At 35.4% G+C, this 72,089-nt stretch overlaps 1 protein-coding gene across 2 annotated transcripts; it reads right to left on the bottom strand.

The window, feature by feature from the left end:
* Nucleotides 1-49,876: 49,876 nt before the first annotated feature.
* On the bottom strand, nucleotides 49,877-66,684 carry LOC131147258 (uncharacterized). Of its 2 annotated transcripts, none has more exons than XM_058097037.1 (7): nucleotides 66,525-66,684; nucleotides 66,213-66,378; nucleotides 65,866-65,931; nucleotides 56,398-56,472; nucleotides 52,801-52,930; nucleotides 52,588-52,713; nucleotides 49,877-50,328 (listed from the first exon to the last, which is right to left on the bottom strand). In XM_058097037.1, exons 2-7 carry the CDS (start codon nucleotides 66,368-66,370, stop codon nucleotides 50,185-50,187), a joined length of 699 nt encoding a protein of 232 aa, XP_057953020.1. In that variant the 5' UTR covers nucleotides 66,371-66,378; nucleotides 66,525-66,684; the 3' UTR covers nucleotides 49,877-50,184. The 2 variants fall into 2 exon arrangements, with proteins under 2 accessions (XP_057953020.1, XP_057953019.1); XM_058097036.1 differs by having other exon boundaries at nucleotides 66,459-66,666.
* Between the last annotated feature and the right edge of the window lie 5,405 nt (nucleotides 66,685-72,089).

Below are 72,089 nucleotides of genomic sequence, written 5' to 3'. Positions count from 1 at the left end.
TTTTTTTCATACTATTCCTTTTATTTGTTTATTTAATTAATTAATTTAATAATATTTAATTAATTAATTGATTAATAATATTTTTTTTCTCGAGTTACTACATAGTACATCTTTTTGGGGTGTAAGAAAGGTGGGTGCAAATGGGTGATTATGTGGCAAACAAATGGGTGATCAAGGACATGGCTTTTGGTGTTAAAGCTATATTGCAACGTACTCAAGTAAATGAAAAGAAACAAATGTCAGAAAACTGTGGCAGTAGCAAACATGTAATTTAGATAGAGTTAGATACTCAAGGAAAAATTGTGGGGAGCTCTATCTCGAGTCAACAATATCACTGTCTAAATGGTCTTGTGATGTAGGTGGAGCTACAGACTCAGGGGAGAGATGACATTGTTCATATTGTAGGGAGTTTCAGCTCGGGACATCAGTAGGATCACGGTAGGCCCATGTGCACTATCATACCACCACTTAGGTATAAATTTGGCATTATGGTATTTCATGCATTCATTATTACCAGCAACAAGGTTTCTACCATTTTTTAAGCCGCAATACATGGCAAAGGGAAAAATAGGTGGATGAGTGCTATGATGGAGGAAATGGAAGTATTACATATATACCAGGTGTGTGAGTTGGTGAGGCTTCCAGTGCGGACAAGGGTGATATGATGCAATGGAGTAACGTATCTGTTGTGTGAACGACATGTTATTGGAATGTATCTGTTGTGTGAACGACATGTTATTGGCTGGGAAGGCTTTGACTGAGGCTTATTAGTTGGGAACTCTGTTGAAAGTTTTTGACATGAATGTATTGGGTACGGCCAAGAAAAGTCTTGGTTTGATGATTCGCATGGACAGAGCTACAGAGAGATTAGTGTTATCTCAAGGTGGCTTTGTGGACAGGATTGCAGGGAGATTGATGTTATTTCAGGGTGGCTTTGTGGACAAAATTGCAGGGAGACTTTGTTTGTCATCTTAGGTGGTTCTATGGAGAATCGACATGGAATGTCTATCGCTCGGTACCCAAGGACGGGTTGTGATATCTGAAATATGTCAAAGGTCCCTCATGATTGTGCAATGAGGTGTTTCGGTAGGCAACAAAGTAAACCATCAGTTGTGAGATTTGTTGAAGACTGAGGGAAGGCCTTGTTGGAAGCCTATGGTGAAGTTTTCAAGTGTAACATCTATAACTGAATTAGGGTTGATGGTAGAAGTCGAAGCTATCATCGGCAAGTTCAAGTGGCATTGCTTGGACTTGATGTTTCTCTCTAGTTGCTAGATGGGAGGCAGCCCCAACCTGATGTCCCAAGTTTAAGGTGGAACAACAGGTTTATGCTATTCAGTTTCTCCTAAAAGGCGTAGGTTCGCCAAGGTGGAGATTATTGTGAAATATGACTCACATTCTAAAGAAAATCGTAAAGGAAATCAGGGTGCGGCAGTGCAACAGGGCAAACCGTCGATGGTTTCCCTATAACCATCAACGGTTTGGGGGCATTGTCCTATTCTACCTAAAATCGTTGATAGTTTGGCTCGAGATGTCCAGCATAGATTTTTCAAATTTTGAATAAATGTACGTTAATACGGTTGGATTATGGAGGGAAACCTCTAAGGAGGCTTATATATACATAGTATACGTTATATATGGTGAGTCTAGAGTGGTTGAGAGTATTGTTGAGAGGGTTTTGTATTATTCTTGTAATTTGGATAAGAAGATAGTGAATCCTTGTCGCCTACTCCCATGGATGTAGCCATTGCTGAACCACATACTTCCTGGTGTCATTGTTATTATTATTGTTTTCAGCTACTTGTTGTGGTTGTGGAATTGTTATGTATATTCACCATTGGATTGCTGCATTGTTTGTTTAATCCTTGTACAAATATATATTCCATTATGAATATTTGGGGGTTTTTCACAACAGATTTCTTCTTTGATTCTCTTTTTGGGTAGTAGAAAAATGGTTTGTCATCCTTTTGGCCAATAATTGTTTCCTCGAATGAATTGTCAAATACTAAAATACCCAAAGCCTGGTTAAAAATTTTGGCAAACTGACTTCAAGAAAGAGATGGTCTTTGAAATTAAAGCTAAAATGGCTTATCAAGTGGTAACTTATTATCAGGTTCTTTTTGGGATACACTAGCCGGCCAAAGATGATCACCCATCATTTGATCAAAATATGATAAGACATTGTCTGCAATTTCAAAATAAAAATATAAAAAAAAAAAAGATATTTTATTGATTTCATCAAGAGGTTCACAATGCAAAAGGCAAAATATCCTTTTGCAGCATCAAAATTGATCGGGTGCAGTATACCATTCCCATCCATATCAGCTAGCAGCAAAGCTCCTCCTAAAAAGGTCCTCTTTACAACATATGGTCATTCAGAGTCCATTTTTTGCGAGGATCACTATGGATTGTTAACATACTCTGTAACGCCCCGAACCCGATATGGGTCTAGGGTGCGACTTTCCATAAATATTTAACAGTGGAAGCAAATAAACCTCAAATATTTTTATTACCAGAATGCTAATTAACTTAATGTATCTCAAATATTGTAATTAACATTCTTAAAAATTTTAAATATACAAACATAACCAACTGTTATTATACTAATTTTTTATTCTAAATAACTCTTTCTACTCCCGCCCACGCGCTTGCTACACCTGATTTTTGGTACACTATTCAAAGTTATCTGTAATGTAAAATAATGATTGGGGTGAGACAATGTTCAGTGGGTAAGAAAGATTATTATTAGTGTGTGGCTAAGATGAGCTTTCACAGTATTATAATTTCGTAAAATAACTTTTATTACTATAATTTCAAAACTGCATTTAAAATAAAAATAAATTTAAAAATTACTACATAAAATTTTTACCATCAACTAAAACAGTAAAATTTTATACACTGTAATTGTTAAACTGAACTTGTTAACTTAAACTGTAATTATAATACTTAATTATACATATATACTTATTTTATATAAAGCATTACGTTCACTTATATCACATTCACATATATCTTTATATATATATTATAAAAACTTCTCTTAGGCCTGTTAACTGTAAGTCATGTTTACCCCCATGACTGAGTTGTGCAGTCCAAATATTGGACTTAACTGGCTAGCTGATCAAACTAAATTAAATTTTAACTTTAACTTTTAGTAAGATCTTCCCTATTAAGTCCTAACTCGGAACCAAGTATGCACTCAGGATAAATCCACTGCTCTATAAAATCATTCAATAAAAACAGTGTGGGTGCACTCTGATCACTGTAAACTTTAAACTACAATACCTAGCATGTGTAATTCCTTAACCTCTGAGTCATAAGGGTCTTTAAAACAAACTGCAATATAATTTATATAATTTACATCATAAAAATTTTATATATAATTTATGCAATAAAATTAACAACATCATAAAAATTTTATATATAATTTATGTAATAAAATAAACAACAAATTATGCAATAAAATGAACAACATCATAAAAATTTTATATATATAATTTATGCATCATAAAAATTGTATATATAATTTATGCAATAAAATGAACAACATCATAAAAATTTTACCATGTCTTAATTGTTTTGTAAAACATGCAACGTAATTTAATGAGCTCATGCCACACAATTTTCGTGTTAAAAATATATTTATTTTTAACAAAATAACATAATGATGTAAATTATCCTAAAAGAAATTAAAACATTAAAACTAAACTCGGGAATACTTTAAAAACAACTAACATACTCTAACTTACTAATAAACTCGGATATATTTTATGAAAACGAACTAAAATAATCAGACTTACCTTAATTTAGTCCTGTGAAAAGACCACACTAAATTTTTATCTCTATCAAAGTGAGATTGAAAAGAGTAAGTGAATGAGAATTTTAAGTATAACAAAAATTCTCTCTCCACCAGTAATTCTTTTACCTAGTTTTCCTTCTCTTCCTTTAAGAATTTTTTTGTGAAAATGAAGGTTATGAACTTCCTATTTATAGAAAAATTTGGGGGGAAATTGAATTTGTAAAAGTATAGGGAGGGGGTGAAATTATAATTTTTTTTTTTTTAAATAAAAGAGATGGGCATGGGATGTGCGGTATGGGATGGGATGGCTTCAAATGTGAAGGGGAAAAGAAAAGATGAGAGTACTTTCCGACACTCCCCCCTTTAATTATTAATTTTTTATTTTTTTTCTTTATTAATTATTTTATTTTATTGCTTTAAATTTATCAGTGCTTCCTCTATATATATATATATATATATATATATATATATATATATATATGTACCAACTGTGTCTACTCTGTTTATCCTATGAAATTCCACTTTGACTAAGCCAACCTTCAGTGAGCGATTGAGCTACAATGGTCTCTAAGCTTTCGCTTAGATTAGTTCTTTCTTAAGCATCAAACATAGAATCAAGGATCCTAACAGAGAAACACTTCCGTATTGACACTAACTTAATGACCATATTTATCATTTTATTATTATTTTATGACATATATATATATATATATAATTATTATGCTCCTACCCGTATATATATTTTTGGGGTCATCACATACTCTTTCAGCTCCCAATTAGAATTTTTTTTTAAAAAAAAAAATGGATTCTCAAAGTCGATTATCTTTTCCAAGTCTTCCATACTAGTGTTTCAATGCATGAAAACACAAGCAAAATCAGAAAAAATTTTGCGAAAGTTGAAAGACCAAGAATAATGTAATGAGATGAGATTGAGATGTATATTATTTCATTTAAATTCACAATAATCCGAACAAAATAATTTCTAGAAAACTATCCTTTTCAAGAATGAAGGATTTTGCTAATTCTATTACCACTAGATATTCAAACACATGTTAAGTTTTGCACCATCACTTCTATATCATATTAACTAACCCCTGAAGTTGACAACTAGTCAATCCTCCAACCTAGCATGGAGCCCTTTTAAATGAACATCCTATTGCTTGCACCTCCTCATATTTGTTTTTGTCCATTTCTTTTTACCCAATACTTGAGTTGCTCATCCTTCCCCTTTTATATACCCCTTCAATTCACTCTCTGGTGATTATCCAATCTGTAAAATTTTAGGGAGTACTTTTGATAGGATGGACGAAATATAGATCCTTGAGAGTGTTGACAAATAAAAAAATTGCTTCTCTATCATCAACCAGAGGATGAACTTATGCTGCCATTTCTCTCCATCAGTGAGCATATTCTTCAAATGACTCGTTTGACTTTTTCTCCATATTTTGTAAAGTGAACCTATTTGGAGTTATCTCAATCACATGCCTATACTAAGTAATAAAAGTATGAGCTAGATCCTTCCGAAGCTATCTCAATCACTTTGGACATATCGCGTAATGAATCTTGAGCTTATCAAAGTTGTTCTCCCACTTGTAAAATTATAGATTATTTTTGAATAATCATCTACTTTACTTTCTAAGATAGTGATTTTTAAATCTTCCTTATTTTCAAGAGTAGTTTGGGAATTTAGGTTTTCTAGCTCTTTTGTCAATTTTTCAATCTTATTTTCTAATGTAGTAATATACAAGTCCTTTTCCTTTTCAACAATATGATTTGATTCTAATTCCTTTATTAATGCTTCATTTTCATTTTTCAATACAGTATTTTGTTTAGGCACCCTTGTTGACCTTATAAGTCATTCCCGGTTTTGATAATGACAAATACTCTTTGTATTTGATAACTTTCAAGTTTGTGTGCGGGATCATACTAATTGGATCACATTGATAGCATGTAGCAACTTGAAGAATTATGAAGACCCGGCATATATATCATTTGTTGTAATATTATTGGATCTGCATTAATTTAATTTCAAATGAGTCTGTAATAATCTCTGCATGTAGGTAATTGTAAGCTCAAATGACCCTAGAATGGCCCTTAGGTCCTCACACTTGAATGCACATGAATATAGGACCTTAGCCCAAAAACCATAAGGTTTCGAGCGACCAAACTTGGCAAGTATATTTGCCTCGGTCAACCGAACCATGGAAAATTTAGCACATTGACTTGAATTCGGGCGACCAAACACAAAAGAGCACATCTTCCTCAATCGACCGAAATTATATTCGAACTTTTCTTAACAGTTAGGGCTACCAAAAATTTTTGTTCAAAATAGCTTCGGGCTACCGAACTGAGGAGTTCGAACTATCGAACTCAAGAATAGGCGACTGAACCTCGCGCGGTTTGGAAAATTGCCTGGTTCAGCCACCCGAATATATATTTGGGCACCAAACATGGAAAACCTACTTTTTCCATTGTGTTTGTTCGAGCAACCGAACCTTAGGCTCGGTTGACCGAAAGTCTCGGGTTGGCTTAAGTTTATCGTAGGCAATTAAGGTTAAATGAAGGGTTAATGTTTTAAACTTAATTAAAACAATTTTAAAAATTACCAGCGTGTCCCCAACGGCTAATTTTCCCCTTTTGTCTATATATACTCATTTATTTGTCTTGATTAGGGGTTGATTAGCAAGATCATTAGCAAAAAACTCTCTCAAATTTACAAAGCCTATTTTTCTAATACTACTTCCAAGTACTCTCATACACTCATTTCTTTGACCATCCAAGTATTGTGAGAGTTCCTTATGTACTAGTGCTCCATTTTAGATTACTTAAAACTCTCATTTGTGTTGTTGTTGATTGTATTTGATTTTGAGAGCTAAGCAAGAGTTTTCCCATGGATTTAACTTGATAAATATAGTGTGGGGAAAACTCATTAGCTTGAGTGTCTTTGTGTTGTTATTGCAAGATCCCCTAAGCAATAGTTTTTTGTGTGCAAAGCATTTTACAAGATCAATTTCAAACAACTCTTGTGCTAATTACATTAAGGAAAATACTTTTGAGTTTGTTTAAATATTCTTACCAGCATCTTTGAAACCCTAATCTAATATTGAGATTTATTATATCTTGTTTCAAAGAATAGCTTGTTTGAACACTCTTGTGCATATTTGAGATTATACATTACTGAGTGTTGTTTGCACATAATCACATCACCAAGCTTACAATTCCTATATTGTTGATGTGCGTTTGATTGATTGTCATTGGTACATATATGCTTGATTGAGAAGTACAATCAATGTACCTGATTTGTATTGAAATACCGTTGTATTCCAGGCATGGCCTGAAGGGGTGGTAATCCAGCTCGGAAGGAATGGTTGTGTAAGTTGAGGTCAGCCCTGTGCTAATTGACGTGGTTGAATTTAGGTGCTGCTCCACCCGTTAAGTGAGCCTATAGTGTAATCCTTATGTTTGTGAGCCAAGGCAGGAACGTAAGCAGTTTGTCGAACCTCAATAACATTTTTAGTGTTGTCTCTATTTACTGTTTTATCGTGCATGCTTAATTAAATCACTTGTGTAGTTTAATTTTCTCTGAATATATATACTAATTTAATTTATACGCATTAGATTGACCTTAGGCTTGTGTAATATTGCTGCTAGTGGATTGACCTAGAAGATTAAATTTTAAAATACTAATTCACCCCCTCCCCTTTTAGGATTACAGTAAAGCTAACACCCATAACAAAACTCTTATGTAATTTAAACAGTTCAATCTGCAATTCAGCATATGAAGGCAAGCTTTCACAAGATTCATTACATGATTCATCAGTAGATTCAATAAATGAGTTTGAGTAAGAGTTTATACCTCATTTTTTAGTGCCATAAAGTAGAAGTTCACAACCTCCTAATCGCTCGAGTCACTAACTAGACTGTTTGAGATGGAGTCGTCCCAAGTAGTGGCCTTCATATTTGAGTTGCGGACAATCCAGTCTAATATGACCCACCTTCTTGCAATTGTAGCAAGTAAGAGGTTTTTCTTTCATCTCTTTTCTATTTGATTCTCCTCTGTCCATCCTAGAGCCTTAGAATTTTCTTATGAATTTCTTATTCTTTTTTAAGAACCTTCTGAGTCTTTTAGTGATTAGGGCTATGTCTTCTTCTTCATCCTAATCACTTGAGCATTCCTTGGAAGCTTTGAGTGTGATGGATTTCTTAGCTTTATTTTTTTCAATTGCTCGTTCATTTGTGGTCATCTTGTATGTGAGAAGTAACCCAATGAGCTCGTCTAGGGTCATCACATTTAAATTTCTACCTTCAGCGATTGTTGTAGTCTTAGGTTCCCGTATGGATGGGAGTCCTCTAAGTATTTTCCTAATCATTTCGTAAGTAGGGTAATTCTTTCCAAGAGCATTGAGAGAGTTTATGATGTGTGTCAACCTAGTGTACATGCTAGATATAGATTCATCAAGGCAAATCTTAAAGCCTTCATACTCACTGGTGAGCATATCTATACAACTATCCTTAACATCTATGATTCCTTCGTATGTGATTTTAAGTTTATCCCAAATCTCTTTAGCACTCTTACAAGCCATTATCCTATTGAATTCATTCGTATCTAATGCAAAGTAAAGGACATTCATGGTGCTAGAGTTAATTTGCATCAGTTTTATATCAGCTTCATTCATTTAACTTTCAACCTTAGAAACTTCTTTATTATCAATGATTTTTGTTAGCCCATAATTGCCTTGGACAATAGATCTCCAAGCCCTCCAATCCATGGTTTGAATAAAAATCATCATTCTTTGTTTACAAAAGGTGTAGTTAACACCACTGAAAATTGGAGGCCTTGTGTAGGATTGACCCTCACCAAATGGGGATACACCTAGGTTTTCCATTGGATCTTTATGCAACTACTTGTTAGGTTTTATTGCAACCTCGCTCTGATACCAATTGAAAGTCAAGGTGTGATCCCAAGAGAGGGGTGAAAAAAATTATGCGAAAGCTTAATCAATTTTAAGATGATTTTCACAAGTACTCTAACTTCTTAATAGCATTACTATTCTCAGAAAATAATTGTATCAATATATATATATATATATATATATATATATATATACGCTTTGAATATAAACATGTTTTTGCTATGATTCAACAATTGATCAAATCACACAACAACATTCATAGTAGATAAAGATCAATCCTTAAATATGAAAGAGTTTATGCTATGATTTCAATATGTGATCAATCTAAACAATTAGAACAATATTCACAGTTGATTGATATGCTTACCTATAAAAATAATGTTTGATTATAATTCCAACAAGTCATTTAAACAACACAATGAATATAAATTTTACAGCAGATAAAATTTAATGTCAATATGTAGAAATATGAAAAAGTTAAGGAAGAGAGTGACACCAAATTTTTTACAAGGTTCGACGATCCATGCCTACGTCCTTGTCTCAAGCAACCTGCTTTTAGGATTCACTATACCCTCCTTTAATAGGTAGAGAAACATGTCTCCTTCAATAGGTGGAGAAGCCTCTCAAGTGAAAAAAAAAAAAACCCCCTTTCGCTTGTCAAACGATTCAATCCCAAAATCATCAGTATACATGAAGTAATCAAGAACTAATTTGTACAAGATTAACTCTCTGAAAAGAGTAGATGCATACACAAGTAAAGCTCTAAAACACTCTTAGATTAAGATTGCAACGAAGCTCAAAGAGTTTAGCTAAGGTTTTCTGGGTTTTGAAATGTAGTAAGCTTGAAAATCGTACTTAGAAAAACTTTCAGCAAGAATGGCGCTAATCTCAATTGATATTCTATAATCAGTGTAATAGGTATTTAAAACAAGTGTGGTGTTAGCTATTTATATTAGAATTTGAATTATAGTCGTTGTGTGTGTTGACTTTTTGAGTCCTATCTCGTTTTGATTATGACAAATACAAAGTATCTTACTTGTGCATTGAGGGTTTGAATAGGATCATCATTTAGCACGCATGGATGGTAAGGTACAAATGGAAGCCAAGAGGAACAGAAAGATCACATCACCTGGCATATAGCATGGAAATTTGAAGAGCAAAAATTGAAGACATTCTATTATGTATTGTAATTTGCATTTCAGTTTGGCATTTAATTATATGGTCTTCTATAATGTATTGCATGCATGATAGGATCTAATGCTCAAAGACCATAGATTAACCATAGGATCCAAAAACCTTTAAATTAAAATGTCATAACTTATTCACACATGATTGAAAAGGTTCAAGGACAAAAAAGGGCAAAATCTTTAATTTTAACGTGCCCTAGTCAACCGACATATGCATCTTCGAAGTGCCTCAGCCAACTGGCTTCATTATTTGAAATTTTTATATTGCCTGGCCAACTAGTCCATCTAAGCAAGAAAATACCTCGACTAACCGACCTTGACGTTGGCATTTCTCTTAAAGCTCAACCGGCTAGTTATTTTTTAACTAAACCTCCTCAGCCGACCGACCTTGATCACTCGGTACACCAGCACCTCCTTGGATCGACCGAACCCCTTTAAAATTCAAAATTTTTATGTGAGGTCAGCTGACTAGCACTAACACCAGCCGACCGAGCCTCTCGGGTTCCAGTAATTTTCAATGCTAATCCAGCTTAATTTTTTAATTAAATAATTACAAAAATTCCCACCGTGTCCCTATCTGTCATAATTTCTAGGAATTCTTTCCTATACATCAAACACTAACCAAAGTTTCCAACTATTCCCAACTACATACCAAATCTATATCATAATATTACAAACCCCAAAAGCATAAAAACTGCTATCTATATGTGACCAGCTCTGACAATATCTAACAATTGTCTATCACCAACCCGACGGTATGCTAGACTCGATCCCTCGTAAGACCTGAAACATGATTTGTATGATAGGGTGAGACACCTCTCAATAAGATGAATTATATTATTATCAGTGTGTGGCTAGCATGAGTTGTCGTGTACACGTATTACTGTTAACATTTAAATACATTTAATTGGCATTCTAAAAACAGTATTGCAATATATCTGTCGGCAAAACCCATAATTTCATAATAAAATGCTGCTACCTTAATATAGCCCATTATATTGTAAATATGCTCATATATGCCTAGAAGATACAACCTAGACTGCTAAATTAGCATTGTCATGCGTTCACATGCTACTACGACATGCTTCCCCCCATGACGAGTTGTGCGGCCCGTAGGTTGGACTTAGCATATAGTCGACCGACTATAGCTAAGTCAAACTAAGTAGTAAGTACGATTATGCCTACCCTATACACAGAATTCTACATCGGGAGGGTCACCCAGAATTCTGCAATCGATGGGGCCCCGAAATTCTACATCAGGGAGTACTACCCAGGACTCCATTCGACTATCTAATACCAACACTCTCTCTAAGACATTTGGTTGCACTATCGCCCAACATATAGCTACGGTACCGTGCTTATAACATAACATCATATCCATAGGGCTCTAAAATCATATATGGCAATTTACATCATAAAACTAAAATCATAATTCATTTTCATAAAACTATATAAAACATGAAATGTTCATAATTATGTGGAATATCTGTCATATATTGTTTACCAACATTGGCCCCCAACTGTCAATCATAACCTGGCCCCCAGCCGTCATATCTAATCTTGGCTTATAGCCGTTACAATTTAATATTACAAAAAACCCGTTCATTCATGCCAATTAAAACTGTACTCATGCTACACAATTCATCACCTGGTAAATCATAAATAAAATAATTTCTTAAGAAAATAGACACTGTGCTGAAAATAGGGGCATGAGTATCTCCAAATTTTTATTTTACTAAAATATAGATACGTAGTTAAGTACAAGAAAAATGGAGATAATCAACCCTACCGCCTTTGGTTCTTATTAAAACATGCCTAAGGTTTGAAATCACAAATTCCAACTAGTGAAAACATTTAGAAAGCCCAGTACTTTAATCTAAAAATATCATATTCAAATTTAATCGATTGGTTTTGAAAATGACATCGGTTAACTGAACCCTAGGCTTGGAAATCCCAAAAAAAAGTCGTAACTATATACAAATAAACATATCCTATATTTTCAATTGGTAGAATTCATAAGGTTAGCTAACATAATATAATCCTCTTACCTATTTTTGAAAAAGAAATCGAAACGAATGGGAAACCTAAACCCTAGCCTTTTCCAACCATCCAAAATACGAGAACCCACTAGCCTTGAGGAAGGAGAGCCAACCAGGAGTAAGAAAGAGCCCGAACAAGCTTCTTAGTGACAAAAAGTCAAAACCCTAGCAGAGCAAAAAGAGAGGAATTTGAATTTTCTGAAAATAAATGAGCTCACATCTATTTATAGGTGAGCAGCCCAGGAGAAAACCATCGACGATTTTCCCTGTGCCCACAAAATCGTCAATGATTTGGCAGTTGACTTGCCCAGTTGACTAAAATCCATCGACGATTTTTCTCACACTCTGTGAAACCGTCGACGGTTTGAGCTCTGCCAAACCAAAATCCCTCATTTTCTTTGATTTTCTTTTATTTCTCTATTTTATAATTATTTCCTTTTATTTTCCTGGTTCAAGTTACTACATACCCCATCATAACTCTTGATTAATAATAAGATTAGAAAAAAAAAAGTTTTCTCTAAAAAATCTCTTGAGTCATTATTGCTTATACATTTTGAAATTCAAGCATACCTTGACTCTCTCTTATTTTTCCTTTGCAAAATCATTTTAAGAAGAGACCTTTATTTGTTTATCCTTTTCATTTGCAAACTCAATGCAACTTGAAAAGTGATTGATTTTCATTCTTGTGAGCTTATTCTCATATCATTCAAAGGTTAATACTCTCTCATACTCATTTGCATTTGAAAAATATTTTGAGAGTTTGTCTTGAGTGTTTCCCAAAATATTTTATTCATAATTGGGAAAACTCTCTATAGCTTGTGAATCTTTGTATCCTCATTGCAAGATTCAAAAGTTTGTTTTTGTGCTTATTGCAAAAAAACTTTTGTGAAGCTAATCTTCATTATCTCTTATAGTTTGTTGTTGAAAATTATTTTTGTGGAGATAATGTTATTTGAGGTTTAGATCTTTGAAAAGCACTTACTGATCTCTGTATATTTAAATCAAAGATCATCTTTATCATCATCTCTCACATTACTTGATAAATACATTTTTGAGAGACAAATTTGAATTACTCTACTGAGCATTAATTCTTATCTTACAATAAGGCATTGGTGCTTATTGTTGTACATCATCTGCTTAGTGTAGAAGCATTCTATTTGTACACAAAAATTTGATCATTGTTGTATTCCCAACATGTGGTCGGAAGAGGATTGTACTGGTCTATAATGTGCACCAGATTGGTTCAGACCCGATTAGGAGAACTAGAAGTACCATCTTGTAAGGTGTAGTTGTAGGTTGTGCTCAGCCTCAGAATTTAAGTTAGGGTATTTCTCGCCCCGTAAGGAGAGGGTGTAATTGGTGTCACTCCACCCGTTAAGTGAGCACCTAGTGAAATCCTCTCACTTGTTAACTTGAGGTAGGGACGTAGGCAAGTTTGGCCGAACCCCGATAACATATTCTATGTCACTTTCTTCCCTATGCTCTTAAATTTATGCACTTGCATGTTTTATTTAATCTGCTGTATATGATTTATATGTCTACATATTTCAATTATCATGAATGATGGATGTTGACCTTTCAAGACTTAAAATCTTGTTTTAGTGATAACAAATCAAAGGAACTTAACATATTTGGTTAAGTGATGATATTTCAGGACTCAAGTATGTGAATACAAGGTCAAGTCCTCACAAGGATCATTGAAAGCTTATACTCCAAAGAAAGATGATCAAATGAAGCTTAAAAGGCATGGATTCAAAGATGATCTCATAAAGCTTGAAGATCATGAGAGCATAAATGTTAAAGAGAACTTGCTAAAAGCTTAAAGTATATTGAAGCTTGAAGACAAGATGGAGTCAAAGAAAGACAAGCATGAAGACTTAAATGCTTAGAATGTCAAAGTCCTAAGAAGTCTTTATGTAAGTACTAATATCTTATGGAAATATGATTGAAAGTTCTTCAATGGTAATTATGGACTTCGAGACCAATTTTTGAAAAACCTCAGAAAATGATTTTTAAAGTCACATTTGAGTTTTTCAAAAATCAAGGGTTCAAAGTTTTGAAAAAAATGAAACTTGGGAAAAATTGACTGTTCAACCGACTGACTAGAAATCTCAATCGACTGACAATTAATTCATTTAATTCCTGGATAGGCAGAATGGACTCAGTCGACTGGGCCCAATCGACTGACCCCACACAAAATAGACCCAGTCTAGTGACCCAGTCAACTGACCTGCAAAGTTTTTAGTCTTTGAACACCAATGGAAAATTTCCAACAATAAGTTTGTCAAATCTAAATTTTGTAAAAACTTGGGGGACACTCCAAGCAATGTGGGAGACAAGAAATCTCATTCTAAAACTCTATAAATACTCCCTAAACCCAAAGAATTAATACACCAAGAATTAAAAATCAACAATCAAGCTCTCTTTGCTTTCAATCTTCAAAGGCTCTCTTGCACACATCCTTGTTGAAGTTTTGCTATTGAGTATTGCTGAGTTTTAATCACTAAAGTTGAGCACAAATTTTGAATCTTTCAATCAAAGAAAGAAGTTCCCGGTGATAAATTCTCTTAAGCTTCAATCTATTTCACTTTGATATTTAAATATTGAAGTATATAGTGTTTTAACTTGTACTAATATGCTCTTGTGAGAGTGTTATTGTACACAGGGATTATCTCTTGTTTCTTGTAGTTCTTTGACAATTCCAGGTTGTTGGATCATTGGACCGAGCGTGGGGTATCGCTTGGAGAGGCGTTACTCTAGCCTATTGAAGGAGTGACCGAGTGTGGGATATCGCTTGGAGAGGCGTTGCTCTAGCCTATTGAAGGAGTTACTGAGCGTAGGGTATTTGTTCTGCCTAGAAAGGAATGGCATAGTAGAATCCTTAGGTGGTATTGGCCTAAGGTGAGGATGTAAGCTGTGGATAAGCCGAACCTCTTAAAAAACGTGGTGTCACTCTCTTTCCTTACTCTCTTTAAATTCCTGCATATATTAACTGCATGGTTAAATTTAATTTTTTATCATATACACTGCGTGGATTGGATATTAAATAAACTAAAGATTAATTTGATTTTGGGATTTGCGAAAATCAAAAGGATGTACGTTGGTTGATCAATACAAATTGCGAAAACCGTAAAGGAGTGCGTTGATTGGTTAACACCCAAGACTCATTAACTGAAAGTTTATTTAAAATCCAAGTTCTTGGAAAGAGTGTTGGATTTCATATTGTGCATCATATTGAGAAATCAAATCCATCAATATAGGACTTACATATATTTACAGGGCTACAAACAAGCAAATATCTTGAGTTCTTGCAAAAGCTGATAATTGCCAAGAAGCTGCATATTATATCTTGATTTGGTATCTTTGGTGGTTTACTTTAAAGTTGTTGATTGGGTTTTGGTTGATTGAGTTTTGATTTCTTGTCTTGTGTTTTGGTTTGTGGATTGAATAAGTAAATAAGCCTATGTTGTGTGATTGTTAAATTGACAAAAGGGTTAAGAATTTTTTTTAAAAAAAGGGTATTAAAAAAAATTTTAATAACCCAATTTGCCCCCCTCTTGGGACTACACCTCAACTTTCATTAGGAAAATACTGAGATTGTTTTAATTGCCATAATATCTACTTAGTTATTTAGTTGTGATATTCTGATTACATTGAAAAACCCTAGGTTGTGAAATACTGATTTTGATTTGAATTGAACCTAGGAATAATTTTTTAATACCCAACTCAGCCCCCTCTTGAGAATACACCAATTACATCAATTGTTATCAGAGCCTTGTTGCAATAGAATTAAATATTTTTGCAAAAGATCGCAATAGCTCATATTCTGATTACATTGAAAAACCCTAGGTTGTGAAATACTGATTTTGATTTGAATTGAACCTAGGAATAATTTTTTAATACCCAACTCAGCCCCCTCTTGGGAATACACCAATTACATCAATTGGTATCAGAGCCTTGTTGCAATAGAATTAAATATTTTTGCAAAAGATCGCAATAGCTCATATTGGTGTATCCCCATTCGGTGAGGGACAAACATTTACTAGGCCCCCAGTATTTTGTGATGAAAATTTTTCTGCCTGAGAGTAAAGAATGAGTGTATTTATAATATCAATGGATTGGTAGGCCTGCCGAATAACTGTTAAAGGAATTTATATGCAATTAAATGAAAATGATACTACTTTTGTGCATGAAAATTCATATGCCATGGAATGATTATATTTAGATTCGCATATTTTTCATGAAATTATGGCATGTAAATATGCGAGTGAAATCTAGGAAGAGCTAGAGAGGAGATATGGAGGATCTAGGAAAGAACATACCACCACTCAGGAGGCTCCAAGTTCAAATGATCCAGAAGTGGTGAATCATGAGTTGAATGCTTTAGTCGACAAGGAGGTATATGTATCTCAATCTCCTTTATTAAATGATTCATGTGATATTTATTGTGATGATTCTTGTCTAAAATTCTGTGATATTTTATATGATGAATCATCTATTGTTTCTGATGATGATAATGCATGCATTGATTCATGTGATATATATTTTGACAAGTCTTGTGATGAATCAATCATTGGAATTAATGAAGAAAGCATGCCCTCTTCTGAAAAACTAGAAATTGCTTTACTTAGGTTGCGTAAGCTTCTAGTTAGGATGTCTAAGCAGAAAATAGTCTTGAAAAATGAAAATAGAAGGTTAGAAAAACTATTAGAAGATCTAAAAGATTATCATGCTATCCTTGAGAAGAAAAAGATAGAGTGAGTTTTGAAAATTATCTACTTAGAGGAAGAAGTAGATGATTATTCTAGAGTTGCACTCAAAGTTAAAAATGAGGTTGCAATGAAGCTCAAAGAGTTTAGCTAAGGTTTTCTGGATTTTGAAATGCAGTAAGCTTGAAAATTGTACTTAAAAAAACTTTCAACAAGAACGGTGCTAATCTCAATTAATATTCTATAATTAGTGTAATAGGTATTTAAAACTCGTTTGGGGTTAGCTATTTATATTAGCATTTAAATTATAGCTATTGTGCACTTTTTGATGACTTAATATTTGAGAATCTAAGATATTTTCTGCCATTTTAAAACTTATTGAGAGCACTTCAGTTGACAAAACTAATTGTTCGGTCGCACAAACCAATTAAATCAAGAATTTCCAAAGTGGCAGTAGTCATTCAGTCGATTGAACTCTAAGGTTCGGTTACCTAAACAAAGCCATCCAGTCGACATAACCCTACAGTTCAGTCACCCAAACCAACTATGTTTGGGACTTTAAAATGGCAATAGCCATTCGGTCAACTGAACTCTAAAGTTCGGTCGCCGGAACTCCCTGATGTCAGACCAGTGTTCAGACTCTACATTCAGTCGACTAAGCACTATGCTTCAAGAGCTAGAACTTCCTAAAATATAAATTCCTTTATATTTTTCATTCCAAAATGATTTGTCTTTTGTAATAAATTTTGACAATGTAAAAATATTTTTCAAGAATATAAAATACCTAAGGTCCAACTAGGTCACCTAAGAGCTTCGTAATTTAATTCAACAGAGGTGTACTTACACAAACCCTAATTTGAAATATACAAAAACAAATTATTCAAGTCTTCATGTCTTGAAGCTTGGTCTTTATACACGCTTCATGTCAACAGTCATCTATCATTATCTCCTATGCATCATGGCTTTCCATTTTACACCTTTCATTGTGCTTTAAGATCTTAATACCTGTAACACACTTAATGGCACAAATAGATGGCTTAATTTGCCATTATTATAACGAGATTAAGCCTTTTTAGGCCAACAGAGCAGTGGTTAAAGCGGAAATGAGTGGCATAACTAGTTTAGAGATAGATGCAAGGATGGTGTGAAGGATCAGCTTATCTTACCGAATCATAATCCAAAAACCATCAGACCCTAGCTCAGTAACTCACCCTCTTACCGGGGTAGTATGAACTGCCTCTATCAATGCGGATTTCAGTCTGCCTGTCTATCTGGATTCCCTGAAACATTTTGTAAGCTGAGGTAAGACACCTCTCAGTAAGGGAAATAAACTAATATCAATTGTGTGGTGGTATGAGTATATTTGTACTATAATAGATAAACAATACATAGCACAATTCTGGATAAAATCTGGTGATATAATACTAGATAAAACATAAATAATCATAAACATGTTAAATCATACTTAATTTCAGTTATTATAAAATCATCTTCTATTACTAATAGTACTAAAATATTACCCAGGATGGATAGCTAGCTGATGTCATGTATTACCCCCCATGATTGGGTTGTGTAGCCTGAAGGCGAGACCTGACAATGGCTGACCGACCACTGTCAAGTCAAAAGTGTCTGTAAGTACGATGGGCAAGCCCCACCCTGGTCCGGACTACCAGGGAGATGTCTACAACACTACACTGAAGCCGCATCAACTATCCATCTCCCACACTCTCTGCTGGCAAGTGTGGTAGCACTAGTCTGAACTAAACTAAATAGCTATGGTACCGAACCCTGAATACTTATCTAAACTAAACCATCTAGGTTCTGATAACATATAGTATGTTTACATATACTGATTTAACATGAAACTAGATTAATAACATTTTTTTTGAATTTTGGCATATCATACATAATCACAGCCTTGTGCCGAATAACATACATAATTACGGCCTTGCATCGACTATCAATCATGACCTTGTGCCGAGCATATTATAACATACTGAATTGAAATTTGTACTATTTAACATAAAATTCTGAAACCATAATTTCCTATATTATTTATGATTTTCTTGAAAAAAAAACTGTTGTAAACATGCTTTTACTAAAAATCTGATATAACATAATATTCGTAAAATGATACTCATGCCACACAGTTTTAAATAGTATTAAAACTAAATACCTAAGCTGAATATATTTCTGGTCAAACATTTTAAAACTATTTTCCTATTCAACAGCAGTATTTCCAAATTAATTCTGATATAACATACATAATTACTGTAAATACATGCTGTTTAAAAATAATAAATTTTCATAAAAATAAATCGACTTAATTTATCCCCTTATCTAACTTTCTAAGAATCTCACAAAACAACCAACCCTACACCTGCAGTGTTCCCAGGACAACACCCTGAAATTACATTTTCCCCCAACAAAACTTCAGTATTATCTTACCTTACATATTCTCCTCTGTCCAAAAACACCAAAAACCTCATAAAACTCAAAATAATTAACTTACTCAAATTTTGGGATGGTGCCCAAATTGGCCCAACCAACAATCTACTCCAGCAGATATGAGGAGAATCTTCTCAGGAGTAGCATGGTGGCTTTAGATCATCAAACAGGCGAAGAACTGGGCCAAAAATCTAGAGAAAAGGCAGAGGAGGATGAGGTTTAGAGAGAGAAAACAATCTACATGTGATTCTCTCGTAGAAAATGAATTCTTGACCTTTTATAGAAATGCTTGTCCACGTGGCCTCATAGACGAGCCACATCTCTTCATCGACGAGTCCAAAAAGGAGTTTTGTCGACGAACACCTTCTCCTCGTCTACTACCCATTCTATCTCCAAAACGGTCAGTTCTTTCTCCCCAAATCTTCCTTTTCTTTACCCTACTTCATCTTTCCTATCAAGAAACCAAGAGCTATTTTGATTTACAAACAAAATAAGAAAACCTACAAGATTCTGATTCTTCCTAAACATACTGCCCATTAATTTTATTTTATTTTAAGTAATCATTTCATTCTCCCATTTCTCTCACCTTAATTTTATTGAGACATCTCAAAATAATTTGCAAATGTGGTTTTCTTTTATTGAGAAACACTAAAAAGGGATGTAGTCTTACAAGACAAGCTATTGCAACGACATAAAAGAGACTATCAAGAACCTCTAAACAAGAAGACTTCCTGTTTAATTTTAATTGGTGGATACAATAATAGAATTTGAAAAATAGCCAAGAGATGTCTTATTTTACTCTTAAAGTCAGCTACCAAGTTCATGTTAGCACCAGAGGAGTCCATAAGTGAGCTTGATACATATGAGTAAGCACCTACTCCGCCCAAAAGCTTAAGTTTATTAGGTCTTAGGCCCAACTATGTATATAAGCACCCATCATCCACTCAAATTTTTCCAATGTGAGGCAAACTCACAAGTGTAATTCTCAACAATCTCCCCCTCACTTATGAGTTCCAACTGCTCCCCCTTGAACGGAAACAATCTCCTTCAAGGAAATAAGCCCAAATCTCCAACAATTGCTCAAGTAGGCCTTAACACTGCGTCTTACGTGCCTCGGATTGCATTCCACGTGCCTCCGAACCAATCCTACTTCCCACGTCTTGATCCTATTCGGATCCATTTTCCAGGCCTAGATGATCCTTATAGGCCTTGATCAAACTTTTGGTCCTCAACTGTTAGCACGTCAGGAGAATTAGCTTCACACCTTGATTTTTTTTTTTATAATATCGCTCACCTAGAGTTACGAACCTTCGGCTCTGATACCACTTGTTAGCACCGGAGGAGTCCATGGGTGGGCTTAATACACATGAGTGAGCACCAACTTGACCCAAAAGCTTATGGCTATTGGGTCTTAGGCCCAATCATGAATATAAGCACCCATCATCCACTCAATTTTTCCAATGTGGGGTAAACTCAAAAGTGGAATTCTTAACAGTTCACTATGCTCATTGATATGTACCTTTTGAATGTTGAACATTACATAATTATCAATTACTACTCATCATGTGTTCTTTTATTCTTTGAAGGCTTTTTATTAACGATGAAGTGAAGTTACCATTTTTTTTTTTTTTTTGTGGAAAATGGATAAGACTTGGGTTAAAAGAAATAGATTGACAGCTAAATATAGCTAATGAGTTACAAAGTTATTATATTTTTTCTTTCAAAATGCATCAAACGAAGGAAAAATTTCATGTCCTTTTGTAAAGTATACAAACTCAAATTAGTGGATGTAATGACCTGCTTATTTTACCATTTTTCATAAACATGTTCAATATAATAATCCTAGCAAATCACAATCATCCTGAAAAATCATAACTCACCTAGACCTATGGTACCAGGGATATACCTGACATACAATACCGATACCTAAGCAGTAGGAAACATGAAATCATATACATATCAAACTACCATACAACACAATACCAGAGTTTACTACAACTATCATATGAATACACACAACCCAAAATATCCAAAACAAGTCCTAGGGTCATCATCCAAAAATCCGTCTAACCCTAACAGAAGACTTACCCTTCCAATAGGGTAGAACACACAAACTCTAGCGCTGTGGAGCTTTATCCGCCCTCCTATCTGGGGCTCCTAAAATGTTTATATTATTTGGGGTGAGACACCTCTCAGTAAGGGAAACAAGCTAATATCAGTGTGTGACAACATGAGTATTTTAGTGTTATACATATAACAGTACAATAACATACTTGATAAACTGTCTATATCATATCTGGGAAAACATATATAATCATAACATGATATAACATACCGAATTTCCATATACATACTTCATCTCATATAACTGTACATAGAAAACATCCTGGATGGTTAGCTAGCTATTGTCATGTCTTACCCCCACATGACTGGGTTGTGCGACCCGAAGGCGGAACTCAACGATGGCTGGCCAACCACTACCAAGTCAAAGTAAAAGTCTGTAAGTATGATGGGTCTGCCCCTCCTGGTCCGTACACTAGAGGGACACCTGCCCTACAATAAACCACATCAACTGCTAATCTCCCACTGCCCCGTACGGCAAGTAGTAGCACTAACATAATTATAATCGTGATCATATAGCTACGATATCGTGCTTTGTGATAGCCTAAACCAAACCAACCAGGTTCTAATAACATATAACATATTTCCAAATAATGATACACTTCTATTTCATAAGAGTATTTGTAATATCTTCATATAATTTTGCATAACATGTCATAAAAATCTTTAGCCCTTATACCAGCATTTTGCATTTTATAAATCACGGCTCGTATGCCAGTATTGCATATCATATAAAAACCTTCGACCCATACGTCGATATTTCATATAGGACCCTCGGCCCATACTGTTGACCTGATAGGTCACACCTAGTTTTGATTATGACAAATACTCTTGGTACTAATGATTGTACTAAGAATTGCATGCAGGTTCACCATGTGCGCTATTTAGGACTAAAAGTCATATCATGATGTCGTGCGGTGTTCGTGCCGAAGAATGAAGATCTGTGTGTTGTATTTTGTATTCATTAGTGTAGTTCTTCATTCTGGGATGTAAATTTAATTATGAACTGTGCACTCCTATGACTTGTAATAATTTGCATCATGCATGGTAGGTAGGTATGCTCAAATTGACCATAGTTAGACTTTAGGTACCTACACTAAGAACACAAGTCCCCAACATCACTTATCATAATCAGGGGAATCAAATTAAGGCTAAAATGAACTTAATGAAAAAATTTGAGAGGGTTCAGGAAACTAAACTTGTGCTATGTAAAGCGGCTTAGGCGACCTAACAAGTCAACATGTTGACTTGGTTTTCGGACACCTGAACCTATTTTGAATGTATCTTCCTCGGGCACCCAAAGCTATATCAGAGCACTTTTCAACTACTCATGCGACCGATCGATTATGTTCAAAAGAGGGCTCGGGCGACCGAAGTGCCTAGTTCAGTTAACCAAACTGTGAGCCGGGCACCTAAACTATCGAACAAATGTTACTAACTTTGTTTTAGCCGACCGACTCACCCTTCAGGAACTTGAACCTCTAAAAGTTGAATTTTTGATTGTGCCAGTTCAGGCACCCGAACCACTAACTGGGCACCCGAACCTCGCAGGTTAAAATATTTTTTTACCGAATTTTTAAATGGGGTAAAATGGGTTAATATTCTTAATAGTCTTTTAAACAAATTTAATTATTCCCATTGTGTCCCCAGCGGTCAAAAATTCCTCCTTGTCTATATATACTCATTCATTTATCATAATTAGCAAGGATTAGCAAACTTGATTAAGGAAAAATTCTCTCAACATTCAAAACCCTATATTAGCCAAATACTACTTCCAAACACTCGTAAACTCCTCATTCTTGATTTCTCTAAGCATTGTAAGTATTTTCTAAGGCTATTATGCTTAATCTCTATAGCTAGAACTCTCAGTTACATTATTGTTTGATTGATTTTCTGTGAGAGTTTAGCATTAAAGTTCTTCCACCAATTTCATTTAATAAATCTAGTGTAGAAAGACTTTGAGGGTTGTGGTTCTTGCATTGTTATTGCAAGATACCTAAACCTAGATTTTGGTGTGCAAAAATCCTTTTCAAAAAGCTAGTGCTTCAAACAACTCCAGTGTGCTTTGAATATTAGAATATAAGAATATATTAGCTTAGCATATTTTTGAAACCCTGATATGATTTGTGTTATTCACATAGTGCATTTCAAATATTGCTTGAATATAGACTCTAGATCTGAACTGGAAAACTATACGTGATTGAGTGTTTAGCACACATTAGAGCACTGATCATATTTTTTCATATCATTCGTGCTTACATTATTGATTGAGCTATATTGGTGCACACATCTGCTTGTCTACAAGCGTATTTTCATGTACAAACATTTTATACACATTGGTTATATTCCAAGCGCGGACCTGAAGAGGGAGACTAGCCCTGTGGAATAGTCCTGGATTGGCTTAGACCCGGTTAGGAAAGCTAGGTGCGTCATCCTGTTAAGGCGTGTTGATTGAGGTTAACCCCTGAGTTGACCTGATTTGTATAGGTGCCACTCCACTCATTTAAGTGAGCATTATAGTGGTAATCCTTGTGCTAGTGTGGCCAAGGCGGGGACGTAGGCACAGTTGACCGAATATCGATAACATATCGTGCGTGTTCTTTATATTTCCACTCTTTACCTTTACTGCACATGTATGTTTATCTATTGATTGCGTAAACTAACCCTAGGCTGTATTGCACTGTTGATAAAACTAGTTAACCTAGGTGACAAATTTTAAATACGCAATTTACCCCCCCTCTTGGGGTTCCACCAAAACTATCATGTACACCGACATATCATATAAAAATCCTTGGCTCGTACGCCAATATATATTATATAAAAATCCTCAGCCCGTATGCCGATATATCATATAAAATCCTATATCATTTTAACATTTTCCTGGAAACAGTAAAAACATACTTATTTCATAAACATAATATCCCATCATCATAATTTTTTATGGTAAATATTACTCATGCCACACAGAAGAGGTATTAAGCATATTTAAATCATATCCCTGTTCACAACAGTATTTCCCAAACATAACTTTACAATATACATATTTACCTGAAATTAAATGCAGTAAAATAATAAATATATTTCCATAAAAAGACCGACTTAGTTTATCCCCTTACCTGATTTCTGAAAAACCCCCTGCAACGATTAGTCTTACACCCGCAGGGTTTCCCATTCAACACCCTAAAAACAATATCCTCCTGAACAAAACTTTAGTATTTCTTCGAGTACTACATTTTCTACAAGTGTAGAAAAGCCAAAAACTAAATAAAAAGTCTTACCATGAATTTGAGATGAATTTCAAGATAGCCCCACCAACGATCCATTCCAGCAGACTTGAAGAGAACTTTCCCAAGAGTGTCTGGTGACCTCGGATTGTCAAACCGATGAGAATCCAGCCCAAAATCCTAAAGAGAAGTCGAGAAGGGATGAACAAGAGAGAGAGAGAGAGAGAGAGAGAGAGAGAGAGAGAGAGAGAGAGTGAGTGATTTTTCATGAAATTTCTTACAAAAAAATCGAGTTTAAGCTATTTATACACTTGCACTCGTCGACGAGCCATGTCAATTCATCGACGAGGCCACTAGGGAAGTTCGTTGACGAACACCTATTCCTCATTGATGAAATTCAGAACTGAATATACCCTCTCGTTATCTTCTCATTGACGAGACACGTGTCCCCGTCGATGATCCCAATAAGCCACTTCGTCAACGAACTCTTCGCATTCATTGACGAGGACCTACTATGACCCCCTTTATAATTTCCTTTCCCACCTTCTTTTATTATTGAAATACCATAATTCTTTGGGTCACTACATTCTCCCCTCATTATAAAAATTTCGTCCTCGAAATTTGCTATCCATATGATTCATCATCCCCTAAAGAAAATAGTCTACTTATTTTATTACTTACCATCTCTTATGGTGGAGGAATACGATGGTTACTGTTGATTTAGGTGTAATCCCAAGAGGGGGGATGAATTGGGTATTTTTTTAAAAAAAATTGAAACTAATTCACCACTTAGTCCCAATGTCTAAATTTAACCAATTACTTATCAATTTTGTGCAAGATTATTCAACAAACATACATGCAATGTAAGTAATGAAGTGCGTTGCGAAAATTAAAAAGATAAGGGAAGAGAGAATGCAAACACAGTTTTTACGAGGTTCAGCCAACCCGGCCTACGTCCTCGCCTTGAGCAACCCACTCAAGGATTTCATTATAATCCCTACTCCTTAAAATGGGATGGAGCTTCCCTTATAGTCCGCCACTTATAAGAGATACAACTTCCTCCTAATCCGCTGCTTATAAAAGATATAGCACTCTCTTCAAACCTAGTTCACAACCCAAACCATGAATACAATGAAATCTGTAAAACACTTAAAGTTGTTTCTAACAAAGCTAGTGAGTACAATTCAAATTCCTAGAACGTAATTATATGATCAAGCTTGAAACTCAGAATGTATGAAACGATATAATTGTTTGTGAATGAATATGCTTCAATACACAATTTTCCTTTTTACCAAAACTCACAAGTAATGATATATTTAAACGCTTTGGAGAATATTAGGGTTTTAGTTCACTTTGAGAAAATACACAAATATATCTTATGTGAACTTATTCAAAAACTTTGTCTTAAATATTAGATCAATCAAAATTAACGACTTTCATTCAAATATCAATCACACAATGATCTTTGCAAATATGTATATATATATATATATATATATATATATATATATATATATATATACAATATGTTTTTAAAAGATCAAAAAACCAATGTCGTATCTTTTAGAAAAATATCCCCCAATACTATATCGTTATGAACACTAAGGATATTCAAATAAGTAGATCTGTTATATTAAAAATATCAACTCTTTGAATGAAAACTCACTTGAACCAAAAGTATTTAATCAATAACTAAAGTTCTTCTCCAGTAGTAATCTTCTCAAAAATGGTTTACTATATGCACACACAAGATCAACCTCTTATCAAATATTCAAAAATAGATTTTGCAATGACAAGCTCTTTAAAAAATGAATATCAACAAGAAGATCGGTTTATGTATGAAGAACTTTATGCAACTAACTCTTAACAAGAAGTATGATTTACCAAACCTCAATATCAAATAAGCTTATATAACAATCACAAGAAAACCTTTTGAGGATCAAAGTAGGTTTAGCTCATATGTGTAGCGTAAGATTTAATATCCCAATCACAACCTCAGTAGTGTGATCTCCCAAGCTGTGCTAGTATGCACAATCATATTGCCAAGCTTTGATTTTCTTCTTCTTGTGGTTAAGTCTTGTTGTTCTTGTTCTTGCTGATCTTAGCTTTAGCTCTAGGGTTTAGATGATGTATATATAGGTGCTTTACCCTTAGAATAAATCTTGACCATTGGATCAAAAAATATCTCGCTAGTTCGCTTATTAAAAATTTGATTTTTAAGTTTTCCCGTAAGTTCAGGTAACTGAGGTCAAGGCCCCGGTGACCAAAGTTCCTTAGAGCTTCGAAAAACTTAACTTGGATATAGGGTCAAGCAACTGAAGCGGGGTTCAGACTCCTAAAGTGATGAGTTTAGGCACCTGAGGTGGTGAGTTCAGGCGACTGAAGTGTTTTGGCCAGGTTCTATGTTTCACCCTTAATTCTTCAGGTGACTGAACTTAATCTTCAGGCTTCTAAAGAAATTCTTCAGGCGACTAAGGTTGAGTTCAGGCTACTAAAGTGACCTATTTCCTGAATTTTTCTTTATAATTTGAAAATTATGCTTTGCTCTCTTTCTTGGCTATTTTATAAAAGTATTTTTGGGTTTTAAAAGTATTTCTACGTCCATAAATGTCCCTTAATGATGTTCATGAAATGCATGAGTCCTAAAGTCATTCTAGGGTATATGTTGAGCCTCAACTTAAATCATATGAAAATGTAAATACATAAGTTCTAAGTACCCATTCCCATGACGTTCTTGAACTTGTTGCTTGCGTCTTCATTCTTGTACTCTTGAGTTCCATGGATCTTGCCTGGATATGTATGCTTTACTCTTTATGGCTTCCATGACTTGTTATCCTTCCATGCATGCTTAATATAGTTCATGTTCACAAATTCAATGCATAGATCAAATACCAAGTGATTTGTCATTATTAAAACCAAATTGGACTCGTAGAGTCAACAATCTCCCCCTTTTGATGATGACAAATACACGAGCAAAAATATAGAATCAAATGAGTTACGCCTAACAAGGCTCCCCCTCGATTAATGCATCAAATATTAAGTAAGTGAAATATGGTCATGTTCATACACACATTTTTTAGCCTAATTCCAAATGAAATAATCTCATGTTCATACACAAGTAGTTTAGCCCGATTCTTCTCCTATAGCCTAATTTTTCTCCCCTTTACACAATTAGATTTGCCAACAAATTTTGCTCCAGATTTTTCAAATAATTTTTGCTATTATACTTCTCCCCCTTTTGCACACAATTAGTTTTTCCAAGAATTTTTGCTCCTAATATTTCTCCCCCTTTTGACATCAACAAAAAGGTGTATAAGAATACATGAGTGGACATAAACTTATATTCTTCTCTCATTTGAAATCTTAAAGTTTTAAACTTGTTTAACAATCAGATTTGACCAAAGAAAAATTTACTTCTCCCTCTTTTTGACATCAACCATCCCCCTTGTTAATGCATAAATCTATGTTGTGGAATGCAAATTTGCAATGTGAACATACACAATGTGCCAAATTTCAAATTTAGGATATCAAATGTTATTTAATGTGATACCAGAAGTTTACATCTTAAAAATGCGACACCGAATGTTGATACCAAATGTTTACTAATATGATATCGAGTGGGAACAAACAAGCCGAATTGAGAAAATTAAGTAATGTTGCTCCCTCTGAATTATGTCATCTAATATAATTCTAGGCAACCTCTCGACTATGCATCAAACCTAATTCACGCCTAATTTGAATAAACCTATCCTCTGCAAGTGGTTTCGTGAATATGTTTGCCCATTGTTCATCCATGCATACAAACTCAAGTGTCACATCCCCTTTTTGCACATGATCATGAAGAAAATGATGTCATATCTCTATATGCTTAGTTCACGAATGTAATATGGGATTTTTCGAGATGTTTATTACACTTGTATTATCGCATCTTATGGGGATTGTTTCATAGCTTAATCCAAAATCCTTCAGTTGTTGCGTCATGTGTAGCGTTTGAGCACAACAACTACCTGCCACTATGTATTCAGCCTCAACTGTGGAAAGAGTAACTGAATTTTGCTTCTTGGAAAACCAAGAGACTAACGAATGTCCTAAGAAATGACAAGTACCACTCGTGCTCTTCCTATCCACTTTGCTACTAGCAAAATCGGCATCTAAATAGCTGATAATCTCAAAAGATATGTACTTAGGATACCATAATCCAATTTCCACAGTTCCTATTAGGTATCTAAGTATTCGTTTAATGGCTAGCAAATGTGACTCTTTTGGTGTAGCCTGAAATCTTGTGCACAAACATACGCTAAACATTATATCAGGTCTACTGGCAGTCATATATAATAAGTTATCAAGCATTCTATGGTAAAGCTTGACATCTACTAATATACCTTATTCATCTTTGTCTAATTTCAATGTTGCGCTCATAGGTGTACTTAGTATTTTTCCATCTTCCATATTAAACTTTTTGAGAAAATATCTAATGTATTTCGATTGATTTATAAAGATTTCATGTTTCACTTGTTTGATCTGAAGTCTTAGGAAGAAATTTAGTTCACCCATCATGCTCATTTCAAATTCATTCTGCATAGTACTAGCAAATTCATTACACAATTTGTTATTTATTGCTCCAAATATGATATCATCTACATATACTTGGACTAGGAGAATGTCATTTTTCTTAAACTTTATGAACAGAGTTGTATCTATCTTTCCTCTGATAAATCAATTTTCTAATAGAAAACTGCTTAGCCTTTCATACCACGCTCTAGGCGCTTGCTTTAAACCGTACAAGGCTTTTGTCAGTCTATATACTTTATCTGGATTCTTATGGTTTTCAAAACCTGAGGGTTGTTTTACATATACTTCTTGATTTATGTATCCATTTAAAAATGTGCTCTTTACATCCATTTGATATAGCTTGAAATCCTTAAAAGCTGCGTAGGCTAAAAGCATTGGAATGGCTTCCATTCTAGCTACATTTGCAAAGGTTTCTTCAAAATCAATTCCTTCTTCCTGGTTATATCTTTGAGCTACTAGTCTAACTTTATTTCTAACAACTGTTCCATGTTCATCTTTCTTGTTCTTATATATCCATTTTGTACCAATGATTGACTAATCCTCAGGTCTAGGAACTAATGTCCATAGCTTGTTTCTCTCAAACTGGTTTAACTCTTCTTGCATGTACAACACCCACGATTCATCCTCAATTGCTTCACTTACATTCTTAGGTTCTTCTTGAGATAGAAAGGCACAATGACTCATCATATTCCTAAGTGAGGATCGTGTCACTACTCCACGTAATGGTTCACCTATTATTTGATCAATGGGATGATTCTTTATGTACTTCCATTCTCTAAATGGTTCATTAACCTCATTTTCAATCTGATTAGTTTCGGTGGATGGTTCTTTAACTTCATTTTTCTTTTATAAATCATTCTCAATGGATAGTTTCTCAAGTTCCTTGTTTATCTCAATTTCTTCTTCATCAGTTCTTTTAGAGAAGGGATTTACATGAATAGATTCAATAACTATTAATGTTCATTTGTTATAAATTCTATAGGCTTTACTATCTAAGGCATACCCTAGGAAGATACCTTCATCTAATTTCACATCAAATTTTCCTAAATGTTTATTGCCTCTAAGCACAAAACATTTATAGCCAAAAACATGAAAATATGATATGTTTGGTCTATGGCCTTTCCATAACTCATAAGGGGTCTTATTTAGAGATGGTCTAATCAAGACTCTATTTAAAACATAACAGGCTATATTCACTGCCTCAGCCCAAAAGTACTTAGGTAATTTATGTTCGTTAAGCATAGTTATTGCCATTTCTTGTATAGACTCATTCTTCCTTTCAACTACACCATTCTGTTGTGGTGTTCTAGGGGCCAAAAAATTATGATCAATCCCTAACGAATTACAGTAGTCTTCCATGCCTTGATTTTTAAATTCTCTACCCCTATCACTTCGAATTTTAGTGATAGTATATCCCTTTTCATTTTGGATTTTCTTGCATAGGTTTATGAATTGTTCACACGCTTCATCTTTGTGACTTAAGAATAGTACCCATGTATATCTTGAGAAATCATCAACTATAACAATTGCGTATGATTTTCCTCCTAAACTCTGAATTAGGTTTGGACCAAATAAGTCTAAGTGTAGCATTTGGAGTGGCCTAGTAGTGGAGATTTATTTCTTCTTAAAACTTGTTATTGCTTGTTTTCCTAGTTGACAAGCCTCACAAATTTATCTTTGATGAATTTTGTCTTAGGCAGTCCCTTAACTAAGTCTCCCTTAACTAGTTTAGATATTAAGTCCATGTTTGCGTATCCTAGTCTCCTATGCCAAATCCAACTTATTTCATTCATAGTAGAGAAGCATGTCACACTCTATGAGGTTAAGTTAACAAAACTTGTGGTATATACGTTTTCATGACACTCAGTTGTGAATAGTATCTTATTATCAGTTTTGTGTTCAACTATGCACTTGTCATATTCAAACGACACTTTGTAACATTTATCACACAGTTGGCTTATACTAAACAAGTTTTTCTTTAAACCATCAACCAGTAAAACATCATCTATAATTAATGACGAATCATTACCAACTTTACCTACACCTGTGATCCTTCCCTTAGCATTATCTCCAAAAGTAACAAATCCTTCATCCTTGGGTGTGATGGATCTGAACTTCGCTTTATCCTCGGTCATGTGACGTGAACATCCGCTATCCATATACCATCTTTCTTTTGAGAATGATGATCTTAAGCATATCTGCAAGACACAATCAGACAACTAGCTTTGGTACCCATGTTTTCTTGATTCCAGGGGGATTAGTGCTAGATTCTCCTTTGACCTTCCATACTTTCTTAATTTTGACATCTTTATTTTTGAAAGGGCGGTCGAATTTTATGTGACCCAAACTTTTACATTTAAAGCATGTAATATTTCTATGATAATCCTTATCTGGAACATATGATTTTGACTTTTACAAAATATCCTATGTGAATATGTCTTTGTTTTAGATTTTCTTTCCCATTAAAACCAAGACCTTCCTTTTCTAAGGAATTTCTTTGAACTCCTAGGAGTTTTTCAAAATTATTTTGTCCTTCAGTAAATTTACAAATCATTTCAGATTTATCTTTCAAATCTTTTTCTAACTCCTCTATTTTCAAATCCTTAACTTTCATGAGAGATGCATGAGATTCATTTTGGCATTCAACTAAACTTAAAATTTCTTTGACTTTACTTTTCAAATGAAAGAATTTCTTAGTTTCCTTCTCAAGCATTTTAATAGAGTACAAGTATTTTTGTTTCAGTTCATCATATGAAAGTATGTCATTCTCATTTTCAGAATCACTAGAATAATAAGAAGATGATGAAAATGATGATTGTACCTCGAGGTCATCATGTGTCATTAGACACAGGTTGGCAATCTCATCATCACTGGATCCTGATTCTGAACAACTTGTGTTATGCGTGTCCCAACTGACTTTTAGCGCTTTTTTCTTTTTCTTTAAGGCTTTCACTAGTTTGGGACACTCAGGCTTGATGTATCCAACTTCTCTACAATTGTAGCATGTAGGTGGATCTTCCTTCTTTTTCTTTATGCTTGACTCTCCTTTTTTTGATTTTGAGTTCCGAAATTTTCTGTTGAATTTCTTATTCTTCTTCAAGAACTTCCCAAACTTTTTTGTTAGCAAGGCCATGTCATCATCTATATCAGAATCACTTCCTTCACTTGAGTAGCTTGATGATTCCTTTAGTGTTGAGGTTTTCTTTGCCTTATTCTTCTCAATTTTCCTCTCATTAATTGCAAGCTCATAGGTGATGAGCGATCCAATGAGTTCGTCAACAGACATCTCCCTGAGGTTTCTCCCTTCTACTATTGCTGTAGATTTTGCTTCCCACACTGGAGGTAGTCCCCTGAGTATTTTCTTAATCAACTCATAAGTAGGATAAGTTTTTCCAAGTGCATTTAAAGAATTAATGATGTGTGTGAATCTAATATACATAGATTGTATAGATTCATCAACAGTCATTTTAAAAGCTTCATATTCACTAGTGAGCATATCTATTCTAGTATCTTTTACTTCCTTAGCGTCTTCATATGTAAATTCTATTTTTTTTCCAAAATTTCTTTAGTAGAGTTACATGTCATTACCCTATTAAATTCATTTACATCTAATGCACAGAAAAGCAAGTTCATCGCAGTAGCATTTATTTACACTGATTTCCAGTCTTCCTCTGTATATTCATCTTCAGATTTATTTACATTAACCCTGTCAATTACTTTCATGGGAACACGATTTCCCTTAGTGACTATTTTCTATACCTTCCAATCTATGTTCAACAGGTATATGCTCATCCTACGTTTCCAATAGGTGTAATTTACGCCACAGAAAATTGGTGGCCTAATGAATGAGTGTCCCTCACCGAATGGAGTTACACCGATGTGTGTCATGTGATCTTTTAAAAATGAACTTTTAAGTCTAAGTAAACCAGCTTTGATACCAAATGTTGATTTAGGTGTAATCCCAAGAGGGGTGAATTGGGTATTTTAAAAATTCTTTGAAATTAATTCGCCACTTAGTCCCTATGTCTAAATTTAACCAATTACTGATCAAGTTCGTATCATATTATTCAAAAAACATACATACAATGTAAGTAATGAAGTGTGTTGCGGAAATTAAAAAGATAAGGGAAGAGAGAATGCAAACATAGTTTTTACAAGGTTCATCCAACCCGGCCTACATCCTCGCCTTGAGCAATCCACTCAAGGATCTCACTATAATCCCTACTCCTTAAATTGGGATGGAGCTTCCCTTACAATCCACTGCTTACAAGAGGTACAGCTTCCTCCTAATCCACTGCTTATAAAAGATACAGCACTCTCCTCAAACCTGGTTCACAACCCAAACCATGAATATAATGAAATCTGTAAAATACTCAAAGTTGTTTCCAACAAAGCTAGTGAGTACAATTCAAATTCCTAGAACATAATCATATGATCAAACTTGAAGCTCAGAATGTATGAAACGATACAATCATTTATGAATGAATATGTTTCAATACACAATTTCCCTTTTTACCAAAACTCACAAGTAATGATATATTTAAATGCTTTGGCGAATATTAGGGTTCTAGTTCACTTTGAGAAAATTCACAAATATATCTTATGTGAACTTATTCAAAAACTTTGTCTTGAATATTAGATCAATCAAAATTAACGACTTTCATTCAAATATTCAAGCACACAATGATCTTTGCAAATATATATATATATATATATATATATATATATATATTCAATATGTTTTCAAAAGATCAAAAAACCAATGTCATATCTTTTAGAAAAATATCCCTCAATACTATATCGTTATGAACACTAAGGATATTCAAATGAGTAAATTTGTTATATTAAAAATATCAACTCTTTGAATGAAAACTCACTTGAACCAAAAGTATTTAATCAATAACTAAAACTCTTCTCAAGTGGTAATCTTCTCAAAAATGATTTACTATATGCACACACAAGATCAACCTCTTATCAAATATTCAAAAATAGATTTTGCAATGATAAGCTCTTTAAAAAATGAATATCAACAAGTATATCAGTTTATATATGAAGAACTCTATGCAACTAACTCTTAACAAGAAGTATGATTTACCAAACCTCAATATCAAATAAGCTTGTATAACAATCACAAGAAAACCTTTTCAGGATCAAAGTAGGTTTAGCTCATATGTGTAGCGTAAAATTTAATATCCCAATCACAACCTCAATAGTGTGATCTCCCAAGTTGTTCTAGTATGCTCAATCGTATTGCCAAGCTTTGATTTTCTTCTTCTTGTGGTTGAGTCTTATTGTTGTTCTTGTTCTTGTTGATCTTAGCTTTAGCTCTAGGGTTTAGATGATGTATATATAGGTGCTTTACCCTTTGAATAGATCTTGACCGTTGGATCAAAAAAATATCTCGTGAGTTCTCTTATTAAAAAATATCTCGCAAGTTCAGGCGACTAAGGTTAAGGCCCAGGCAACTAAAGTTCCTTAGAGCTTCAAAAAACTTAACTTGGATACAGGGTCTGGCGACTAAAGTGGGGTTCAGGCTCCTGAAGTGACGAGTTCAGGTGCCTAAGGTGGCGAGTTCAGGCAACTGAAGTGCTTCGACCAAGTTCTATGTTTCACCCTTAATTCTTCAGGTGACTAAACTTAATCTTTAGGCTTATAAAGAAATTCTTCAAGCGACTGAAGTTGAGTTCAGGCTACTAAAGTGACCTATTTCCTGAATTTTTCTTTATAATTTGAAAATTCTGTTTTGCTCTCTTTCTTGGCTCTTTTATAAAAGTATTTTCTAGGGTTTTGAAAGTATTTCCAAGTCCATAAATTTCACCTAATGATGTTCATGAAATGCATGAGTCCTAAAGTCATTCTAGGGTATATGTTGAGCCTCAACTTAAATCATATTAAAATGTAAATATATAAGTTCTAAGTACCTATTCCCATGACGTTCTTGAACTTGTTGCTTTCATCTTCATTCTTGTACTCTTGAGTTCCATGGATCTTGCCCGGATATGTATGCTTTACTCTTTATGGCTTCCATGACTTGTTATCCTTCCGTACATGCTTAATATAGTTTATGTTCACAAACTCAATGCACAGATCAAATATCAAGTGATTTGTCATTATCAAAATCGGATTTGACTCGTAGAGTCAACAATTACATTCAGAGTTCTGGGAGATTACATATATAAAATAAAATTCTCCCGAAACTAAAATACTACCCACTACCTAAGCTACTACATGTACTAACTAACCTATAAAATAAATTTTACACAATTACTTACACTTTACCTAATTATAACTGAACCTCAGGGAACAATTACGGGTATTTCTGTCTTATCTGTTCGTCGAGCTCCCAAGAAGCTTCTTCTATTGCGTGATTCCTCCACAGAACTTTTACTAGAGGTATCTTCTTATTACGTAATTCTTATTCTTTCCTGTCCAAAATCTGTACTAGTACCTCCTCATAAACTAGTGAATCACTGAACTCTAATTCATCATAATTGATCACATAAGAAGGGTTTGGAACGTATTTCCTCAACATGGAAATGTGGAATATGTCGTGTATCTTGGACAACACTAGTGGTAAAGCTAACCTGTAGGCAACCGACCCCACTTTCTCTAAAATCTCGAACGGGCCAATGAACCTAGGGTTAAGTGTACCTTTCTTCCGAAATCTCATAACTCCTTTTAACAGAGCTATTTTCAAAAAGAGATGGTCACCAATATCAAACTCCAACTTCCTGCGGCAGTTATCAGTGTAACTCTTCTATCAGCTTTGAACTGCATTAATTCTGTCTCTGATGAGCCAAACCTTATCATACACTTGTTGTACTAACTCTGGCCCCATAACTCGCTGCTCACCCATCTCATCCCAATATAAAGGAGAATGACATCTCCTACCATAAAGTTCCTCAAACGATGTCATGCTAATACTGGCCTGATAACTGTTATTGTACGCAAACTCCACCAGTGGCATAAACTGGGTCCAACTACCCCCAAAGTCCAGCACACATGCTTGAAGCAAATCTTATAATATCTGAATCGTCCTCTCAATATGCCCATCTGACTGAGGATGGAATTTTGTGCTAAAAGATAACTATGACCCTAGAGCTTCCTGCAAGCTTCTCCAAAATCGTGACGTTAAACGCGAGTCCCGATTTGATACTATAGACACAGGCACACCGTGAGAACGGACTATCTCATGAATATAAATCTCTGCTAGGCAGTTAATGGAGTAGCTAATTTTGATGGGAAGAAAATGGGTGGTCTTAGTCAAACGATTTACAATCACCCAAATTGCATTCTGGCCCTACAATGCCGATAGCAGCCCTGAAACAAAATCCATGGATATATGATCTCACTTCCACTCTAGGATAAAAAGTGGCTGCAACTGGCCTACTGGCCTTTAGTGCTCAAATTTTACCTGCTGGCACGTCAAACAATGTGCTACATATTCAGCAATTTCTTTCTTTATACCACTCCACCAATAAGATTCTCGTAAATCTCTATACATTTTCGTGCTGTCAGGATGAACTGTGTATAAAGATCTGTGAACCTCTTTTAAGATGGTCTTTCTAATATCAACATCAGTAGGAACACATAATCAAGAACGGAACCGCAAAGCCCTGTCATCTGTGATACTAAACTCCTCTCCCTGACCGCCTTGTACTCTGACCATTACCACTGCTAATTCTGGATCATCTTTCTGAGCAACTTTAATCCTTTCCTGTAGAGTAGGCTGCACCACTAAACTAGCAATACATACTTGAGGACCACTCTCGACCAACTTTATGTCGAGTCTCTCCAGATCCATCATGATCAGATACTGAATTCCCATAGCTGCCAGCATTGGTCCCATAAACCTCCCGCTCAACGCATTAGCTACCAAGTTTGCTTTTCTTGGGTGGTAATTGATAGTACAATCAAAATCTTTAATAAGATCCAACCACCTTCTCTGCCTCATGTTCAGTTCCTTCTGAGTGAAAAATTACTTTAGACTCTTATGGTCGGAGAAGATTTTGCACCGTTCACTATACAAGTAATGTCTCCAAATCTTCAATGCATATGCTACTGCAATTAATTCAAGATCATGGGTAGGGTAGTTCTTTACATACTCTTTCAACTTTCTAGAAGCATACGCTACCACCCTACCATGTTGCATCAATACACAGTCAAGTCCCTCCAAGGACGCATCACTGTAGATAACGTAACCCCCACCTTCTGACGGGATGATCAGCACTGGTGCCGTGACAAGCCTTTGCTTCAGTTCCTAGAAGCTCTGCTCACAGCTGTCGCCCCATTCAAATATGATATTCTTCCTAGTTAGTTATGTTAGAGGCCCTGATAACACTGAGAATCCCTCAACAAAACAACGCTCATACCCAGCTAGCCCCAAGAAACTCCTAATCTCCTAGATGCTTCTCGGTCTAGCCCAATTCACTACTGCATCAATTTTACTAGGATCCACATAAATTCCATCCTCTAAGATGACATGCCCCAAAAAAACAACCTTCTTGATCCAGAATTCATATTTGTTGAACTTGGCATATAACTTATTTTCCTTGAGCGTCTGCAAAACTTGTCTTAAGTGTGTCTCATGCTCCTCATAAATCCTCGAATAGACCAGTACATCATCAATAAAAACAACAAAAAACTGGTCTAAATATTGGTGAAAAACTCTATTCATCAAGTCCATAAATACAGCAGGAGCATTCGTCAGACCAAACGGCATAATGAGGAATTCATAATGTTCATATCTAGTCCTGAAAGCTGTCTTCGAGACGTCTTCTGCTTTCACTTTCACCTGATGATAGCCTAATCTGAGATCAATCTTAGAATACACGTGTGTACCCTAGAGCTAGTCAAATAAATCATCTATATGGGGTAAAGGATACTTGTTCTTGATTGTCACTTTATTAATTTCCTATAATCTATACACATCATCATGGTCCTATCTTTCTTCTTCAAAAATAATACTGGAGCTCTCCACGGAGATACACTGGGCCGTATAAAACCATTATCAAGCAAATCTTGCCTCTAATTCTTTAATTCTGCCAACTTTGCTGGCGCCATTCAGTAAGGTGTTTTAGAGATTGGCGATGTACCTGGAAGCAGATCAATAGGAAAATTTATCTCACGATCAGGCGGCAAACCGGGTAACTTATATGAAAAAATATCTGTAAAATCCTTTAATACTGGCATACTAGTTAGCTTTAATTCATTTCCTGACATTTCCTTCACAAAGGTCACAAATCCCTAACAACCACTCAGGAGTAGTCTCCTCGCTTGGATAGTTGAAACTAACTGAGACGGGGATTGCACTCGCAACCCTATAAACATGAACTCTAGTCTCCCTAGAGGTTTGAATACCACTTCTTTCAAACAACAGTCTATGTTGGCATAATTGGCTGCCAACCAGTCCATGCCAAATATTACATCAAACCCATGCATATCCAATACTATCAAATCGGCTGGTAAGACTTTCCCCTGAATATCAACTGGATAGTCTCGAAGCACCCTGCTACACCTTACTACTGACCATGTTGGTGTAGTTACCAACAGTTTGGTGTCTAACAATTGTGTTTCTAGCCTATATAATCTAATGCACTCCATAGACACAAACGAATGTGTGGCTCCTAAATCAAACAATACAATAACTTTAAATGAAAACATGTCAATCATACCTGTCACCACATCACCGGCTATCTCAGCATCACCCCGCGTCAAAGCATAGACTCTCGCTGGAGCTACATTCCTCTGCTGGCCTCCATAGGGCGCTTGATAGCCTCCCCGATACAGTTTGAGAGCAGAAGCAATATCTGGTGGTGTAGGGTTGTTGACTCTATAAGTCCAATCCTATTTTGATAATGACAAATCACTTGGTATTTGATCTATGCATTGAGATTTTGAATAAATCCATGGAACTAAAAGAGTTAAAGAATGAAGATGCAAGCGGCAAGTTCAAGATCATCATGGGAATGGGTATTTAGAACTGAATGTATTCAAATATTTCATATGATTTAATTTGAGGCTCAAAATATACCCTAGTCTTACCTTAGGACTCATGCATCTCATAAACATCTTTAGGGGATATTGATGGACTTAGAGATTATTTTTTTAACCCCGGAAAATATTTTATAAAAAGAGTAAAGAAAAGGAGCAAAAACATACTTTTGAAAATAAAAAGGAAAATCCAGAAAATGCATTGTTTAGAAGACCGAACTCCCTATTTAGTCATCTGAAGTGTCAACTTCAGAAGACCGAAGTTAACCTCAGTCGTCTGAAGAATTTCTTTATAAGACCGAAGATTAAGTTCAGTCTCCTAAAGAATTATTAAAGAAACATAGAAACAGGCAGAAGCACATCAAAAGACTGAACCCTGACTTCAGTCATCTGAACCTGCAACTTTAAAAGACTGAACCCCAACTTCAGTCATCTAACCCTGTGTCCAAGTTCTAATTTTCAAATCTTTAAAGAACTTCAGTTGTCTGAGCTCTAACCCTTAGTCGTATGAACTTACGAGAAGATTAAAATTTTGATTTTTTAATAAAAGAACACACGAGTTATTTCTTCATCAAGTTAATCCAATGGTTAAAAATCATCCTAAGGGCAAGGTTACCTATATAATCAACATCTAAACCCTTGTGCCCCTAAGAAGTGAAAAGAGAAACAACATTTGGCATACGATTGAGCATATTGCACGTTTAGCACAACTTGGGAGAACTTTAAACACACTACTGAAGTTTATTTTCTTGGTATTTCAAAGTTTATATGACTAGTCTGAGCTAAGGCTATCTTGATCTTCAAAAAACAATCTAGCAATCGTTGTGCTTTCATTTTGGTATTGAGGTTTGGTAAATCGATCTGCTTGTTAATAATTATTCTCATAAAGTTTTTCATTTAAACTGATTTGCTTGTTGATATTTATTTTCAAAGAGCCTTTCATCTCAAAATCCATTATTGAATATTAGTTGAGAGATTGATCTAGAGTGTGCTTATATTAAATTGTTTTGATAAGATCGCTACTTGAGAAAAGTTTTTGCCATTGTTTAAACGGTTTTGATTCAAGGGTGTATTCAGTTAAAAACTTCATATTTTCGGTATTACAAAACCACTTGATTAAGTATCCATAGAGTTCATAACTATATATACTCTTGAAGGATATTTTTTGAAAAATATTATATTAGTTTTTTTTTTTTTTTAATCTTTGGAACTCATATCATATATATATATATATATATATATATATATATATATATATAAAGATCATATGGTGATAGAAAATATTGAAGAAAACTTTTTGATTTTGATCATTATAATATTCAAGACAAATCTTTTGATGAGATCACATTTGGTATTCGTGCATCAAATATGTTGAACTAGAATCATAATTTCTCCAAAGTTTTACTTATATCATTATTTTGGGAGATTTGATAAAAAGAGAAATTGTGTGTTAAAACATATCATTCATATAACGATTATATCGTTACATACATACTGAACTTCAAGTTTCATCATATGGATATGTGTTAGGTTTCAATTGTACTCACTAGCTTTGTTAGAAGCAAATCTTGAGTTGTTTTGCAAATTTGAAATTATTGTAATTACGGTTCAGGTTGTGAACTGACTGAGGAGGAAGTTGTGCCTCTTGTAAGCAACGGATGTAAGGGAAGCTCAATCCCAGTTAAAGGAGCAAGAATTTAGTGGAATCTTTGAATGGGTTGCTCAAGGTGAGGACATAGGCCGGATGACTGAACCTCATAAAAACTTCTCTCTTCCTTTACTCCTTTTATTTTCCGCAACACATTTCAATATCTATCTTGCATGTGTATGTTGAATAACCCCACATGCACTTAACAATTAATTGGGTGAAAAGAATTCATTGATATAATAATTTAAATCAGTCTTAAACCCCTGCAATTAATTTGTTAAATATAGAAATAGGGATTAAGTGGTAAGTAATATTAAAGATTTTAAAAAATACCCAATTCACCCCCCCCTCTTGGGATTATACCTAAATTAACAAGGGCAATCTCGCACCAAATGTCAATGTCCACCGCAGTGATAATAGACAGCTCTCCCTACTGGACACTGTCCCCAGTGTCTCCTCCCACAAGTCTGACAAACAGTAAAATTCTACACTGCCTGAACCTCACGACCTCTAGTGTCCTACTTCTATCCTCTACCATAGTTTTCTCTCCTCCACTGACCCTGCCTAGGTCCCTACTGGAAGCCTGAAGATGCAGATCTCTTCTTCTATCCCTGCTCCTCTGCATCCATACGCTCACTAACCTCAACCAAGGCTGCTCTGTCAACTAACTCAGCAAAGTCATATATCTTTAGCACTACCACCTGCTTGTATATGCCTCGCCTCAAACCTCTTTCAAACTGTCTCACCTTCTTTACCTCATCAAGAACAATATACGAAGCAAAACGAGATAGCTTTATAAACCCCACCGCATACTGCTGGACTGACTGCTGTCCCTGCTTCAAATTCAGGAACTCTTCCACTTTAGCTTCCCTAACAGTGGCTGGGAAATATCTTTTAAAGAATAATTCTTTAAATCGGTCTCATGCCATAGCTATCGGCGTCGTCCTCTACTGCTCCAAAAGTCTCACAGCAGTTCACCACCTCTTGGCCTCTCCTGTCAGTTTATAAGAGGCAAAGAGGACCCTTTATTCCTCTATACACTATAATACGGCCAGGACTTTCTCAATCTCCTCATCCAATTCTCAGCAGTTGCATGATCAACTCCTCCTAAAAATGCCAGAGGATTCATCTTGGTAAACGTCTCTATTGTGCACCCATGGCCTGTAGATAGCCCTCCCTGCTCCCTGGAGCTCCTAACGATCTCAGCCATAACCTGCTGAGCCACGCTGCATAGTACCTCATCAGAATCAGTCCCACTTGCACTCGAGGGCCCTGCTCCATCACTACCACTCGCATGGGCACTACCTCCTCTAGGGTCCATCCTGAAAAACAAATAACATGATTTAGAAACCCTACCCTTATAATTTATGCTCCTATCATAGTCCCCTATCTTAGCATCCTCTTCTTATTTCTAGATCTAATCCTACATTCTAGGAACACAACCCAATAATAGTTTACTATGGTTTTCCTGAAATCGTCACCCTAGGAAAAACATAGAAACCACCACGGAAGTCTTACCTTTAAATTGTAGAGCAAAATCTCAAATCATTTTCCTATACTCTAGTATCGTTTCCACTACATTCTAAAGTCTACAGAACCTAGCAACCTAGGCTTTGATACCAAACTATAACGACCTGCTTATTTTACCATTTTTTTTCATAAACATGTTCAATATAATAATCCTGGAAAATCACAATCATCCTAATAAATCATAACCCACCTAAACCTATGGTACCAGAGGTATACCTGACATACAATACTGATACCTAAGTAGCAGGAAACGCGAAATCATATACATATCAAACTACCATACCACACAATACCATAGTTTACTACAACCATCATATGAATACACACAACCCAAAATATCCAAAACAAGCCCTAGGGTCATTATCCAAAAATCCGTCTAACCCTAGTAGAAGACTTACCCTTCCAACAGGGTAGAACACCCAAACTCTAATGTTGTAGAGCTTTATCCGCCCTCCTATCTGGGGCTCCAAAAATGTTTATATAATTTTGGGTGAGACACCTCTCAGTAAGGGAAATAAACTAATATCAGTGTATGACAACATGAGTATTTTGGTGTTATACATATAACAGTACAATAACATACTTGATAAATTGTCTGTATCATATCTGGGAAAACATATATAATCATAACATGATATAACATACCAAATTTCCATATATATACTTCATCTCATATAACTGTACATAGAAAATATCCTGGATGGTTAGCTGGCTGGTGTCATGTCTTACCCCCACATAACTGGGTTGTGCGGTCCGAAGGTGGGACCCGCCAATGGTTGGCCGACCACTACCGAGTCAAAGTAAAAGTCTATAAGTATGATGGGCCTTCCCCTCCTAGTCCGTACACCAAAGGAATGCCTGCCCTACAATAAACCACATCAACTGCCAATCTCCCACTGCCCCGTACGGCAAGCGGTAGCACTAACATAATTATGATCGTGATCATATAACTGCGGCATCATGCTTCGTGATAGCTTAAACCAAACCAACCAGGTTCTAATAACATATAACATATTTCCAAATAGTGACATTGCTATTTCATAAGAGTAATTGTCAAGTTAATATCTTCATGTAATTTTGCATAACATATCATAAAAATCTTCGGCCCTTGCGTCGTCATTTTGCATTTTATAAATCACAGCTCGTACGCCGGTATTGCATATCATATAAAAACCTTCGGCCCATATGCCGATATTTCATATAGAACTCGCGGCCCGTACGCCGACATACCATATAATAATCTTCGAACCGTACGCCGATATATATTATATAAAAATCATCGACCCGTACGCCGATATATCATATAAAATCCTATATCATTTTAACATATTCCTGGAAGCAGTAAAAACATACTTATTTTGTAAACATAATATCTCATCATCATAATTTTTCATGGTAAATATTACTCATGCCACATAGAAGAGGTATTAAACATATTTAAATCATATCCCTGTTCACAGCAATATTTTCTAAATATAATTTTACAATATACATATTTACCTGAAATTAAATGCTGTAAAATAATAAATATATTTCCATAAAAAGACTAACTTAGTTTATCCCCTTACCTGATTTCTGAAAAGTCCCTTGCAACGATTAGTCTTACACCCACAGGGTTTCCCGTTCAACACCCTGAAAACAATATCCTCCTGAACAAAACTTTAGTATTTCTTCGAGTACTATATTTTCTACAACTGTAGGAAAGCCAAAAACTAAATAAAAGCTTTATTCTGAATTTGGGATGAATTTCAAGAAAGCCCCACCAACGATCCACTCTAGCAAACTTGAAGAAAACTTTCCCAGGAGTGTCGTGGTGACCTCGGATTGTTGAACTGGCGAGAATTCGGCCCAAAATCCTAGAGAGAAGGGGGAAGGGACGAACAGGAGAGAGAGAGAGAGAGAGAGAGAGAGAGAGAGAGAGAGAGAGAGAGAGAGAGAGAGAGAGAGACAGATAGACAGATAGAGACAGAGAGTGATTTTTCATGAAATTTCCTGTAAAAAAATCGAGTTTAAGCTATTTATACATATGCACTCATCAACAAGCCACGTCACTTCATTGATGATGCCACTAAGGAAGTTCGTCGACGAACACCTATTCCTTGTCGACAAAATTTAGAACTGAATATAATCTCTCAATATCTTCTCGTCGATGAGACACGTGTCCCCGTCAACGATCCCAATAAGCCACTTCGTCGACGAACTCTTCGCGTTCGTCAACGAGGACCTGCTTTGACCCCCTTTATAATTTCCTTTCCCACCTTCTTTTATTATTGAAATACCATAATTCCTTGGGTCATTACAGTGGAGCTATGAATTAAGTAGTACATGATCACCTTCTTTGTAATAGGATTAGCCCAAACTATTGTAATTAGTTCTTCTATGCAGAATCCAAGTCTAGTGGCCATCTACCCGAGCCAATGTGAGTCAAATCCACTAGATCTTGAATATGATTGGAGATATGCATAGCACACTGCATGAAGTCTTCCAAATGCATAGCCAAAATTGGGATACATTTGAAGATGGAAATGGCTTTCATGACTTGGATCAAGAAGGCCTATTATGCAACAAATTAAAAGTTCTAGTAGTTACTTAAAGACGCTAATAAGCCATTCTGTAACAGATGTAAGAAGTATAGAAAATTCTCAACTATTGTGGTTTTATATCTAAAATATCTTAGTGGATGGAGTAACAAGCCATTTTTCTATGTTGCTCGAAGTAATGAAGGATATGCTCCATTTTGATAGTTTGTTGCCAAATAATAATTATGGGGCAAAGAAATATATGTAGATTTTGGGTCTTGATTAGGAAAAGATTGATGTTTGTCCCAATTGTTGCACATTATTTCAAAAGGAGAATGCAAATGATGGAATATGTCCAAAATGTGGTAGCTCAAAGTAGCAAGTAAATGAGAATAGGTTTGAATTTGATGAAGGAGATCATATATCCAATAAGCAAGGAAAAAGTTGTCAAAATTTTACGTTGGTTTCCTCTTAGCCAAGATTGCAAAGGTTGTTTATCTCCTCAAAAATTGCATCTTTGATGAGATAACATGTAGAAGGTCAAACAAATGATAATTTGATGAAATATTTAGCTGATTCTCTAGCATGGAAAGCTTTTTTATGAATGATTTTTATATTTTTCTTCAGATCCTTACAATTTCAGGCTTAGTTTAGTAGCTGATGGGTTTAATCCTTTCAAAACTATGACCCCTAGTTATAATGCCCCAACCTAGGTCTGCCAAGGAGCACTGCGTCTCTTCTCCTCCACCTGAACCAGACAACAAGAGGGTGGGCCTTATCGGACTAATGACTAGCCCCACAGATCAACACATGTCATTTTTAGTGTGTTTTGTCCTCACTCACACACTTCCTGAGAAAACTTCCTAGGAGGTCACCCATCTCAATATTACTCCAAGGCAAGCACGCTTAACCGTGGAGTTGTTATGGGAAAGCTCCAGAAAAAAAGGGTGCACCTTGTTGATATGGGTAGTAACATCTAATTTTTTTAAGTCTTTCATCCATAAGGTATCACATTCTCCCCCGCTTATAGAATGTAGCATCCTCGTTACAAACCCACATTTATAAATCAGGCGATGTGAATCTCGTCACACTTCCGGCTGGGTGTTGGCTCTAATACCATTTGTAACACCCCAACCTGGATCCGCCGGGGAGCATTGCGTCTCTTCTCCTCCACCTGGACCAGACAACAGGGGGCGGGCCTTATCGGACTATTAACTGGCTCCACAGATCAACACGTGTCATTTTCAGTGTGTTTTGTCCTCACTCACACATTTCCTAAGAAAACTTCCCATGAGGTTACTCATCCTAATATTGCTCCAAGGCAAGCACGCTTAATCATGGAGTTCTTATAGGAAAGCTCCCGAAAAGAAATGTGTACCTTATTGATATGGGTAATAACATCTAATCTTTTTAAGTTTTTCATCCATGGGGTATCACATTAGTCATTTAGTTAAACTGCAAAAAATATAACCAATGTAATAATTGATAATTTTGGTAATTTAGTTATTAATAGATATTATGAAAAATATTAATTCAATTAATATATATTATCAATTTAAGAAATATAATCATTTTATTAAGGGTAACATTTTATTTTTTGCACTTAAGTTAACGGTCAAAAAACGGAAGGTTTATTTTATCAATAAAATTAAACCTTAAGGGATTTTTTGGTAATTTTAAAAACTAAAAGAATGAAGTGTCATATTTTGAAAACTTATCATTTTATCTTTTAGTAGTTTTGAAAAAACTAAAAGAATGGAGTGTCAAAATTTCAATTAAATAATAAAATTATGAAAAAAAATGAAATACTAATTATTTTATTTATGGGGAGTTATGTTAATCATTTTATTTATTTTTATATAAATTATTTAATTTATTAATTATGGTCATAGAAATTATTATTTCAATCAGTATTAAGTATTAAACCATTATTATTAGTAGTTAAAAAATGAAACAACAAAAAAATAACCAATGTAATGATTAATAATTTTAGTAATTTAGTTATTAATAGATATTATAAAAAATATTAATTTAATTAATATTTATTGTCATTTTAAGAAATAAATTACAAAATTATAAAGAGGTATTAACATGCATTTTAGTGTAATAACTTCATGAAAGTTTTGACTTTCTAATATCTCTATATCACAAAAGTGATAATGTCAAATTTTTAAAACTATACTTAGCTAGCAACCTACATTCTTTATTTATTTTTATTTTTATTTTTTTGTTTTTCTAAAAGCTCGTGTTATTTTTGAATTACGCAATTAATGTCAACTCTTATAACTTAAAAAAATTATGGAATATCTGTCATAAAAAAACTCCGTACCATATACTAACTTAGTTACATGACTTAAAAATCTTAGTTGAACTTTATTTTCAAAAATCTATGAGAAGCTTAGGCACAACGGTAAGGTTGTCACCGTGTGACCTGGAGGTCACGAGTTCGAGGTCTGGAAACAGTTTCTTACAAAAATGGAAGGTAAGGCTGCATACTATAAACACTTTGCGATACGCCCCTTTTCCGGCTGGAGCTTTATGTACCGAGCTGCCCTTTTTTTTTTTTTTTTTTGCTAAGTCCTCCTTATGGATAGCAAGGGTCTTAGCTAGCGGTGTGTCTATATAAAAACCAATTATTAAGGTTGCATGCATTTTTTTGAACCATCAAGCATTTTGTTTTTGGGGTCTGAGCTACACAATGAGAGGAACAATTTTCCCAAGATTCAAACAGAAAATTAACTTCAACAAATAAAATAAAAAAAAAAGTTGCAAACTTTAATGGATCATTTAGAATATCCCCAACCCAATCCTATTCAACCAGCCAGTGCGTCTCTCTCATTTGCTTCGTTTGCAAAAAGGAAACTTCAGATCAACTACGCAAGTGGGCCGGGGCAAGGCAGTAGGAGACAGAGAGGGGTTGCACTCGTCGAATATCAGCTCTCTGTCCTAAGCCTGTAAATCCAAGGACTTGAGCAAGATAGTCCAGCACTTGTCGTTCACGCTTCCGAAGGCATCGCAGCATTGTCGGCTTATGCGTTCCAGTTTTCCGGTGTCCAAGAACTTCTCAAGCTCAGGGCACGACTCGTATATCCTCATCTGTGCACCAAAACAAATTTCAAAAACCCCTTCAGCGCTGCTACTTCCACAAGTCATCGCCAAACTAATTGATTTTTTTTAATTTAAAACTTTTTAACGAGACAGTAGGAGGAGCACGTGTTCAACTCAATACTCATAACATGTGAACGCAGACACACATATTAAGCATTAACTATATATATATATTCGTAACAAAATATTCTGTCTCTAAGAATTGTGATTGACTTACCCCAAGGTGTGGTTCAGGTGATAGTGCAGGTTGCGGGAGTGCTTCTCGCGAGGTCAGGTGTTCAAATCCTCTCGGGTTTGTTTTTGTCCTTGAATTCTTGAAATTTACCTGGCTTTGAAGTTGTGGGGTCGGCTTCAAGGGGCGCGGGATTAGTCACGTGAACCGTAAAACTGACACGTGGAAACTCGGTGCGTAATCCAAAAAAAAATTGTGATTGACTTTTAACACGTGAAAGGTCACCTAAGGTAGCATATAAAGACATGAGAAAGTATTTAAGAAATAATTTGAAGTTTAATTTATAGTAATTATGTTTGGAAAGAAAATGAAAAATAGGGTTTATGTTGATCATGAATGTTGATAAATCTTTCGAAAGAGAAAAAAAAAAACAAAGAAATTAAATACTTGGTTAAAATTATTTACTTTATACATTTTCGAAAAATGTGCATATTAAAATATGAAGGTCAAATACGCTAAATATGAGTTATCGATGGTCTAGAAAAAAAAAATAGATTAAACACAGTCATACATGGACAAAATCTCACCTTTCTTGTCAATTAAAGAAACACTAAGCCTCTCAATATAAATATACGTTGAGCGGCCCCGAGCATAAGCTCAGGTGGTAAGGACTTGCATCAAACGGCCTTAAACAAAGGTGAACTCTGGGGTTCGAGGCCTACCGCCACAGTGCACATCCGCGATTTACCTTCTGCGTGTTAGTCTAGTACGAAAGCCCAAGACACCGGGCGATATCTAAAAAATAAATAAATAAACATAGGGCTAATAATCTATTTGTAATAGTGGCTAATTTTTTAAAGCTTAAATTAGGGTCTGTGAAAAATATTTTTTTATTTTTTATTTTTTAAATTTTAAAATAATTATAAAAATTTTTAACTTATTTTTAAATTTTTTAATATTTGTATTAAAAAGATAGAAAATAAGGAATTTGTTTTTAAAAAAAAAAAAAAAGACAACTTGTTTTTCAATTTTTCAAAATTTAGATAAAGTAATACTTAGAATCATGAATTTTGGGGTTTAAACTTGAATATGTATGGCTTTAGATAGAAGAATCTCTATACATAATCCACACAAATTAAAATCCAAAATCTGAAATCCATAACATTCCGTCAATCGGCCGTTACTCAATCATTAAGTTTCTAGTAAAAAATTTAAGTTTTACAACTTTATTCTTGCATTCAATTTTGATAAGATAAATTAAGAAAATGACAATAATTTAACAAATTAAGTTAAAATTTTGATTAGTTGAATACAAAATGTTTTGAAAATTAAAATTATAAATAAATCAAACATTTAACAATCGATTTGGATCAATTAGTTGACATATACATGACAACATAATTAAATTATTATTTTAAAAAATTTAAAAACATATAATAACTAAATAATACTTATAGTTAAGAAAAATATACTTAGATAATTATGTTGTTCCAAAATACCTATTATATATATTTCATGCAAATTAAATGATTAAATATATTTTTAAAAATAAATATGATTTAAAAATTAATTTCAGATCGGTTGGTTACTTTTTAGGTGTACATACATAAAGCAAGCAGTCGTAAGCACATAGAATGTCATGTGCAAGCTTGACTCGTGACACAATTTCATCCATTTTATAAATCAAACATGACAAAAAGTTACAAGCATAAAATCTAAATCCAAAACATAGAAGATGAAACCAATGACAATCTAGTAAATCACTAAAGCAAATTAATTTTAAATTTGTAAATTTTACAAAATATTTATTTTTATAGCCAACTTTATCTCATGTATCTGAATGAAAAAATAATATACTAACGAGAGAGAGAGAGAGAGAGAGAGAGAGAGAGAAGTTTGAAAGGCCCATTCAAAAACTTCAACACCAGAAGCTATGATGCATTTGACGTTTGAATGAAATTGACAGAAAGATTCATTACTATAAATATTAACCCTCGTCTGGATCTCGATCTTCTATGTCGACACCTTAAACTCTTCATTTAGATAGTTGGCATCCACTCCATTGATTGGGATGCAAGAATCTTACAAGATGCATTACTAGAAAATTGTGTAGAAATGACAAAAAAGGATGATGATAGCATCAACTGGCGGTCGTCCAAGGAATACAGCTTGCGAATTTTGCAAATGATGGTGTGGATGGCATCAGCTGATGATCATCTGGTTGAGGAATACAGCTTGCTCAGGAAAATACTCCATTAGTTCGTCCTTTGTCACCCAAACGTGATCCTCACACTCGCCGATGTTGAACTTGTTGGTTGCAATCACTTGAGATTTGAAGAAGAATCGCTGACAAGTAATCCGGCAAAAGGATTTAAAAGATAAACAAGCATCAAAATTTTAATGTGCTCAATCAGAATGCAGTTTTGAAGATTGTCGCTAAATACAACTTAAAGAATCTTCTGTGAGGATGCAGTTTCTGAAGATTGTTGCTGATAATCATAAATAAACTTTAATAGTAGTTGCTAAATAGGCATCAAATTTCTCATTGATTAAGTTCAGTTTGTGAAATAGTTATTTTTTTTGGAATACGATAGAGTAGAGTGGGAAAATTGGGAATAACATCAAATTCCTTGCATTCTTTATTATTTCATTCAAGATGTAATAGGAAAGAATCGACATTTCCACAGTGAAATTTGTAAATAGTTATTTCACTTTGTTATTTTACTTTATGCTAATAACATAATTCCTTGTATAACTAATTGTAACTAATTATAACTAAACTATTCCTATGAACCAAAGGTAGCCTAAATGTGCTAAATTAGGAATGCAGTTTTTCAAGATTGTTATTTAAAAAAATAAAAAAAGGCAGCCTTGTCCATCATGCTCCGCCCCTTTCAAGGATCCGGCATACAGAGGAACTTTGTGCACCAGCCTGCCCTTTTCTTTTTCTTTTTTATTTTTTAACAATCTTGAAAAGCTGCATTTTTTCCGTAGGAATAGTTCAGTTATAGTTAGTTACAATTAGTTAAACAAAAAATTATGTCGCATAAAGTAAATAACAAGTGAAATAACTATTCACAAATTGCACCATGGGAATGCCAATTCCTTTCTTTTTCAAAATTGTTGATAAATCGAATTTAAATAATCTTATATGAAAGCACAGTTTCACTATTAAGCTATGCTACGGTTAGTTTTTAAGGAATAATTGAACCTTTTTTATAAATGCTTTGTCTATTGATAAAATTTAGCAGTTTTTTAAAATGACACTTCACCTCCTGTATTTTCAAAAACTACCAAAGAACTCCCTCAAATTTAATTTTATTAACAAAATGAACCTTCCATTAAACCGTTAGTCAACCGTTAAATATATGTGAAAAAAAAAATTAATCATAATAAAATGATATTCAAAAATGATACCTGTTTAATAAATTAAATAGAAAAAATAGTTGGTATAATCTCTTGAAAAATAAATAAGTGACTCAAAAGACCTAATTGATTTTCAAATTATTTTGTTTATTTGGAACCAATTGACATCAACATAACAAAAAAAAATTATTATTATTTCAAATTTTTAAATAAAAAAAAAAATACTAAACACATCATAAACAAATAAAACATAGTTCAATATTTTTAAATCTTAGTAATTTATCAAATATAGTGTTAAAAAAAGATAAACTAAAATTTTACATTCTTTATAAATTAAAGTTATAAAATTGGATGCTAGATTTTTTGTCTAAAAATATGAATAATAGATGAATAAAATAAACTCAAATTTATATTAATTAGTTGACTATTGTTTAAAACAATTCACTGACTTTTCCTAATTTTATTTGAGTTGCTATGTTATTAAATATGACATTCAATGAGACTTAAAAGTAAGTCACAATAATTTGAACTGATTTTTTAACTATATTTTTTAAAGTTATATTTAGTCATTTAATTTTCATGAAATAAATATATATACAAAATATTTTGTAACAATATAATTATTTAAGCATTTTTTAAAATTATAATTATTTATTTATTATATTTTTTTAAAAAAAATAATACTTTAATATGTTATCATTCTTATGTCAATTAATTGATCCGACTTAGTCGTTGAGTGTTCAATTCACTTATAAGTTTAATTTTTAAAACATACTATAATTAAATGACTAATTTTTCAACTTAATTTATTATATAAATGTTATTCTCTAAATTTATCTAATCAAAATTGGGTGGAAGGGTTAATTTACCACTTTAGTAAGGATAAAATTTAATTTTTTTTTTACTAAACTTAATAATTGACTAACAATCAACTAACAGAAGGTTCATTTTATCAATAAAATTAAATCTTACGGGGTTCCAAGATAGTTTTCAAAAACACAGGAGATAAAGAGTGTCATATTTTGAAAAGGGAGTATTGTTGAATTTTATCCGCGTCTATTTAATTCACATACATCAGACAACCAAACTACAGGAAGAAAGCAAAGCGCCACTACACAAGGGAAGAGACAATATCCTTGGGGTTGGAGAATCGCGTTTCAATAAGCACACATGCATATGGGAAAAGGGGCCATCCAAGCATCACAATAAAAAAATAAAGGTAACTTGCTATATAATTACCTTGAAAGGTGGAGCATCCTGTGCATTCTCTGTTGGTGGTATAACCATATGGGCAAAAGGAGCATTTCCAACAAAATATGTGTGGGAAAGGTCTCCAATGACAGATCTCAAAGCAGACTCTGCACACTGCGAAGTGCAAACAATTGGAATCCAGAAGTTACGGTAAAATGGAGAACATGATGATGATCAGGAAAGACAACATGCAACTTGAACCTTGCGCAATGTCTCTTCAGCCTCGTAAACTTTTTCAGGAAAATGCCAGACCGGCTTCCCATCGGTTGCACCGTATGTGTTGCCAAACAGGAGGAGATAAAGCCTTCTGTCAAGTGCTCTCTGTAACGACCTTAAAAAACAATCGTAAAGATCTATCATTACTCATCATATAAATATAAACCCCTTCAAGCAACTCCACCTCTCTTGTGTGTGTGGGCGACTTGAATAAGCTGAAAATTTTATATTAATTAGTCGAAGCACCACTGGCTACTTGAGTTTTGCCTTCAAATCTGCTTCCGACAATAAATTGCTGACCACGGGATTTTGGGCTAATACATTTTCCCCACCCACACAGCTCGCATCTCACATTTCACTAATGTAAATTCTAAGTAAACTCTCCAATAAAAGTTCAGAGGTTTCTATTGATCTACTTTCTAATTTATATTTTTCTTAACGTGACTCATCCCACGAGATTGTCAAAATCCTCCAGACAAGCACTACTGTAATATAACACTAATGAACCATCCACAATCCCGGTCTATTTATCCTGAAATATAACAAAAAACAGAATCAGAGTAAATTACACATCTCTAGTGCCAGTGAAGTTTCAATAGATTCCACTTTTTTTCCCTGAACTTCAAATCATGGCATTTAACTCCCCAAACTTGTGCCCAAAAAAAAAGAGAAAACAAAAAAAAAACAAAAAACAAAACAAAACAAGACAAAAATAAAATAAAAAAACAAAATAAAAATCAGAAACAAATAAATAAAAAAACAATATCATACCTAAGAATATATGACCACTAATTGCCGTCAAGCCACTTGACTAACACAAACATTTTGTGAAATGGCTTTTATGCCCCTGGTAGCTGTACTGAACATAATGGTCCACATTTATCTCAGATCAGCAATTACCCTTTGATGGAAAAGAGAATAGAGCTCATTTTGCTGCCAAACCAATTTTGGCAAGAATGGAGCTCATTTCCAACTTTTATATAGGTAAAAATCATTTCATAAAATGTAGTCATTTGATAGTCACCTAGCCTAATCGATAGTCATATGTGCTCAGGAATGATATTGCAATTTTTTCGCTAGTTTAGAGAGTTAAATGCCATGGTTTAAAAAGTTAATAGGGAGTAAAGAGCAATTTATCAAAACTTTAAAAACAGAATTTCTAGTTTCCCCATATGTAACATGGACCAGTGGCTTTTATGGGTTGCAGAACATGACTAATGTTTAACAGTTTACAGAGCTGTTGTTTGGATGGCTAACAAAGACGGCTCAGTTTATGGCAAGGGCTCGAAAAGTACACTAGGCCAAGATGGAGTGTCGGTCTTAAGTCTTAACCGACATCAATAGCTCAATGGCTTGGGAGACCAACACAAATTTCAAACTTCAAAGACAGCTTTTGAATACTGGAAACCTTGTTCTAAAAGACCCACAAGGTGCAATCCTACAGCAAAGCTTTGGTACTCCTGTATCTACAAAAGAAAAAGGAAGATACTCTTCTGGGTATTTTAGTTTCTATTTTGATAATGATAATGTCTGAAGACTGGTGTATTGGTAATGAAGGACCCGATATCTCTAGCTTGTATTGGCCCGATCCTGATTACAGTGCATTCCAAAATCGGATAAGAATAGCTTTTCTAGATGAAATGGATGGGTTTTCTCAAGCTATAAACAGCAATTAGGGCTGCTGACTTAGGTTTTGGGATCAAGAGGACACTAACAATAGATAATAATGGAAACCTTGGCCTTAGTAGCTTCAGCAATTCAACAAGAGTGGGGTGGGTGGTACCCTGGGAAGCTCTTGAGGAACAGTGTAAAGTGCACGGGCTGTGTCGGAGAAACAATTTGTTTTTATACACCAGAACCGATCTTGTCCCCTGGGTTAAGACAATTAACTTGAATGAAGGTTGCAAGCCTCTGTTCACCCAAAGCCATTCTCATACTAAGCGAGCAAAATTTATGTAGCTAAACCGGGTAGATTACTATGGATTTGATCTCAATTACAGCAAGCATATTTCAATAGAATCCTGAACGAAAATATCTTCAGAGGATTGCCTCTGTGAAGCATTTGACATTGGCTAAATAAAGAAAAGCACCATTACATGAGAAGTGCACTTTTCAATGGCTACAAGTCTCCAAATTTCCAGGAGGAAGATATTTGAGTACCCGTCAGTGATGATACATTAGAAGCCACCGTTCTCAATGGCTTTGATCCCACATGGATCCAACGTATCTAAAATGGGCGTTCTATGTACAACATTGCCAATTACGAAGGTGAGATCACTTTATTTCTATTGGTTAATTTCTTTGATTAGTTTGATTGAAGTTCTATTCATCATATCCACTTGGTGGCTCCTTTTTGTGAGGAATAATTGAGTGCCATCTTTGGTGAAAAGATGGATATACTGCAAAATCAAGTCGGTTCAGAGATTTAGTTATGCCAAACTGAATACTGTGACCTGGAAATTCAAGGAAGAGCTGGGTAAAGGGGGCTCTTTTGGAGCAGTTTACAAGGGTGTTTTAACAAATGGAAAGGATGGTGGCAGTGAAGAAATGGGGAGATGTCACTCAAAGGGAAGAAGAGTTTTGGGCAGCCATGAGCACAATAGGAAAAATCGATCACATGAACTTAGTGACTAATGAGAATGTGGAGATTCTGTTCAGAACATACTGACTCTTAGTTCATGAGTATGTGGAAAATCAGTCTCCGGACAAACACTAGTTCTTCTTGAATTTTCTTAGATGGAAAGAAAGGTTCAAAGTTGTGATAGGGATGGCAAAAGGTTTGGCATACCTGCACAATGAGTGCCTAGAGTGGATCATCCATTATGCTGTGAAGCTCCAAAATATACTTCTAGACAGTGAATTTGAACCCAAGATTGCAGATGTCATTCTGGTGAAGCTGTCCTAAAGAGGTGGCCCCAGTTCAGAGTTATCTAGGATTCAAGGAACCAGAGGATGCAAGGCTCCAGAATGGACTCTGAGACCTTCCTAGTAATGGAAAAGTTGATGTTTAGAGCTATGAAGTTGTGATTCTAAAGATAGTGAGAGGAATGCTTTCAAATTGAGTGGCAGAGGATGGCAACTGTGAGGGGCAAGAATCAGCACTCACAGGATTTGTCAGGTTAGTGAAAAGGAAAACCCAAGTGGGAGAAGACTTGAATGGAGGAATTGGGGATCCAAGATTGAATGGGCAGTTTACCAGGAAACGGGCAGCAACAATGCTTGAGATAGGCATTTTATAAGTGGAGGAAGATAGAAGCAAGAGACCAACAATGCAGTGGGTAGTGCAAGTTCCACTACAATGCGAAGTGTAAGAAGAGACCATACAACAGATGGGCAGTAATTGTGTTTGAGCTATTAGTGTCTTCTCTTTAGTTTTAGTTTTAGGGGTTGTTCTGTTTCTGTGAATGGCTTAACACAGTTACAGAATTCAATACTAAACAATAAACTACAAATATAACTGCCAAATAGCTTACCAACATTTCCAATATATATATTTTTAATCCAAAAAGGGGAGGTAAGGAAACCAACTCAAAAAATATATATCCAGTATCCTACAAGTAAATGTAAAAATCTCATCTTTACCTTAGATCGTTAGTTTTATCAGCTTCTGTGATCCGTGAAGCTGGCGTGTATTCAATTTTGTAGTCACCTTTACCCCTAAAAAGAAAATATAACCAGCTCAGAATTTATTAATGCATAAGAGCATTAAAATTAGTGCAAAAAGGTATCAGAATAACTGGGGGGAAATCTTGAAACTTTCCAATTATAGCAGGTTCACACTAATGCAGGCCGCAAAGTGCCACATCAAAAGATGACTGAAAAATGAAAATCCTATGCTTAAATGAAATGGACCCGTATCTGCTTTTATTTGTTGCTGTTATAACACTCATTTACAAAGCTAAGGTAAGTCATGCTTTGAAAATAACAGGACTTCATGGTAATCACAGAAGTTTGAAAAAAAAGATCCAAAATTCATGACTAAGAGATAACACAACGAATATTTCGTTATATATGTTAAATAAGACATTGTTTATAATATTAAAGGGTTTTTTTTTCAGCAGAGAGATGTCATAAAAAGAGCACCAAGGGGACGCCAGCCATGTATAAAACCAAATAAAAGAGGAAGAAAACAAAAAAGATGGATCAACAAGGTGACAGTGCATCGAAGAGATCAAAATTTGTGTTTCCAGTGTGTACTGCCCATTAAAGCAGCTTGAAAAGAGTAGTAAGCCATCTATTCTAGCGGATTGTGGGAGAATAGTTGTTCCTCAAAGCTCTAGCATTTTTCTCTCTCCAGACAATTCAGAAGATAGCGAGTGGGATCAATGACAAGCTTTTCTCCATTATCTATTTGTAGAAATACCCATTGAAGCCCAGAATTCCTTACCACAGTTTCAGCAGCCTAGTCTGTCCCATAAGAGCAGTGGCCAGACTCAATAAATAAAAAAAAAATCTGGTCCAGGGGGTGGAGCAGTAAGTGGTCTACAGATTCAGCAACTTATTTGCATAGAAAGCATCTATTGACCCAGGTGAAAGCCCTTCTCTGAAGGTTATATTCCCCAAAGTTGCCTCCCAAGCAGGGAAAAAGGGAGAAAAACAGGCAACTTTGGTTGGCACAAGAGTTTTCCAAATAGATTTACAAGGGAAATTAAGCCTAGCCTCAGAGGGGCTGTCCAGCTTGCTTGTATAAAGAGCTGACTGTCAAGTAGCTATTATGTTGAGCTTCCATAAAGATACATCCAGATTGGTCCAACTGGGGGCATTTCTATAATGACGGCCATAAAAATTAGCAAAAAATTGAGCTCAACCATGGCCATTTGTAACAAAAGGAATGTCTCAAGCTGCCCCATGACGGAGTGATCCCCATACATTCTCACCAGAGCATCTTTGTTGCAGGCAAGACTGAAATTGCAGGAAATTGAGAACTCTGCAATGAACCGCACCAGCTGTCTTGCACAAGAAAGTTTTGTTCCCATTTCTGACACCGAAATGGATGAACGTGAAGAAATCCTCCCACCCTTTCCTGATCAACTTCCAAACACTCACCCCATAAGGGCAGCCTGAGATCCTTGGATGTCCACCCATTGTGATTGAGGTCATACTTTAAAGCAATAGTCTTTCTCCAAAATAACTCCTCATTCATGAATCTCCATATCCATTTACCAAGGAGGTCTTGTTGAAAAGCCTAAGAGATTTGAGACCCATGCCACCTCTTGGAATTGCTTGCCAAACAACATCCCATTTAGCTCAATGAAGTTAACAAACTCCGCCATATTTCCCTAAAGAAATCATTTTTTTCGCGCTGTCTTCCAATCTTTTGGCCACAGAACAAGGAATATGTTGAGGACGCTTTTAATGAGAGTGGGTCTAGATTAGAGAGGATTCTTTAGAGAGGTAATTGTGCTTTCAACAACCCTTTTTTTTTTTTCCAAATCTTTCAACAATAGGTTCTAAATCCTTTTATCCTTGATCTTGACACCAAGAGGGAGACCAAGGAAGTTCAAAGGAAAGATCCCCACCTGGTAACCATGATAACAGCCAAGAAATTGTCACCATTCACATCTCCAATGACAATAAGCTTGCTCTTTCCCAAATTGACTTTCAATCCAGAAATTGCTTCTCTTATTAAAATAAAATAAAATAAAATAAAAACTAGTAATTGCTTCAAAGCAAAGAAGTGGGTATCTGAGATTCAAAGTGTGATGAGCTTCTGCCTCACAGAAGATCATGGTATCATCCACAAAGACAAGGTGAGAAACTCCCAACTCCCCACCATTTCCTCCCACCATCAACCTTTTTAAGAGTCTTGTTCCCTCAAGGAATTTCGCAGCAAGAGGCTAAGAACCTAAATGAAAATGACGAAAAGCAAAGAAGAAAGGGGATCTCCTTGTCATAATCTACTGGAAAAGTGGAAGAACCATGAAGGGCAGCCATTGATGAGAATGGGGAAGGATGTTGTGAGCTTCCAACAACCCCCCCCCCCCTTTTTTTTTTACAACATACAAAAGGAAATCACAACAAACATGGTCAAAGGATTTTTCCATATCAAGTTTGCAAACAATTCCTCCCTTTCCAGCTCCAGAGTGACTATCCACAATTTCCAAATCAATGAGGGCAGCAACATGATTTGCCTCCCTTGAACAAGGCATGTTGGTGTTACTCTATGACTTCCCAGACTGCTTTTTTCAGTCTTGAGGTGAGAACCTTGCTCTTCTCAGTCTTGGGGATGCATAGCAAAATTCATTTGCACCATAAGCTTCCAAAACCCTTTTTCTGTTCTTGTTTTTGTTTCTTTTTTTTTTTGTTGAGAATAAGTATTAGTGCTAATGGGTTCATAGATCACTTATCCATTATATAAGGCATTGTACACACAATTTTAAAAATGTGTGCCTCACCCTTGTTAGGCACACACCTTCACCTCACATTTTCGTGCCTCAGCTCCAACTACCCTTTGCACCTTGGTGCACCTTGCACCTTTGACTACATGCTTTCAATGCGAATGAATGGCTACAAAACACACACTAATCCTATCCATGGTCTAAAATTTCCAGAAAATTGTCAACATATCCGCTTTCGTGTGGGACAGCTACACTTGAAATTGAAATGGCAACTAATTTCCATCTTACTAATTTTCCATTAAAATGTTCATGAATCATTCAAGATTTATTGATATCTGAAAATTTTCAGCAAAACATTTTTTTCCTTGAAATATAGACCCATGGAACAAAATATCCTTGAAATTGAAATTGAAATCGAGATTCAAAACCTGACTTGAAATTTCTCTTACTAATTTTTCTTTATTTACTTATCTAAATAAAATAGTTTCTCTTTGTTATATTTTATTTGTTAAATCTGGAGTTAATTCTGCAGAGAATAATTTCTATTTGCCTCACTTCTTTTACATTGAAAAATATAAATTTAAATAGAGACTTTCCAATCCTATTTTGGTAATACAAATATCACAGCAGTAATGGGCATTTACATCCCCAGCTATCTTTCCTAAATCATTTTCTCACAACTCACGCCAACACTCCCCCTCAAGTTGATGCATACAAGTCCTTGATGCACAACTTGTTGAGTGAGTTGTGAAACTCTTTGCTTGATACTGCCTTTGTGAGTATGTCTGCTAGTTGGTCTTCAAAAATGGAAATCGAATAATTTTTGCTTTCAGGTTTTCCTTGATAAAATGCCGATCCACTTCCACATGTTTTGTACGGTCATGTTGAACTGGATCATGGGATATTGCAATAGCAGCTTTGTTGTCACAAAAGAGATCAATTTCTGAAGTAGAGGTGAAACCTAGTTCAGAAAGTAGTCTCTTGATCCAAAGTAGTTCACAAAGCCCTTTTGCCATTCCGCGAAATTCTGCTTCAGCACTGGAAAGTGCTACCACCTTCTGTTTCTTGGTTCTCCGTGTAACAAGATTCCCACCAACAAACATAAAATAACCTTAAGTAGATCTTCTGTCAGAAATATTTCCAGCCCAGTCTGCATCTGTATAGCCGATAATTCTTAAATGACTATTCTTTGAAAACATAAGTCCCTTCCTCGGCGAGGACTTCAGGTGTCTCAGTATTCAAGTAACAGCATCCATATGATCTTTACTAGGATTATGCATGAATTGACTAACTAAACTTACAGCATATGCAATGTCTGGACGAGTATGTGAGAGATATATAAGTTTCCCAACTAACCTTTGGTACCTCCCTTTATCTGTTAGTACTTGGTCTAAGTATTCCCCAAGTCTGTGGTTTTGAACAATTGGAGTATCAACTGGTTTGCACTCCAACATTCCTACCTCAATTAATAAATTCAACACATACTTCCTTTGGGAAAGAAATATTCCTTGTCTAGACCAGGCAACTTCAATTCCCAGAAAGTACTTTGAGTCCTCCCAAGTTCTTCATTTCAAATTCGGTGACCAACTCCTTCTGTAATCTAGATATTACCCAATTTGTGCTTCAGGAACAATGTATGGTCTGAGTTGCTTTGCTTGAATCCGTATTTTCTCATTGCCAGACTAAACCGCCCAAACCACACTCGAGGCGATTGTTTCAATCCATATAGTCCTCGTTGCAATTTGCACACGACCTTAGTTTCAGTGGATGTCGTGTAGCCTAGAGGAAGATCCATGTACACTTCTTCTTCAAGATCGCTATGTAGGAAGGCATTTTTTACATCAAATTGATGTAAAGGTCAATCAAGGTTAGCTGCAAGAGATGACAATACCCTTACAGTGCTTACTTTCTGCTATTGGTGAAAAAGTTTCTTGATAATCTACCCCATATGTATGTGTATAGCATTTTTCCACCAATATTGCTTTGTACCTTTCGACCATTTCATCTGCCTTATGTTTGATGGAGAATACCCATTTGTATCCTATTACTTTCTTTCCTTCAGGTAATAGAACTATGGTCCATGTGTCATTCTTTAGTAGTGCCGCCATTTCTTCCTTTATCGCCCGAGTCCATTTTGGATCAGACAAGGCTTCCTGAATTCCGGCTGGAACTTGACTTGAGGAAAGTTTATGCACAAATGCTCTAAGGGGTTCGGAGAATCTCCTGGTAGACACGTAGCTGGCAATCGGATACCTTGATCTTCGTTCTTCAATATCTGAAGAGTATCTATTCGGTGGCTTGCCACGATTTTCCCTAAAAGGTAATGTATATCTAGCAAGAGTATTCATGTCATTTGTATTTGAAGGCGTGTCTAGAGTACTTACCTCAAGAATATTCTCAAGAGATGGGTCTGCAGATACTAAGGAAAGGGAGGAGCTTGATTTAGCTTCCGAAGTCGTATTATTTCCCAAAGATGTATTATGTTCTATGGGCTCAACCGGTCCTGGGCTTGGTGCTTCATTTGTGAGCTCAACCAACCCTGGACTTGGTGCTTCATCCGCCACAGTTTCAATATTTGGCCAGTCATAGTGCAACCAATTATGCTCTTCACCTCGTGTCTCCCCCTGAAGAGAAGAATTGAGGGCTAGGAAAAAAGTGTTGGACTCCAGGAAGGTAACATCCATAGTCACATAGATACGTTGGGTAGAGGGATCATAGCACCGATATCCCTTCTGGTGCACGGCATAGCCCAAGAAAAGACAATGGAGAGCACACGAATCCAGTTTGGTGCGTTGACTTTTGTGAAGATGCACATAAGCCACACGCCCAAATACTCGTGGAGGAAGCATTAGGGCTATGGGTAGGGAGACATGGGATGCCAAAACTTGGAGTGGAGTCTTAAAATTTAAGACTTTGGAGGGTAGTCTATTAAGCATGGTTTTAAATCGCGGTAGCGGGTAGCGTAACGTAACGGTAACAGGTGTAACGGGAAGCAGGAGTAGCGGATGTTACATAATGGGAAGCGGGTGTAACGGCCGTGAATTTTTTTGAAGCACGCACAACCTTGTGCATATTAGCGTACTTGCATGTTTTAAGCTTTTGGCCATTCTTAGAAAGGGTTTTAGTGTATTTTGGACCCTTTAGTTCGAGTAACTAAGTTATTTGGTAAGGGCAACAAGTTTACATTTGTTTTAAACCATCATTGATAGAAAATTACATGTGTGCACGTATTTATACTTCTCATTGTTCTTATCTGTGATAAATTCTTATGTGTGCTAAATGAATTAATAAAATAAAATACATTATACACTCCATTAATCTATTAGACACATAAGACATACGAATAATATAAATATAAAATAGCTAGAAAAGAAAGAAGGTTGAAGTTGAAAAATAAAGAACATAAATATCACATTACTAATATTAATAAAAAAAAAAAAAAAATTTAACAAGTTAGTATTTTGAAATTGTTAATTAATGCATCTATTGTGAGTATTTAAAGAAAAAGTAAATTTTGTATCATTGTCATCCTCATTATAATCTTTTCCCCCTCTTGCCACTTGGAATATTGAGAATGATATATGAAAGAGAGAGAAAAAGTGAGAAGAAAAAGTAAAAAATAAAATATTTTTTTGGTGTAACAGTCCTGTAGCGGTTACGTAATGGCTGTAGCGGCCTTTACGTAACGGTCGCGGTCCGTAACGGCCGCTACGACTGTGATTTTTCTTCCCACCGATTTCGCGGTGTGTAACGGTATCGGTAACCCAAAAAACCTTTACGTAACGGCGTTACGTAACGGTCGCGGCCTTTATTTAAAACCATGCTATTAAGTAAATATACGGCGGTAGCCACCGCATCAATCCAGTATCGAGGCAACACATGAGCTCCATGTAGTAAAACTCGTGCAGTTTCAAGAATATGGCTGTTCTTCCGCTCAGCTACGCCATTCTGCTGAGGAGTCCGAGGACACGATGTCTCATGAATGAGTCCATGGTATTCGAAATAGGTGTGGAAACTCTGGTTAACATACTCACCACCATTATTAGAGCAGAGAACGCGTAGCTTCGCTGAAAACTAAGTTTGGATCATTGCATGAAATGATTGAAATATGTGTTAACACTTCCTTTATGTGTAATCAAGTAAAGCCAAGTCATGCGAGCACAATCATCTACAAAAATAACAAACCAACGAACACCAGATCCAATAGAGATAGGAGAAGGACCCCACACATCAGAATGAACTAAAGCTAAGGGAATAGTACTTTTCTTCATACTTAGTGGATATGAAGTACGGTGACTTTTTGCTAAAATGCAGGCATTACATTGAAGGTCAGACAACACCACATTAGGGAAAAGATCAGGTAATAAATGTTTCAGATAACTAAAATTTGAATGCCCCAGACATCGATGGCACAGCCAAATTTGTCATTCCTTCCCATCACTCTGTATGATGAGCATGACCCACGCTAATGTCTTCCATGTAGTAAAGAACCCCCTTTTTAGTACCACGCCCAATTATCTCCTTAGTGAGAATATCCTAAAGAAGACAAAATGTAGGATAAAATAGGTCAGCACAATTTAATTCTGTAGTAATTTGACTAACAGACAGTAATTTATGCAAAAGTGATGGTACAAGTAACGTATTTGATAATTGGAGGGAAGGAGACAGAGACACAAATCCGGCCCCTGTTACCGGAGAGACACCCCCATTAGCATTTGCAACACTAGTGCGTTGTGGTGGAGATGTCATAGTAAAATTAGTAACTGCAAAAGGCTTGTGGTCTATGGCTCCGGAGTCAAGTAGCCACATAGTACTATCAGCACTTTGACGAGAATTAAATAAAATAGTACCAGAAGTGCCAAGATCGCCAATCCTCCATTGAGAAAACCAAAAAAACTAGGTAGCAACTAGCAAGTGCAAAAAGAAAAGTTTTTGGATTTCAAGTGCACCAAAAAAAATTGCAAACCTCCTATAACAAATCAGCTCAAGATTTGATCAGGCGTCCACAAAAAAATCCTCAGTATGAATTGCAAGCAAACACCGTAAAAAACAAAACACAGAAACACAGGAAACTCTGAAATCATTTCCGTGTGGTATGGCAAGGATGGCCACGAGCACAATTCAAAAATCGGCGTTAAGGGGCTGGTCGAGATTTTGCACCAATCTGGTATCACAACCGAGATGCTGGTTTAGCCAAACCACAAGTGCAGGGGTGTGGCCGAGATGCAAGGTCGTGCAGAGGGGTGTTTTTTCACAGGATCAAGAGAAAGTCATGTAATCAGATTAACAGTAAACAAATTAGATCAATTCAGACGAACCAAGCAGAGAAGAACCACCTCAGGAGAGAGTTGCAGGGGCTTTCGACGATCAACAATCAGTGATCAACAATCAATGTTTCGCACGAGTCAACGTGTTTGATGCCGAAAATATTTTAGATTCAAAGGAAAAACAAGAATCTTGGGTTTGCAGAGATTCAAACCTGGAAGCTTTTTTTTTTTTTTTTTTGAATTTTATATATCAAGAGAGAATGAAGCAAACGACGGAGATTTAGAATTCCAATTGGCATCAGCGCCGTCGTCTCGTCATAGATTTGGATTTTCCGGCTGCAGGGGACTTGGATTCGTGCAGCCCTTCTTCAAAGGATCGTTGTTGCCGCTCGGCAAGGGCGCCTACACTTCCTTGCCAGATTAATGATGTGGGGGCTACGGTGGCGAGAGCGGGTCGTGCGTTCATGCACGAGCGGCGAACAGGGCTCTAATACCATGTTAAATCTGCAGTTAATTCTGCAGAGAATAATTTCTATTTTCTTCTCTTCTTTTACATTGAAAAATATACATTTAAATAGAGAATTTCTAATCCTATTTCGGTAATACAAATATCATAGCAGTAATGGGCATTTACATCTCCAGCTATCTTTCCCAAATCATTTTCTCACAGCTCACGCCAACATTATTATTTTTCAAAATAAAGATGATAACAAGAAGAATATGAATGATAACTTTGAAACTTTGAAATGTTATGCAAAAATGAACTTTGGTATTAGCTAAAACATTTTCAAGATTTATTCGCATTAATAACTGAATTTAGTTTGATTTATGACTTATATTAATTGAATAGGTTTAATATGATTATTGTATTACAATTATTGCACCTTAAACACCGCATAAAAAACACGCTTTCTTCATTTAAAAAAACCAAATGCAAAATTGATATCGCCATTGAAAATTTTCAGTACTTAAGTCTCGAAATTTAATTCTTTGATCTTATCTAAATGGGATGATTGAATTTCCCTTTTCTACCTTCATTTTAAGGGTGCAAAAACATGAATTTCATAATAATGAAAAATTAAAAAGTCAATCTGTGCAAAACAACAATTTCAGCCCAAAAAATTAAAAATTAAAACATGCACACAACTGTCACTAAAAAATAACTAACATACATCAAACGACTGCAGCAAAAGATTCCTGAATATGTATTGAAAAAGCCCCAAAACTTAGAGCAACACAAATCCATAGCAAGATGCCATGGCCAAGCAGAAGGGGATTAGTCATGTGCAACAGAAACAAACTAATGCAGGGGTAAGAACTAGACATATTTGCTTTGCTGAAGAAGCGCTTAGAGTTCTATCCAACTACACATTTTGTCTCCCCGTAAACACATACGGGTGCATATAACATCAAAGTCAGTAAATCAATAAATGTAACACTTTTACCTAGTATCAGATTTCTCAAGGAGCTTATCGGGATACATGCGCCGGTATTGCTGCTGCCACCGGAACCTATACAAAAGCCCCCCCAAAGAAAGAGAAAAGAAGCTTATTCGTCTACAGTTATTCAATAAGAAACCAGAGGAACATGACAAAAACTTAAAAATGAATATTGTAAAATCATGCATTGTCTCAGTTTCCATTTCCACGGACTGGAAAAGCTCAATTAAGATAAACACTCCCGTCAGGCAGAGTTCCCAATGCATAAAAACCCATTTTTTCTTACTTATTTTTTTCATTTCATTTCCTGCTTCCTCTCAGGAACCAAAAAGAGCAAAGAAAGTGAGACTTACGAAAATTCCTGAAAAGCGTAGACCACAGGATCGATTTTCGGAATGACGACGGGGAGCCTCTCGAAGAGCACGGATGCAACGATCTTATCAGCGCTTGCAGTGCAGAACCCTCGGGTTGTAGCGACGGAGCGAACCAACGCCGCACACGATCTCTGCATCTCTGGGTCTGCAGGGAACGGGCAGTCAAGATGAAAGAAGTTTCCCTAGAATCTGTGTGCAACAAAGCACAGTGGATTTGCTATAGACCTCCTTAAACCCTAACAGTGACTCGAGCAAAGGCTGCGAAGTAAGAAGAAGAGGCTCGGCAGCTACCTGAGGACGGCAATGGCAACGGGAAGTGAGTGCCGAGGGCTACATCTGGCTCACTGATGGTACCACCACGACCGGACCGGTTGTGGGCCGGGCCCAAAGTTGCATTGGACTAGCCCAGCCGTGCATTGATCAACCTGGAGTCCGCGGTTTGGGTTCATTTGAAGGGCCGGACCAAATAGAAACGAGAAATTATAGTATGACTACGTAAATAGTCCTACGAGAGGCTCACAATCCGGTTTAAATCGGATAATATTAAAACGGACTAGGTTGGGTTCAATTACCGTAATTTATTAATGAGTAAATCATAAATTCAAAATTGTCCAATTAATAAATGAGTTATAAATAGATACTTTAAGAAGTATAAATAATTTAACATTTTATGAACAAGTTCAAATTAAAAAAAAATGACAATTATTTGTTTTTTTCTCATTATGTCAAGGTTTTTTTAAAGAAATTTATATAATTTTAAAGTAACGACTTCAAATTTGTATTCCTTTAAATGTTATTAATTATTTTGTTTATATTAGCCTTTGTTTAGGTTTTGCTGCTCGCACACATTTACAATTTTCTAGCAATTAATTATTTTGAGAATGATACACCCAAGATTGATAGGAACACTCATAAGGTCGGACAGCTATAAGACCAACATTTTATATCTCATGTCATCGCCCTTAAGTTACCTAAAACCTTCCTAAGCTTAGTGGTATGGTTACAAGAGAGCTAATATTGATGTCTTGCATAATTTTCCTTAAGTTACCTATAACCCTCTAAGTATACACTTAAAAAAATTTATTTCAAATATTCGAGAGTATTGAAGGGGGGAGGGAACTGATACACCCAAAATTGATAGGAACACTCATAGGGTTGAACAATTATAAGACCAACATTTGGTGTCTAACGTAACGGCCCTTAAGTTACCTATAACCCTCCTAAGCTTAATGGTACGGTTACAAAAGAGCTATTATTGATGTCTTGCATAACCTATCTTAAGTTACCTATAACCCCCTAAGCATAATTTGCTTCCACCACTATAAAAAGGGATTCTAGGAGAATGTAAATGTAACGACCTACTATAATTTAAATTTTATATTTTTTTTTTCACATATACTCTTATTCACATATAAGCTGAAATTACACTATTCTGATACCTTTTATTTTAGGTCTAATTATCCATCTAAGCAGCGAGAAGCTGAAGTTAAGTATCCACATAAAACCACAACCATATATTTACAATACAATACCAAATCTCACGTTTTAACTGAATAAGGCTATACAAAAATACTCTCCGCCCCAAAAACTCACTCTTCTAACAGGGCAGTACCAAAGCCCCTCTACCTGCGAGCCTGATCTGCTCGCCTAACTAGAACACCTGAAAAATGTTAATATAATGAGATGAGACGACGCTCAGTAAGACGAAATATGTCATTGTTAGTGTGTGGCAAGTGAATTATATTTCCATAAAAATTTGATTCTATACAATCATGAATAACTGAGTCTGGGAATACAGTTATAAATAACAAATAATATATAATACTACATTGTTCACATTGTTTAACATAACTGCCTTTATAAGTTTTCTATTTATAATACTTCTAATATACATAAGTACATCCTCTATTTCTGTAAACTGTATATACATATAAATACTAAAAAACTTCCCTGTGGATAACTATATGTCATGATTTAACCCTTCATGACAAGGTTATGCGACTTGTAGGTGGGATTTATCACTGGCTAACCTACCAAGATAAACCACTATACTCCGTCAATCAGATCGGCCTTCCTCAACCCATATCTGATGGGGAGTCTGTACACAACATAGGTACGATCGACTTATCTACCACGCATTATCTGAATATATGGTTGCACTCTGAACTGTATATAGTTACAGTACCGTACTTTGTAAATTGTATCTATAATAGTCTATCAGGGTCTGATACTATATAGTACATCTCTATATACAACTATCTGTTTTACCATGATTCTGTAATAACTGTATTAATCATGACGTTGTAGTAAACTGTAACTATATTAACTGTATTTCTAAGATTAACTATAAATTTGTATGTCATGGTACTGTAAAATTGTATAATCATGGTATATTGTAAAGCATATTCCTTATCTGTATATTCTGTAAAACATAATCCTAAAAATACTATAAAACATGTTTTTGCATAAATATTTGTAAAATATGATTTTGTATTGTATCCATATTCTCATGTCAGGCGATAATTTAAAATATCTTATACATAATTGATAAAATGAATAAATTTCTAGTATGAATAATAACCTGATAAAAACATATAATTTATACTGAAATCATACTAAAGTTACTTAACATAACATATTTCTCTTACCTGATTCCTGCTAAAATCTCTTATTGTAATGGGCCTTACACCCGCTGGGCTCCCCACCCTAAAAACAATATTTTCCAGAATAGAATATTACTATTTATTCGCCTACTGTATTTCCTACAACTGTTAGAAAGCCAAATTTTGACAAAAATACCTTACCCTGAATCTGGGATGAAATCCAACTTCATCACACCAGCGATCCACTCCAGCAATTCCCAAGAGCATCGTGGTGGCCTCAAATCGTCGATCCGGCAACTAACAGGGCCGAAATCGAAGAAAGAGGAGAGAGGAATCGTAGAGGAGAGAAAGAGACAGACAGAGACAGAGAGAGTTTTCTGCTGAAAAATTTCTACGTAAAATCCGAGTTTAACACTATTTATACTGTGGGATTCGTCGACGAGCCACGTCACCTCGTCGACGAGGCTAGGAGGAAATTCATTGACAAACTCTCCCCTTCATCGACAAAATTCAAAGTCGCCCAAAACATCCTCTCGGTATCTTCTCGTTGACGAAACCCGCTGCCTCCTCTGTTACTGTTTCCCATTTACCCTTTTCTTTATTATTTAAATACTATTATTCCTCGGGTCGTTACAGTAAACATCTCACTCATACTCACTCTTTCTACTGTTACAATTTAAAGTCGCACATTTTTCCCTTACTTAGGCATTAGAGTGATCCCCCGAGGTATACCTTGGGTCCTCCAAGTCTTTCTTGTTTTATCCATTTCACATGGTCGTGATCAAGGAGCATCTATGAATTTTGTTCGATTTTCAGGCAACAATGGAAAATAATACCCAAATTTTTAAGGTTGTGTCATAGATGTGAAGATCTCATAGGTTAAAAGAAATCACCTTTACAAAAGATTTGTCTTATGTATTAAGGAGTCACACTCATACAACAGTACTCATCTTTTACCAAGGAAATACTTAAATGTCTATGCAATGATTAATAAGTCTCACAACCTGAACGTTCTTAAACCAATTACAGTCATCATTAAGAAAAAAAGACTTGAGCAATAAGGGAGTTAAACTCACATTCCACCCCCACTAAGAATAACTCTCATCCCCACAATACAATCCTCGTGCCAGCGTGGGCGAGAACACCCGAAGGATTAACATCCAGGCCAATAGGATCTCGAATGAGACCTGCAATAGGATAGTCAACAACCAAGAAAGGACGAATAACATGTAAACCCGAGTGGGTTCCTATATATAAATTTTTCAGCGGACGCACATAAATCTAAATTATTTTTATTACCAGAGCACTAATTAGCTTTATTACAAATATATGTCTCAACTATTAAAATACAATTTTCTAGAATTCTAAAATATACAAACATATTGTAAATTGTATTATGCTAAATTTTTATTCTTCTGCTCTTTCTACTTCCGCTCATGCACTTGTTACGCCAGATTTCTAATATACTCTTCAAAATTATCTGAAATGTAAAATAACGATTGGAGTGAGACGACGCTCAGTAAGTATATAAAATTATTGTTAGTGTGTGGCCAAATTTCAAAACTGCTTTTAAAATAAATGTGAATTTAAAAATTTCTACATAAAACTTTTACCATCAACTACAACAATAAAATTTTATAACCATATACTGTAATTGTTAAATTATACTTTTAACTTTAGAACTGTAACTATAATATTTAATTACATACATATATATTTTTCCTTATACGTTTCCTTTAGATCATCATTTAGGCACAAAAATGGTCATGTTCACATAAACATATACTTTTTCTCCAAATCGTCAATAGCTCTATATACGCAATTAAATATATATATATACATATACTGTAAAAATCACCCTTAGGCCTGTTAGCCGTAAGTTATGTTTCTAATAGTCGTGAGTCATGTTTACCTCCATGATTGGGTTATGCTGTAAGAATCCGAACCATAATAAGTGGGTTTGAATATTTAAAGAGAGGGGCATTTTGGTAAAAGAGCAGGCCTCGTCGACGAAGTCTTTGTCCTTCTCGTCGATGAAATTCAGAGACTCGTCAACGAGAAGAAGCCGAGGAGTCTCGGAAAAATTGGAGATCCCAGACTCGTCGACGAGGCCATTGATTCGTCGACGAAGGCAATGAAAGATTCGTCGATGAGTACGCCATTTCGTCGACGAAGTTGCCCGGGTCAAAGGGCTATAAATAGGAATATTCTTTACTTCCTCACTAAGAAACTTCAAACATATCTCTCTCTCTCTCTTTCTCTCTTTAGAACTCTCCCTACTCTCTTTCTCTCTAGATTTCTTCGCCGATCGTTGTTGGAATCAGGAATATAAAGTTACCACGAGGATCGTGGAAGGATTCTCTACAACTTCTAAGGATCGGAATCTCGTTTCGAAGATTTTCGGGTTTTGGCGCAAAATCGAGGTAAGGCTTGGTTTTCAATTCTAATCCGGTAGTTTTTTAGGTAATAGTTTTGTGAGCATATTCGGTACTGTGAATTGTAGGTTTTGGAACTCGGTTCGATGTTTAGGCACCTTGGAGTTCAGGATTTGCTTTTCGGGGAAAAGGTAAGGGGAACTGTGTTTATATCGGTTATTTTTGAAATCGAACTCGGTGGAACTGTGGTTCACGGTCCTGTGTGTGTTTTGGCTACTCATTTTTGGGGATCTAATGGGGAAAACTATGGGTTTTTCATTATTACAGTTTTGGGAAAAGGGGGCGACGGGCTGCATCCCTAGTTTTGTTGAAAATCGGGCGTATATGTTGATTTATACTGGATTATTAGGATGGTCATGCCTTGACTTGTTTAAACTGTATTTGTTTGGAAAACCATGATTTAGATTACTAAATAGGTGTGATTTGTTTGATTATATGAGCATGCATGTGTGTGTGATATGTTGAAATGCTAGTAGGAACGTGGTTCGGAAATTGTTCCAGGTACTAAGAGTGTCCGGCTCTATATCCGAGGGCGTGTGTTTATCGCCTGCCATATAGGCAAGAGTGTATGACTCTATATCTGAGGGCGTGAGCCTATTCCAGAAGATCAGGCCGAAGGGTGTGGATCCACCAGTTAGCGCCGATACGATGCCATGGAAGTCGGGGACTAGTCATATGCCGGTGGCGCCGTGCTTCATGGGTTGGCTATGAGCCAATGCCTGATTGTCGCAGACCGGCTTCGGGACGAAGGGTGTGACGACACCGGGATTGTTGATCATGTGTTGTGTGTGCGTGTATGCACGGTGTAAATTAGTACT

This window comes from Malania oleifera, chromosome 1, assembly GCF_029873635.1.
Source record: "Malania oleifera isolate guangnan ecotype guangnan chromosome 1, ASM2987363v1, whole genome shotgun sequence".
Lineage (NCBI taxonomy): Eukaryota > Viridiplantae > Streptophyta > Magnoliopsida > Santalales > Ximeniaceae > Malania > Malania oleifera.
This window is presented reverse-complemented; position numbering and strand designations above follow the sequence as displayed.

What these genes read in the sequence shown, in the direction of transcription:
- LOC131147258 (XM_058097037.1), bottom strand. Translation starts at nt 66,370, where the DNA reads ATGCAGAGATCGTGTGCGGCGTTGGTTCGCTCCGTCGCTACAACCCGA. An exon ending in TACGCTTTTCAGGAATTTTC is followed by an intron (nt 65,932 to 66,212) that starts GTAAGTCTCACT and finishes GCTTTTGTATAG; the next exon opens with GTTCCGGTGGCAGCAGCAAT. An exon ending in CTGAAGAGACATTGCGCAAG is followed by an intron (nt 52,714 to 52,800) that starts GTTCAAGTTGCA and finishes TGCACTTCGCAG; the next exon opens with TGTGCAGAGTCTGCTTTGAG.